At 40.6% G+C, this 67,749-nt stretch overlaps 1 protein-coding gene and 1 long non-coding RNA gene across 2 annotated transcripts; one reads left to right on the top strand and one right to left on the bottom strand.

Moving 5' to 3' along the window:
- The first annotated feature begins 42,085 nt into the window (after window positions 1–42,085).
- On the top strand, window positions 42,086–42,974 carry LOC119913348. Its single transcript, XR_005446438.1, has 2 exons — window positions 42,086–42,515; window positions 42,848–42,974. It is a non-coding gene; the product is annotated as an uncharacterized LOC119913348 (long non-coding RNA).
- A 3,588-nt stretch (window positions 42,975–46,562) lies between these two features.
- Window positions 46,563–62,356, bottom strand: muc3a (mucin 3A, cell surface associated). The gene is made up of 10 exons (XM_038730400.1): window positions 61,706–62,356; window positions 61,280–61,325; window positions 61,140–61,189; window positions 58,445–58,566; window positions 58,209–58,268; window positions 54,303–54,474; window positions 51,624–51,785; window positions 50,464–50,549; window positions 47,742–47,977; window positions 46,563–47,638 (listed from the first exon to the last, which is right to left on the bottom strand). The coding sequence occupies exons 1-10, from the start codon at window positions 61,786–61,788 to the stop codon at window positions 47,594–47,596; spliced, it is 1,062 nt and encodes a 353-aa protein (XP_038586328.1). The 5' UTR covers window positions 61,789–62,356; the 3' UTR covers window positions 46,563–47,593.
- Between the last annotated feature and the right edge of the window lie 5,393 nt (window positions 62,357–67,749).

Genomic DNA, 67,749 nt, shown 5'->3' with positions numbered 1-67,749 from the left:
GCAGCTAGCTGGCTTCCAGGTCTACAGAGCAAACCGCGACACAGAACTCTCCGGCAAAACAAGAGGTGGAGATTACTGTTTTTACATAAACAGTGGCTGGTGTACCGATGTGACAGCACTGTTCTCATGAACTGAAATATTTGCTGACACATTGTAAACCCTGCACTCCGCTAGGACACTCATGATCACATCATGGTCCACCTGATTCCTGCATACAGGCAGAAATTAAAACTCTGTAAACCTGTGGTGAGAACATCAAAGCAGTAGACCAGTGAAGCTGAATGGGACCTTCAGGCGTGTTTAGACAGCACTGATTGGGATGTTTTCAGGACTGCTACCAAGTATACAGAGGCTGTCAAATGCCAGGTTTAAGGAGTCGAAGTACAGGTTTAGCAAGGTGGTGCAAGATGCTAAACAGCTGTACATAGAGAGACTACAACACCAGTTCTCAAGAAATAACTCTGCTTCTGTCTGGAGAGGCTTCACTGTCATTGGGAAGAGACAATGAAAACATAAGACAGGGTTTTTACTCACTCACCTACCTAAACGTCACAGAGGGTTCATGTGGCAACCGACAGGCAGGGAAAAAGCAAAGGCAGCCATCATACTACAGCTGCCTTAAAGAACGTTCCTTGCGTTCAAGAGCAAGGCTAAAAATAAATAATCAATTCACAGGCTGTACTCTGTCTCCCCATCCACCCTGAAGCACTGCGCCAATCAGCTGTCTCTGGTGTTCACGGACATTTTTAACAACTCACTGGAGACATGCCATGTGCCTGCCTGCTTCAAAGCCTCCACCATCATCCTTGGACCACAGGACAAAACGACTACAGACCCTTTACCCTGACATCATCTGTGGTTATGAAGTCCTTTGAGCGCCTTGTGTTGCCCCCCCCCCGCTCTTCTCCCTGTACACCAACAGCTGCACCTCCAGTCACCAGACCGTCAAGCTCCTAAAGTTTGCAGATGACACCACCCTCATTGGGCTCATCTCTGGTGGGGAGTCCACAGTCGCCACAGTCCTTCCGCTTCCTTGGCACCATCATCTCCCAGGACCTCCAGTGGGAGCTAAACATCACGTCCCTCATCGAGGGAAAAAAACAACTTTTAATCGTCAATGGGTTTAGACTGCACAGCAAAATTTTGAAGTCGACCGGACTAATTCCCTAGGAGGAGTTCGTTAAAATACAAAGTGTGTAAATCGCCAAAAATGAACATTAAATCCAAAATGGCCAACTTCCTGTTGGGTTTAGGCTATGGCTCCAAGAGGCTTTTTGGTACGCCTGTACATGTTGCATTTATCTGACGCTTTTATCCAAAGCGACTTACAATTGCTATGGAGCAACGAGGGGTAAAGTGTCTTGCTCAGGGACACAACGGTGGACAGGTCACAGTGGGGGATTGAACCTGGGTCTCTCACACCAAAGGCATGTGTCTTATCACAAATAACTACCGGCTATATATAAACAGTACACTAAATAGATCTAGATTATTGACCAACGTTATGCTTATGTGACATTTACCCACCTGAAAGAATAAATGAAATACACAGTAGTGAGTTGGCTGGTCCTCAGTTGTTTTACTTTTTGTCTTGTGGTAAGTGCCAACTGTAGAATGCAGCGCAACTCACAGCTTATATACTCGCAGTGATCACATGCCCTTTTAACTGCAAATAGAACTGTTAAAAATTGAATGGGGGGGTGTCTGTAAACAAACAAATAAAGTGCATACCTATAAAATAACACACAAGTAAGTGTGCATTTTCCAATAAATATCCTATATGCCACATAAGCACCAATTTATACCAAGGCAAATTCCTAGTATGTTTGTTTGTTTAGATTAGGAATGCAGTGATACACTTGCTCCTGAGACGTGACGACGCCAGTGTTTCCCATTTATTTGTGCCGGCCCGCCACAATATCAACGCTGACCGCCACATATTGATTTTCAATTTAGGCCTATTTAAAATCGCATTTGATTGCAGAGCGCCGTAGCGCATTCCTGCAGCACATCCTCTCGCTCACACGTCCCTCTCTCTCTCACTTTCTCGCTCTCCCTCATGAACACAGCTGCACAAATCTGTCAATGTTGGGGACACAGCTTAAAAAATTAAGTTAATAGCTAGCATGTCAGGAGCCTAGCTGATAAGGAGAGCTAAGTTAATGTTAGAATACATCTGGGTTTTTGAGGCTAGCACGCTGTATAGTCAATATCGACTGCACACCCCCTGCCCCTGCGCCACAGTTACACTGTAATTCTGTGGGAAACACTGGACGCACAATGTTGGGGTCACGAGAACAAAACAAGAAGATATTTGAATAAATAGTCACTACTGTGATATATGATTTGGGGGTCTGGGTGTCCTCCCCCCGAAGATTTTGAGCATTAAACACTTAATTTCCTGCATTCTGGAGACATTTTCCAATTTGTGGTTGAAACACAAAATTCAGTTGTAAGGTGACAATTCAAAATATAAAAATATAATGTAATATAATGTGGTAATCAGCAACTTGATTTTTTAGCTTAAGTTACTTTCTTGGACAATGTGCAAATAAACCTTTCTCAAAGCTTTTTCTTTTGTTATTTAACATTTGTTGTTGCAAGCTACTTATCATTTTGCTCTGCTCCCTATGTCAACTGTAGTTAAAACTCCCCAAACAAACAAGCACAACTTTGATTTCATTGCTCTATCACATACACAGGTCTATAGCTTTCTGAACATCAATATTAAAGTAAATGGTGATTTATTATGCAATAATTAACACTTATGCAATCATAAATTTTAGGATAGTTGAAATCTGTAAGAACTGAAGATTTAATTAGGATTGAATTAAATAAGATGACAGCTCCACACACTCACTGAATAAACAACTAATAAGTTGTACACCTCTTTGCACATCTTTGTTAGGGAATTTCAACAATTATTGATCAGAATTTTTAATCGTATTAATACCCCACCCAATTAACTGTAATAATCTCTCCCTATGTTATTGTCTAGTCAAGTCAGGTGGTTGAGGTAGCAGTGGAGGTGAGAGACACAGAGGAACAAGTACTGTAGACTACTTGAGAATGGATATTGTGTACTCCACAGCCACCTCTGATCACCAGGGGATCAGACAAAGCGAGTGAGTACACTGGTCCACTACACTTAATACTTTGTAGTATAGTACGCATATATACTGCTGGGGGGGGTTTGACTGATTGTGGGGGGCCGGTCTTGTCAAAAAACAAGGATGATTTTTTCCCCCATACCATTCCAGGGGAGAGGAGAGTAGAGGAAATAAGAGAATTGGAAAGGGCAGATGAGGAGAAGAGAAGAAAGAAAGCACAGAGGAGAGGAGGTACTGCAGCAGAGAGAGATTTTAATCATTTTAAGTGCCTTGAATCTGACCCGTCCCACCTCTCTCCTCTCTCCAGGGTACATTAAAACACACACACACACACACACACACACACACACACACACACACACACACACAGCTCATGCTGTCATGCAGATGTAGGGGATCTGTTAAAAGAGCAGAATAGGGCAAATATTCTTCATCCATGCCTTCTAGGCATAAAATCAGGTGGCATCTGTTCTGGATATCACTGCCAATAAAGTCTGTTCAACGGAGCTGCTTCTCTGGCCATGTCAAATACCACACTATGTTTATATTTGTGTAATAACTCACTGTAACTCCCTTAAAAAAGTATTATATTAATATCTACCTATATTACCTATATTAATCATCCCACTTCTTTTTCTGAAGCTGATGACATCATCTGCCAGAAGATCAGAACAGTCAAAATATCAGCACCACCAGCAGTTGACTCCAACAGACGACTGCTCTTCCATAACAGCTTTTATTCTGTCAAACATGTTGCACTAACCTTTTCATTTTCCCTTTCTCAATTTCATTTTTAATTGGTATGCCACACACAAATATATTGATTTGTCCAAATACCCAAAGGCACAGGTCTAATGCCATACTAATGCCCTATAGAGGCAGCAATGACTATCAATTCCCTCCAAATGAAAGTGTTTGTCAGAACAAACTTAGTACTGACAATTTTTCTATCACAGGGCCAGAAGATAATTGAAATCAAAAATCAAATGTCCATGGCAGCATGAAAGTGCTCAGCAAATTTCACAGCAATCTGTCTATTATGTTCCCAAAGTGGGTATCATGACATCCTTAAGGATTGGCCAAGGGTGCTGAAAGCTTTGCTCTTTGCACTTTTTATTGTTGAAGGTTGCCATTAATCTTTCCATACTTGCACAGTTATAATCAATGATTTTCATAAAATATTAGAAAAACCTACTAATATAATCCAATGCAACACTTTTACAAAAATGTACTCTGACCAGTGGCAGACTCAGGTTCAGGGGCTGGGATTTGTTTATTTATATGAATCTTAATTTAACTATGTAGTAAGTACAAAGAAAAGATTTTACTAGTATTACTGACCAGCGTAATTGTATTTTGTAAATATAAACAAAGTTAGAATTTCAAGTCTGCAACACATTCAACAGAAGTTGGGACAGAGGCATGTCTACCATTGTGTTACATCACATTTTATAACACTTTCTAATCATTTGGGAATTGAAGATACTAATAGTGCCAGTTACGCAATTGGAATTTTTGTTAATTCCTACTTAATACAAAACTTCATCTGCTCGACAGTCTGTGGTCACTGTTGTCTGATTCTCCTCATCATAATGTTCCATACATTTTCAACAAGAGACATATTTGGACTGGCAGCAGAACAATGAAGCACACGCACTCTGTGTCTACGAAGCCACGCTGTTGCAGCCCGTGCAGGTTAAGGCCATGCATTGGCACCTTTTACTGCTGCCTTTGACACATGGTTCAGCTGCCATTTCTCTCTGCACTAAACTACCCTCAAAACATCTTTTTATGGCATTTTTTGACCCTGAAAAAAATCACTTCACAATAATAGGTGAGTAAAGTTTCATTTTTAATTGTTTATTGTGATTTATTTGATAATTATATAATGGAAAATCGTCAAAATGCAAATGTTGCCTTGAAGCAACATCATACCATTATGGAATCCCGCCATGCATTTTTTGGTATTGTGCATTTAGGTTAATATACTGCTCAAAAGCATAGCAGTAATCATATTTTCTCTCATTATTCTGCATTAATTAATTAATTAATTATACATTTGATAATGTTGTAATATGAAACGGTTGTAATAACACTAATACAAATGTTATTACACTGGGTATTTTAACCGTGCACTTTGGAATACAGAGTATATGCTTATATTTTACACACATTATTCTTTCATTTAGAGGATGAATGCATCAGTTTTCTATGGTTCCGCAAAGAAGAGGAAGGAATAAGTAGCACTCCCAGTTGATGGTAGTGAGGATGAATTAGGATTTAGTAGTGAGGAAGACAATGAGCAACTAGAAACCCTGCAAGAAGAAAGTGACAGTGAGGGTGATGATGAGTCTGAGATCACGGAGAAGGATGAGAGTGAAGAAGAGCACAGTGAGGGTGAAAGTGAATTGACAGGTATGAGTATAAAATCCATTTAAAAAAACGTGTTTTCCCTTATTGATAATGGGGCTTCCAGGCGAGTTTAAAATAACTCCTTTACTTTCTTTCTCTGTAAATACAGAAACACAAGCACATCAGCAGAACGTTGTCTCTACGTACAGGAGGCTGTTTACGTCTACCGACTGACGTTATCAACATTCATATTCCCTCTTTAACTCGCATGAACATAAAATGACATTCACAAACACACATTGAGAATGATGTGCACAGACACACAATGAATATTTAGCAGGCTACAGGTAGCTAAATTACTGTTTTCCTCATTAGCATACTAGGTGATGTAGGCTATTCGTTAACACAACATGTCGTCTCATTTAACTAGCAAAACTACGATAGAAATCTCATGTCCGCATTACCGACAATCCGTCTTACACATTTATTATACGTCTGAGTAACCACATTTTACACCTTTTCATCACTTTTGCTCACCTGTAAATACAGAAACACAAGTACATCAGCAGAATGTTGTCTCTACGTACAGCAGGCTGTTTACGTCTAACCCGAAGGACCCCACACGCCGCCCAAAGTGCCTGTGTGAGCCTTACTCATTATATCCATAAATTGACCTACTAAAATATTACAGTTGTTATTGCACAAGAACATATACATCAGATCAAAACAACAAAACAATTAAAATAATACATTAGAATGGGGGGTGCCCACTGCCATGTGTCCATAAACATGCCCAACAGAGTCCATTAACAAGGCCAACATTACTGTGGGTCACACACAAGCCACAGACTTCAAGCCTCCAATTGAATACACAATACAAATATGTTTTAAGTGCATCAAGACTTTTAATAACTATTCTTCTGTTTATCAGAAATGTTGAGCTAAATCCTGGGCCTGACTCAAATACTTTCTTGACAACTTTAAGCATATTGCATTTGAGGGGATTATATGCATATGAAAACTATATTAGATTTTTTATTGTTGTACCGCAACTACAGCGTATGTTTTTACCTATAACTCACGACTATTTTCCCCATTCTAGATTTTCAGCTCCGATTACCTTCACTCCCCCATCTTTTCCGATTTTACCCTCTGAAGTAACTTATTTTATTCCTTTAGTCAAAGCAGTTAAATTACAAAGAACACCTCATCTAGGAAAAAGTCCAACTAATCTAAGTCAACTTGGTAGCACCAGAGGCTTTAAAATTTGCCATCTAAACACCCGAAGCATTGTTCCCAAATTAGACGAATTTAAAATCTTGCTTGCGCAGTCGAAAGCACATGTAATGGCAATCTCTAAATCATGGTTAACTTCCAATATTCCTGATTCTTTTTTTTTCAATTGAAAATTATGAATTGTATCGTAAAGATCGCATTAGCAAGACCAGCGGTGGAGTGGCTTTCTATGTGAATTAGAAATATGCACACTTGAAACCGATACTGATTATACATTTTTCACCTCAACATGCAATTACTATTATTGTCACCTACAAGCCTCCTAACGTCAGTGAAAGTTTTTATATATCTCAGCTTTCTAACGTAATTAAATCTGTTACATCAAAGGAGCTTGTAATTCTGGGTGATATCAACCTTGACTGGAATGCTCCGTACTTGTATAGCACCTTTCTAGTCTTTTCGACCACTCAAAGTGCTTTTACACTGCATCTGCATTCACCATTCACACACTGAGCCTAAGTGCTCCAACAGAAACTAACACAACACACACATTCATACACTGGCGGAACAGCCACCAGGGGCAATTCGGGGTTCAGTATCTTGCCCAAGGACACTTCGACATGCAGCCTGGGGGAGCCAGGATTGAGCCGCCGACCTTCCGATTAATGGCCAACCCGCTCTACCTCCTGAGCCACAGCCGCAGCCGCCCCCGGCTTTCAAAATCTTTGAAAGCTACTACAATCAAACTCGGATTGTATCAATTAATCCAACAAGATTTTGCAAAACACGCAGCTCTATCTTGGATCTTTTTTTCAAAAATCAGCCTTCAAAATATGCAATGTCTGGTGTCATAGATGTGGCTATTTCAGATCATTCGCTCATCTATGCAGTTAGAAAAATCTTAAAATCCAAAATAACTCATGCTCCCCACTCTGTATCAAAAATACCAATTTCAAAGCTATCACAATTCAATGCTGATTTTAGTGCTACTGACTGGAATGATGAGCTGTCATTAGAAGATCCAGAACAAATCCTAACGCAATTTCATGCTAAACTACATAGAATACAAACCACAACCACTGCCAGCAAGGTTCGACCAAGAAAAAATTAATTACCTTGGATAAATTCTGAAATACTTAAACTCTTTAAATTGAAGGCCTGTCTTCTTAAAGACTCATGCTGATAGCCTCATACCTCTTTTTCTGCATTTAACTCATCTTTGTATCAGACTTTCTATTTTTCCTACTGACTGGAAAACAGCACATATTCCTCAAATTTTTAAATCTGATGATGACACTCTTCTTTCAAATTATAGACCTATTGCAATACTCCAAGCACTGTCTAAGTTGCTGGAAAAAGTCTTGCATAATCAGCTAAGCTCCTACCTTGAAACTAATAACTGTCTCAGTGATTGTCAACACGGTTTTCGTGCGAAGAGATCAACCATGTCGGCGTTACTGCTCTTTACTGAGCAATTACGTAACTCTCTTAACAAAATTAATTATGTTATATCTCAACCTTTAGTTTGTGACATGGGCGTTCCACAAGGCAGCATTCTTGGACCCTTACTTTTTCTTTTATATATCAATGATTTCCCTCGAGTGTGTAAACACTCAAAATGCTTACTGTACGCTGATGATACCGTGATTTTTCTCTCTGATTCAAATCTTAATGTCATAAATTCCAAACTATCAATTGATCTTCACTTGCTACATGATTGGCTGAAAAAGAACCATCTGACCATTAATGTAAAGAAAACTGAATGTATGTATTTTCATTCACCCAGAAAAAGTCTTTCTTTTACTAATTTTATTGCTTTTGCAAACCAAGAACTTGTCGTCACAAAGACCTACAACTACCTTGGTGTGTTACTTGATTCACACCTTACATATCGGGAACACATTTCTAGATTAACAAAAAAGCTGAATCAGAAACTCTATGTGTATAACAAGATTAGGTCATATCTCTCCTTTTCAGTTTCTGAAACTTACCTAAATGCCAACAATCAACAATGTCCTACTGTCTTCCAATCTGTTCTCTTACGACTAAGGACATCACTGAACTTAATTACCAGTGTCATCACTGGTAATTTAAGAATAAGATATTGGCATGACTCATAACTTAAAAGTAGGTGGGCTACCATTACAGAAAATCTTTTGTACAACAAACTTAAAGGGTTTGACAGTCCATTAAAAACTAAACAGACCTTATTTTCCACTAATTGGTTTCTACATGCAACATCGAAGCTGCCTAACAACAAATGTAACACATTTAACACCTCAAAAACAGGTTTACTTCAACAGTCTTTGAAAACAAAGTCAAAGTATAATGTAAAATGAAATAAATATAAAATATAAAGATGCAGCCCAAACAACAGTTTTCTAATGTTTTTTGCCAAGAACTTCAAATGTCATCCTGAAAAAGTGCTTGTGTGAATGAAAACTGTCTGAATCCCTGCACAGGTGAGGTAGAGCCAGGTGTGTGTGGTGACACACTTATAGTAGTGTTGGGTGGAAATGGGTTGGGTGGAAATGTGGTGTGTGGAAATGTGGCAGGTGTAGTGTTGAGTGGAAAAGTGGTGGGTGTAGTGTTGGGCGGTGGTGCAGATGCATACTCGTGTCCATAAGGACCCCTGGTTTGGTATGGTGCATGTTGAACGGTTGTGGTGGTAGATGCATTCTATCAAGTCCAGAATTCTTTTTTTTCATCTGGATGTCTTCCTCAGAACTGTGTCAGCTGGAAGCTTTCATTTAAGTCTGTCTTGTTTGTGTATTTTGAGTTTTGCCTTGAAAAGAGTAGATTAAAATTATTATTTCAAACTTGATAGCGTGTTTTTGCATTTTCATGTAGACAGAGATTTTTTTTAAACCGAGCATGTGTGGACGGGATTTTTTTTTTTTTAAACGTAGGAGGAAAAACTCCAGTTAAAAAAATACCCGTGCCCGTGTGGACTAGGCCTTAAACTCCGGCTTTACACTCAGTCTCGCCCTTTCGGTAACACATGCAATGGCCAGCGCCAGTATTTAGATTAGTAGTCTTTAGCGCCCGAGCATGAAACTTTTGACGTCCCTATTGTAACTGAAGGAATTATATTTTTTCTGCAAAGTAAGCTTGTTTTTGGTGGCCTAAACATGCTCGAAAACGTACCAAACTGCACACATGTCAGAAGTGGCAAACGTTGCACATGGGTGTGGCAAAATGGCTCCTTGTGCCACCTACAAAATTGGGAAAAATTACTCCCAGTGCCTAGTTCAACCTACATGCTCAAAATATTTTGAGGACATGTATCAAAAAAAGACACACAAAAAAGGACCCATAGCCTAAACTCAATAGGAAGTCCCCCATTTTGAATTGAACGTGAAATTTTTATGTTTTTACCATTTACAGGGTCCGTACTTTAACAAACTCCTAGAGAATTAATCCGATCGACTTCAAATTTTTGCTGTGCAGTCTAAACCCTTTGATGAAAAGTTGTTTAAATAGTGAGTTTTCGTCCACGAGCTTGTCCGTGGCATGGTGTCGAAAATCGATGGATCGCCACGAAAAAGGAAGTTGCTGTAACTTGCACATACTCACATCTGTACCAAATTTGACATGTATGATAATAGTCCCGCCCTGAACACATCCATAAGCCAACATTCACTCAAAGTCACAGCGCCAAATGCTGGCAACAGCGAACGTCACGTTTTACGCAGTGATGGACTACTCCTAGCAGGTTGGCCATATCAACTTCAAATCTGTCCCAGAAAACCCTGTCCCAAAAAACTTTGTAAAACTGAGTTTTTGGTTAACAGCGTGGCGTTCCACGCTTCGCCATGACACAGGAAGTGGTTGTAACTTGACTGTACATGCTCAGATCTGTATGACATTTTACACGTTTAATAAGAGTCCCACCCTGAACACATCTACAGGCCAACAGTCACCCATAGTCATAGCGCCACCTACTGGCAACAGGAAGTGACCTTCAACAAAGCAGTCCTAGTCCAATCTGCCAGTCTGTCCTGCCAGCCTGCTCTCCGCCTCTGCCTGAACGCCACTAGCACTATTGTTTTGTTAAATAGAGCTCTGTGTTTCTGACTCTAACCTGTCCTCCGTGTCTGCTTGTGAATCCCAGTACATTCAGCGAAACAATATTATGTACTGTTGATTTTGAAAGACCACAATTCTCTGCAATCTTAGTTTGATAAATGTTCCCTTTCAATTATCAACCCCCGTGGCAGCCAAGTGATTTGGACATGACACCTACCAATGAATGAATGAAGTAAAGTCTGGGAAGGTCCCAATGACAATTGTCCATCAGTAGGCACTGAAATGCAACAAAAACCATAAAACAGTACAGCACAGTTCCAGCTTTTACCCACTGGACATATGCACCCAGCAATTTTACGGAGTTGCTATTCTCTGATTAAGGCTGTGTTAAAAGTACAGCCAACAGGAGGAAGATTTGATGTTGTGACACACACACACACACACACACACACACAAATTTGCAGCCAGTCCCTCCTGCCCTGTTGAATTAATCTCATTCGGTCCTCCTCTTCTTCTTTATCCTCATCCCCCTCTCTCTCTCCATTACAGTGTCTGTCTCAGCATAATTTGTCAAACAACTCTCAGAAAATTAAGGAGTCATTGCAGTACCATTGGTTGTATATTATTACCTAATCAATATGGTCCGCCCTAAAAGTGCAGCCACTGTTTACGGTCATTAATATTTGTATGACATATGTAAATTGACACATACTGTACAACTGCATCATTTTTGTGGCAATCTTTCTGTTGCTATTTTTCAACATATTTCTTCCACTGTCATGATATAGGACCATGAAGCCCCCATTCTTAAAATTGGTCAGCTGTTTCTCCAGGAGCAGCTGTCAACAGAGAACGATATCTGCAAAAAACGTTAATTTAAAACCAAATGACATTTGATCATTGTTGTATTAAACGTCATGGCTTGACAAAAGAGGTGAGTCTACAGGTAAGCTAGCTAGGGGCCGCAGGCTACAGAGGACTGACTGGTGTAGATGTTTATAGAGAGTAAAGTTAAGTTAGGTCAAACTTTATTTATAGCACACAGGGCAACATAATGTGCTTTACATAAAATGACAATACAGTCGCTATACAATCATACATAGCAAGTACAGAAAAATCACATGAATATCAACAGGTGTTTGTGCAATTACACAAGAAACAGACACACTAAGAACTTATAGACTAAAGTGAAAAGTAAGGTTTTTAAGCTGCTTTTAAGTGTTCAGTGTAGAGGCCTGTCTTGGGTCTTCTGGCATTTAGGCATTTAGGCAGCTTTCCCTACCTACTAACTCTAAAGCATTAGTATGGTGGCTAAAAGACCACTGCCTGTGGACTATTGTATCTATGGTATCTAATGAGCAGTATTTTATATACAAGGTAATTTAGAGCTTTGTATACAAGTGCATGCAATGCATTTTGAATTAAATGTAGTTGCCGGACAGCTGATTTTGGGAGGTTGGAAATAGACCTTTACAGTAATCTAGTCTACTTGTTATAAATACATGGATTCATTTTGATTTTGATAGAATGGCCTATTGTTTTGAAATGTTTTTTGCTGATAGAAAGCTGATCTTGTGAAATGATTCTTAAAATATAGATCGCCATCTCTGATTACACCAAGATTTCTGGTCTCTTCACTTTTGCTCTCAAGAGACAGTTAACTAAGATGAGCTATAAATTTATGTCTCTAAACATTTTCACCGAAGATGAATATTTCTATTTCGTTTTTGTCTTTGTTCAGTTGTAAAATGTTCTCAGATATATATATATATATATGTATATATATATATATATATGTACATACAGCATATACTACCGCTCAAAAGTTTGGGGTCACTTAAAAATGTCCTTATTTTTGAAAGAAAAGCACTGTTTTAATCAATGAATATAATCAATTAATCAGAAATAAAGTCTAGACATTGTTAATGTGATAAATGACTATTCTAGCTGGAAATGGCTGATTTTTAATGGAATATCTACAAAGGTGTACAGAGGCCCATTTCCAGCAACTATCACTCCTGTGTTCTAATGGTACATTGTGTTAGCTAATCATGTTAAAAGACTAGTTGATGATTAAAAAACCCTTGTACAAAAACTGTTGTGTGGCCAGAAAAAGAGATCTTTCTTCTGAAACTTGACAGTCTATTCTTGTTCTAAGAAATTAAGGCTATTCCATGCGAGAAATTGCCAAGAGACTGAAGATTTCCTACAACGGTGTGTACTACTCCTTTCAGAGAACAGCACAAACGAGCTCTAACCAGAAAAGAAAGAGAAGTGGGAGGCCCAGGGTCACAACAAAGCAAGAAGACAAGTACATTAGAGTCTGAGTTTGAGAAATAGACGTCTCACAGGTACTCAACTGGCAGCTTCATTCAATGGTACCCGCAAAACGCTCGTCTCAACATCCACAATGAAGAGCTGACTCCGGGAAGCTGGCCTTCTAGGCAGAGTGGCAAAGAAAAAGCCCTATCTGAGACTGGCCAATAAAAGGAAAAGATTAAGATGGGCAAAAGAACACAGACAATGGACCAAGGAAAATTGGAAAAAAGTGTTATGGACAGATGAATCTAAGGTTGAGGTGTTTGGATCACACAGAAGAACATTTGTGAGTTTTTTGTGTCTAGTGTTTCCTGTTTGGATCAGTATTACCTATCTCTGTTCCCTGACTCTGCTTCTTGTCTGTGTGTGCCCTGATGTGTCTCAGCTTTGCTTGATTACCCTGCCTGGTGTGTTGTGTTGCTGTGTCAATTCTGTTCAGTCTTTGTTGCGTCAGAGTCACATGTTGAGTGTTCTGCCTGTTTTTTTGTTCTTCGGATTATTCTGCTCTGTTCCACTGTTTTTGGATCTACTTAGTTTTGATGGAATGCTACCTTGGTTTGGACTTTGCCTTGAACTCATGTACGCCTGTGTAGTTTTGTTTAATAAATTACACAAACTTCTGCCTTCTGCTCCGTCTGAGTCTGCATATGGGCCCACGCCTCACTTTACCTGCCTCTGCTCTCAGTAATCCTGACAGTAGGCAGTGTTGGAAAGTAACTAAGTACAAATACTTTGTTACGTTTTTCGTATTTGTACTTGAGTATTTTTAGTTGTTGCAACTTTTTACTTTAACTTAGCTACATTTCTAAGTCAAATAACGACTTTTTACTCTGTAACATTCTGCATGTGACCTTGTTACATCGTTATTAGTTTGAAAAAAAAGAAAAGCACGCAGCGCATCTGAGTGGAGCAGCGTTGGAAAAACAAATGTAAAACTGATAAAGCCGACTCTGCATGAATTAACTTCGCCCAGCTGATGCGACACAGGCATACGCAGTGACAGTGTTGGGCAAGTTACTCAGAAATTGTAATATGTTAATAATTACTTATTACTCCTTAAAAAAGTAATAATATTACTTTACTTATTACTGGGTGATGAAAGTAACTAGTTACGTTATTAGTTATGTGACAATATGACTTTCACTACCACCCCTCTCCCCGAAAATAAAGCAGTCTCTCCCAACTTTATAACATATTCATAACAGCAGCAAGGAGTATGGTTTTACAAAACATACGCTATATCCTTTCTTAACACCACTGGCTATAACAAGTCTCTCCTGACTTTTGAACTACTGTTTTTCTGCACATGTATTTATAGGGGCAGTATTCAGTATTTTTACAAAACATAAAACATTGCTTAGCGCCGCTCTCTCCCAAGTCCAAGCATCATTGGCAGTAGCTCACAAACTCTGTTTGGGGCTATGAGCTGCACTTTATTGGTGGTGCTAAAGTTAACATCTCTGTGGATTTGTAGTGAGATTTCTGCCTGATCACAAGTGTTCATTATTGTGATACACTATAATTTATAATGCTGTCTTGAGGGAATTTAAAAAGATGCTTTTGTAAGATCAATAGATTTGAATGTGTATATTCAAAGTATTTATAAAACAAGTTACTTTTTTACTTTTACTTGAGTAGGTTTATACTGGATGACCTTTAATTTTACTTGAACATTTTTCATGTGGTATCTGTACTTTTACTTAAAGGGGCATTATGGAGTTTCCAGCGGCCACTAGCCGTGCGGTTTTTAGATTGCTACCAGACGTGTGACATAAGACATAAGACACAACCATAAATATGGACCCAGCAGACATTACCTTGTCTCTGGAGGATATGAACGAGGTTGACTTGAGCGGTACTGAGGACTTTTGGACGAGACTGGGGGCGATCCTTTTAAAAGACTTTAGACCATAAGTCATGTTTTTTTGAGAGCTCTAGGCATAGTTAAATTGGTGCTGGATTTGGACATGCTCAAGAGAGCCTTGTTGAATGCTCTGAATTCTTCCTATGTTCCTCATGCTTGGCTAAGCATGAGACCTGTCCCCAGATCCCCGTTGGTGGTCTGACAACAGCAGGGTTAGTGGACCAGCCAACTCTAGCTCTCAAGTGCCTCAACACAGGCTTCCAGTAAAGTTTCTCTGTTGCCAGTACCAAGTCCGGCTTCCCTGTTGCCGGTTCCTACTGGTCGACCCCCTGACCTGCTCGGCCTGCTGGTCAAACCTCCAGGCAGGCCTCCTGACCTGCTCAGCATGTCGGGTAGACCTCCAGGTCGTCCCCCTGAACTGTTGTCCTCCTCTGACCTGCCTTCCAGTTACCCGCCTGAAGTCTCTGATTCCCCTATTCTGTCCTCAGGCCAACCGCCTGAGTCTCCCTGTCTGGATCCTGACCCCCTGCCTGTAATTCCCTAATCTACCTCTTTCTGATATGGAAAGTCTATTTTGGTTTTTCTGTCCCTGCACTCTGCTGAGCAGACGATGACTAGCCGACTCAGAAGCTGGAGCTGACAGGAGGTTAGCAAGGGCCCTGTGAAATTTATGTACATTTTTTTCCAGATTCTGTTTTTAATTTTTCCAACATTCAGTTTTTTCCATAAAAAAATTGTTTTGTCCTTTTGTTTGGCTTAAGTGCTTTGAAAGCCAGCAGGCTGAAAGTTAGCAGACTTAATAGTTAAATCAACCTGTTCTCACTCCCCGCCTCGTCACATATGGACGCATGGTCAAGATCCATCTGCGTCAGTTTGTAACGTACTGGGGATCCCCACAGTGTCATAGTTCAACGCAGTGGCTTAGGTCCACTTAGGTTTAACACAAAAAACTGAGTAAGAAGGTGGTTGGGGTGGATGCAGAGCAGAACCCGGACTTTGAAACAGGAGAGCGGTGTTTGTGTGTTATGTGAAACAAAAAGTCAATTATTTAGGAGTTATGTAGATTGAACGTAAGTGACGTTAGTTAACTTAAGTGGTGACGTATGTAGTTAAATGCTCCATACTTGTATAGCGCCTTTCTAGTCTTTTCGACCACATCACACTACATCTGCATTCACCAGTCAAACACATTCATACACTGGTGGAACAGCCACCAGAGGCAATTCAGGGTTCAGTATCTTGCCCAAGGACACTTCGACATGCAGCCTGGGATTGAACCGCCGACCTTCCGATTAACGGCCAACCTGCTCTAGCGCCTGAGTCGGTTTTCTTAACTTTAACCAAGTAGTTTTGTTGCCTAAACCCAACCAAGTACTTTTTGTGCCTAAACCTAACCAAATGGCAACGTTTCACAACTTTAATAACGCTTCGTTTCAAAATGGCAATGTTTCGATACACTAGCAATTTATTTTGAAAGTCTAACCGGATGTTGCATATTTATTGTTGCTAACTTTAAGTTTTTGAAGTTATATATTTGTTGTTGGTAAGCATTGCTAACTTGACCACGGAGCCCTAAAGCTTGATTTATACTCCTGCATAGGAACAGCCTTCTAGATCAGCACTTACAGCAACATGTGACGTCGGCGCGCCGTCTTGCATCTCGCTATTGAAAACACATGCCTCAGAAATCATACTGAACAAACTCGGTTGGTTACAGTCATGGGCTAATATTATAGTTAAGTTCTCGCTAGATTTTCAAAAATCGAAGTGAGAAAACTACTAAAAACTTAAAATGTATATTTGTGTTCTAATGCGGCTTGTTTGTCCGCCATCTTGACCAGTTTTCGCTCTGGCGGCCGCAGCCGCGCTGCTTTATGGGTAACAGCCAACATCACGGTAAGGATCCCTATGAGTGACTTTTTTGTTCACCTCGACTCCGTCTAAACCAGAACTGTGACAACAGCTGCTCTGCAGTGACGTTAAAGTCTCATCAATTACGAACTGAATGTCCAGACTCAGGTCTCATTTAAAAACATTCAATCTGTATTGTATTTGGACCACGTATGGAAGTGGCGCAATTCCAAACTGGAAAGGATCAGATTTCATGTGACTTGGCCTGTTCACACTGTCATAAAATGATCAAATATGGGTCACATATGGGCAAAAAAATTGGATTTGGGTCACATTGGCCTGCAGTTTGAACGTAGCCTAAGATATTTAAAGAACCTAGCAAGGAGAACATAATCTTTTCTAATGTAATACAGCGCAATATCTCATAAATCCACTTATTATGAGTAGAAGGTGCGGAGTGGGTCCATTTAAGAAGAATAAGCCTTCAAGCAAGTTAGGTAGAAAAAGCAATGATTTTTCACGTGGTACAAGGCAAGTTATCTTAGGGTTTTGTGATTTCTGTATTGGTGTATTTGGTCATGTCCTGGATTATGTTTTGTTTTGCATTTGTTCCGTGTTTAGTGTCTGTCCTGTTTCGTCAGTAATTATGTGTCTCTGTACCCTGCTTCTTGTCTGTGTCTGCCCTGATTGCCCTGTGTTTGGTCGAAGCAGGAAGGGAGGAATAGGTAATTAGGTTTGAATGTGTATGCAGACTGAACACTTGTTTGACCTGGTTCAAAATCATTAACGTGTTAGTTGCAGTTGTGTGGAGACTAACTTACTTACTGACGTAGGCAGTTGAGAGCAGACCACTCTCATATTATTATTATTATTATATTTCAAGTGTTCATTCCTTTTAATTTTGATGATTATAACTGACAACTAAAACCCCAAAATCAGTATCTCAGAAAATTAGAATATTGTGAAAAGGTTCAATATTGAAGACTCCTGGTGCCACACTCTAATCAGCTAATTAACTCAAAACAGCTGCAAAGGCCTTTAAATGGTCTCTCAGTCTAGTTCTGTAGGCTACACAATCATGGGGAAGACTGCTGACTTGACAGCTGTCCAAAAGACGACTGTTGACACCTTGCACAAGGAGGGCAAGACACAAAAGGTCATTGCTAAAGAGGCTGGCTGTTCACAGAGCTCTGTGTCCAAGCACATTAATAGAGAGGTAAAGGGAAGGAAAAGATGTGGTAGAAAAAAGTGTACAAGCAATAGGGATAACCGCACCCTGGAGAGGATTGTGAAACAAAACCCATTCAAAAATGTGGGGGAGATTCACAAAGAGTGGACTGCAGCTGGAGTCAGTGCTTCAAGAACCACCACGCACAGACGTATGCAAGACATGGGTTTCAGCTGTCGCATTCCTTGTATCAAGCCACTCTTGAACAAGACACAGCGTCAGAAGCGTCTCGCCTGGGCTAAAGACAAAAAGGACTGGACTGCTGCTGAGTGGTCCAAAGTTATGTTCTCTGATGAAAGTAAATTTTGCATTTCCTTTGGAAATCAAGGTCCCAGAGTCTGGAGGAAGAGAGGAGAGGCACAGAATCCACGTTGCTTGAAGTCCAGTGTAAAGTTTCCACAGTCAGTGATGGTTTGGGGTGCTATGTCATCTGCTGGTGTTGGTCCACTGTGTTTTCTGAGGTCCAAGGTCAACACAGCCGTCTACCAGGAAGTTTTAGAGCACTTCATGCTTCCTGCTGTTGACCAACATGGAGATGCAGATTTCATTTTCCAAAAGGACTTGGCACCTGCACACAGTGCCAAAGCTACCAGTACCTGGTTTAAGAACCATGGTATACCTGTTCTTAATTGGCCAGCAAACTCACCTGACCTTAACCCTATAGAAAATCTATGGGGTATTGTGAAGAGGAAGATGCGATACGCCAGACCCAACAATGCAGAAGAGCTGAAGGCCACTATCAGAGCAACCAGGGCTCTCATAACACCTGAGCAGTGCCACAGACTGATGGACTCCATGCCACGCCGCATTGCTGCAGTAATTCAGGCAAAAGGAGCCCAACTATGTATTGAGTGCTGTACATCAGCAGTTCAGTTGGCCAACATTTCTAAAAATCCTTTTTTTGTATTGGTCTTAAGTAATATTCTAATTTTCGGAGATTCTGAATTTGGGATTTTCATTAGTTGTCAGTTTTAATCATCACAATTAAATGAAATAAACATTTGAAATATATCAGTCTGTGTGTAATGAATGAATATAATATCCAAGTTTCACTTTTTGAATGGAATTACTGAAATAAATGATGATATTCTAATTATATGACCAGCACCTGTATTGGCGATAGTCAAGACTAGACACTGCAGAATTCTTTGGTACAGGGACAATGGTGGCTGCAGGTGGGAACACTCTGCTGAGACAGTGAGATGTTGAAAATATTATTAATAACATCAACTAGCAGATTGGCAAAGGTTTTTAGTACACTGCCAGGGATGTTGTCATGCCCAGCTGATTTACTCATACTCAAATATCAGGAGCTGACTGTTTACCCATAAAGGTGCAGATGCAGAGACTTTCCTGGCCACTAGCTTTGCGGAGCATTCATGCAGCTATGCATCACCAAATTTAAAACAAGATAATTTCCTCTTCTCTTTATTTTGACATGTTTCATTAACCAAAACAAATGCTAAACTACGAAAACATGCATTAGCATTGCAAGTAACCTGTAAAAAGAATCATTTGTAAAATTATGCCACCTCCTTGTTGCAATCTGCATGGAAGGAGTCTGTAGAAAATCGTTAAACAGGTTAAACAGCCAACCCGAAAGAACCAGTGACCTGAGGTTAAATCTCTTCAGATGTGTCCCTGTAAACTGCATAGTGTATTTCCAAACCACCTGTTTATTATGCTTTATGGAAATATGAACCCCTGTCATTAATCTCAGAGGTATTTCTTTGATGTCTACGAGGTTAGACAGATATACAGATGAGGTCCATAAAGACCATGCAGTCGTGAGCAGGCCTACATCCAGCAGGCAGTGAAACAGCTTTCTCAGGCTAATCTCTAATGGTGTTGAGCAGGCTGTGTGCTGCTGATCCAGACCTATTATCTAATTGCTACTGCAGCAACACTGACTAGGCATAACACATCAATCTCTCACTCCTTCCTGATCTCTCTCTCTCCCTGCCATATCTGCTGTGTAATTAGTTTTTTCTCTGTCCATCATTCACTGCTTACTGAGAAACTCTGTACACACAAAATGGGCTTTGTGCGCATTTCCACAATTTGTTATACATTATCCATTTCTTCCTATCACCATTTTATTTTATATTTTACATGCTGATATATTTGTAATGCTTCCATCATTTGGAACCATTTGATATCATTTGCCCAGCCTCTAGGACTGTTTCAAGTGATCCACAAACACCACCTCTGTACCAACCACAGTACCAACCAGACTAAAACCCTGAACATACAGTAACAAATTAAGCAAGATAGATGAAAGATACTGCATGTTTGTTGTCCAGTTGTTATGATCATATTAATACTGAACAAAAACAGTATAGAGGTCAGTGGTCAAATTTTGTGCCTTAAGCCATATTCACAGTAGCACAGAAAAACCTCAAATCAAACTTTAAATCTATTCAGTTAACTTAATTTTAAACACGTGAACAATAATTGCAAAAAAACAACATGAAGCAGCAAAATCTACACTATTATGAAATAAATAATTACTCTAAATAAATTAGCTGAACATTTCTGTCTTTCAGTCTTACAGAGCGTCCAGTAAAACCACCAGAGTGTTTTTTCTATCCCTCCATTCAAAGTGTTTTAGAATCTCTTTATTATAGTTCTTCAGCCATGTGGACAGACAGCATCTGTGATGTGGTTGCAAGGCTCACTGAGTGCATCTTTTTTTGAAACATTTCACCACACAATACATGCTTATTGCACTGTGCAAAGCTGGAAGTAACTAATGAGATTTGCTGTTGTTACTTTTATTGATTTCAGCTTTTGATTTTAGTTTTACGTGAGTATACTGTATTTTAACATACAGTAAAGACCATTGCATGTTGGTTTTGGCTTATATAGTGCTCTTTATATGATTACATTTTATATGATTTCAAGATGCTTTCTTATCTTTAAGACAGAAACTGGTTTTCATATATTTTAATGCCTTAGGTGTTTGCAGACTTACATAATGAATCATAGTGGTGTATGTGTCAGCTGCCACTGTCAGGTGTTTTTACTGTTATAATGCAGTGCATATTTCAGAAATCAATCTGCTCTTAATTGCAATACCAAATTATGACACAACTTTGACAAATGTAAACAGACCAAGACTTCATGCAAGGTTTAAGACTCTGCAAGACTTCTTTCATATTATATTGAAATTAATTAAAATCAATGGTTGTGTGGAAAGCAGGAAGTACACATTCAAAAATCAAAAACACTGCAGCATTCTTTGCTGAATGATACTAATGCCATTCATTTTAGGCAAATATATCAAGGTAATAAAGGAAATAATAAACTAAAAGACAATTTTATGTAATGTAAAAGAAAAGTGCATCAAACCTGTTACATGAAGAGCACCTGTATTGTAACACAAAATGCTTAAATGTGTCTAATAGCAAAACATCCATCCAGCCATCCAGCCACATCGTGCCTTTGCAGATTCTCTCAATCCAAAACCCTTCACCTGATGTCCATAGTTTGTCTAGACATGGCATTTATGTATGAACCTGTTCACATCAGTGTTTAAATGGGGTTTAGTACCTACATGGTGCACATTTGGTTACATATTTCATAGGAATATGGTTTATAATGCCGATGTGTGAAGCAGCAGATAGAAGAAAAAAATCTGGTCTGGTGACAGCTTTCTCATCAATCATCTATGTAGCTTATTTCTAATGTAGTGTTTTTATAAGCAACCCATATTCATCAATAATGGTGTAATACATTCCAGATTTTCCTAACCATTAAACATGAGGGATGGATTTAATAAAAAATAATGATATATATATATATATATATATATATATATATACACACACACAATTGCCAAAGTGTGCTCAAATATTGTTTGGTTTATCAGTTAACCATCTTGGAGATTCATTACTTCACTTCACTGCAGTGATGGGAAGCTCCATTAAATGGAAGACTACAGTGACCCTCAGTGGTTGCACGCTAGTACATACTATAAATGATATGCTTTATCAGACTGTCTCCAGTGTTATTTCACTGTTCTCATTATCTTGAAGGGTCAAATCTGCACTATGAACAAGGTCTCTATTAGCTTGTGTGTTTAAGACTTCAGCATCTCCCTTGACTTGAAGTTCTGAATCAGCCTTTTGTAATCATAATCGTTATGTTACTTATGTTATCAAAGTAGGCTTCAATGAAAATTGGGATCTACTTTGGAGTTCACGTATTCTTGTGATGAAAATATACACCTAGACTTCTTATGTGATTCATTTTCACTACACAGTAATCCATTTGAAATTGCTCTAGAGCCAGGTTTTCTTAATTTTTCAATGTTAATGAATGTTAATATTGTACATCAAACGTGATAGTAAACATGTATGAAAAAAGTTAAGCTTCAAAGTTTCTTTCAGCACTGTCGCCTCAGAGCAAGAAGGTCGTGAGTTCGAACCTCTGTGTGGAGTTTGCATGTTCTCCCCGTGTCTGTGTCGGTTCTCTCCGGGTGCTCCGGCTTCCTCCCACCGTCCAAACACATGCGGACTAGGTTAATTGATGACTCTAAATTGTCCTTAGGAGTGCGTGTGCCTGGTAGTGTGTCTATGTATGGCCCTGCAATGGACTGGCCACTGTCCAGCCCCCCTGACCCTGTACGCAAGATAAGCTGTTGACGATGGATGGATGGATGGATAATGATAATAATAATAAGAATAAGAATAACTTAGAGCAGAGACACAGAGACGAAGAAGAAGTAAAATACCACATTCAATGATAAAATACATGAGAGGCAAAAAAAATAAGAAATAATAACAAGAAAATAAAACAATAAACAGGTAGCTCAGATAAATTCAGGATATGCTTTTCGCAATAAAAGTGCATTTTTAGAAGGGACTTAAAGAAGACACTGACTCTGACAGTCTGATTTCCTCCGGCAGGTCGTTCCAGATGCTTGGGGCTCTGATGGTGAAAACTTTGTCCTCTTAAGCCTGGACAAAGGAAGAGACGAAATATAATCTGGAGCCCTGTCATGGAGAGCGTTGAAAGTAGTCAATAAGATCTAAAAATTAGGGCTGTCAGCATTATCGCGTTAATCGTGATGCGATTAAGGAGTGATCATAATTGTGTTAATCGCGTGTGTCAAATATCCTTATTTTACACCGTCACTGGTGCTGTTACCAAAGAATCTTGGCTAAAAAGATTTTTGGCTGCTACTATTTTGACCCTTCGATGCACCCTTACTTGTTGTCATGCTGCCACAGACACACAGTCCCAGACGGCTCCGTGACAAGTCAAAAGCATCAATGAGCTAAGCATACAGATAATACACCTAATCAGGTTGATGCTAGCGGACTGAGGCAAAGCACTGTTTTGGAGAGTGCAAGTTATATACATTCGTCGTGGGGGACAATTGTTGCACGCATATATAGCCTGTATGAAATGGAGAAAGCAGTCAAACTGAAACTCCTACTTAAAGCAAGTGCTGTCTCATTGGTTTCAACTGAATTCAAAAGTAATGTAGCAATGGATTTTGTTTGTTATGCACTTTATAATAATGTGTGTACATTTTGTACATGCATTTTGCTGTAGAATTTTTGAAAGCAAGCTTAAGGAAGACTATATTTCATTTACATTGATTGTTTTACCTCAGTCTCGTTGCACATCTTATGATTTGAAATAATCAAATAAATCTTAAAGTCAAGTTCAAAAACTAACTTTCTTTACATTAATTTGAAATACACTGGCAAGAATTGTTATCATTGTTAATACAGAAGGGAGGGCTAACTAACTCCTTTTAACTTGGCACTTGACACACAAGTCATAAACACACAAGCGATTTGGCCTTAAACACAACCACACACGGAGAGAAAACTAAAAGCTATGTTCTGACCATGTTCTTGCTGGTGTACACGAGATACACACGACAGAACAAAGACACACACACGCTCCCCTTATCACACACACCTCTTTGTCTTTAGTTTAGTGCATATCAGTTTCATCTGGTGTGCTTTTGCTTTAATTTATCTTGTTTTTTGGCAGTTCAAATTTCAACAATCCTACTGCAGAATCAGTTCCTCTCCCTTTAGGTAAAAATGTGACTAAAAAACTTACATTTGTATTGGAGTAATATTTGACCAGGATTATCTATACTTTGACTCAAGTACTGGAGTTGTGTACTTTGTCCACCTCTGGTCCTTAGAAACGTAGGTTGATTGTTTTGTTTGTATAATATATATTTTTATTATTATACAACACCAGTAGATTATGAAGATCAACCACTGTCTCCCTTATCAAATTTTATGCATTTCCTGATGACTTGACAATGTATGATCAGGCTTCAGTTTAAACGAAACTTACCTCTACCTTGTAACAATAGGAGAAATGTACTCATTAATCAACACGTAACTTCACCTGAAACCTTTGAACCTTCCAGTTGGGAGGAAGTGGTTACTGGAAATTCCATCCTATCTTTTACAATATATTAAAGTCAGGGGAAGACTGGGGAAATTTAAAAAAAAAAGTTAATAGATCATGGATGCAAAATGTACCGAACAATCAATAAATGAATAAAAGAATAAATATATAAATGTGGAAATATATGCAAGAATAAAATGAATGAATAAAAGAATAAATAAATAAGGTTAGAAATATATACAAGAATGAATGAACAAATAAAAGAAAAAATAACTAAATGTGCAAATATAAGAAAGAAAGAATAAATTAATTAAATAAGATGTCTATGAAGATTCTCAGTCATCCAGGTCATAGTTATCCAACGAAGGTTAAAGTCAAGGGCAACTGGACTTGGTTGAAGATACTGGAAGACGTTTCGTCCCTCATCCAAAGGACTTCTTCAGTTCTGACTGACTGGCAGGGAAACTCAGCTATTTAACCTCAGTGGGGTCGTTTGCCAGGGTCATCGATACCGCTGGTTTGTTAGTGTTCCTGGTTGCTGTAACGACAGCACGCACAGGCGGCTCTCGAGGGAGCTGCCTGTGAACACTGTGACGAACTCCCTGTCAGAGTGCTGCACTTTGGCCGGGCCGTGTTTGGAGAGGATGGCCAGGCTCGCAATCCCCGCAGCTCGGGTCCCGCGGCCGTTGAGGCGGCGCGGCGGCTTCGATCGTGGGGATCGCAAAGAGATCTTGCTGGTGTGAAGGAGGCTGCTGAGGCACTTTCTTGTTCATCGTCCGAGGGTTCTGTGGCGCCCGCTCAGGATTCAGAGGCCCGCTCTATGGCTTCCTCTGCCCGCGGCGACCACCCGATGCTCAAGCTGTCCGCTTCTGAGGAGGTGGACGTGCTCAGCATTGGCAGCGAGGAACGTGAGCCTTGTTCGCAGACTCTGGTTCCCGCTTATGATGAGTTGGTGGAGGTTGTGACGTGTGCTGTGGCCAGGCTCAACATCAGCTGGCCACACACTCGGCAGGCGGATCCTTGTCTGAGCAAGCTGGACAATAGGTTCCTGCAGCGCCGGTCCCGACCTCAGCACTGGGGCTTGCCGTTTTTCCTGGATCTTCATGACGAGATCTCCAGATCCTGGGTGAGGCCCCACTCTTTTCGCATCTCATCACCTACATTGTACAATTATAGTAATGTGGTGGGTGCGAGACAGTTGGGTTATGGCAGGATGCCACTGATGGAGGTAGCTTTAGCGAGCTATCTTTCTCCCGAGGCGGCGTCTTTGCTCAAAGCCCGGCGCTGCCCAGCAAACCTTGCAGGGACACCTCTGCACTGGTGGGCCGGGCTTATATGGCGGCCGGTTTGGACTGGTGCGTCCCTGCACTCCATGGCGATTTTGCAGGCGTACCAGGCTGACCTCGTTAAGGATCTGGATGAGGGTGAGGGGCCGGCCCCAGCAGATATTTCGGAGCTGTGGCGGGCCACGGATTTATCTGTCGGTAAAGACGGTGCGCGCGGTCGGCCGCTCCATGGCAGCTATAGTGGCCACGGAGAGACATCTGTGGCTGAATCTGTCAGGGATTAAGGACAGTGATAAGTCCTTTGTGCTGGATGCGCTGCTGTCGCCATCGGGCCTGTTTGGTGACGCAGTTACTACTGTGTACATAATGTGTGTACATTTTGTACATGCACTTTTGCTGTAGAATTTTTGAAAGCAAGCTTAAGGAAGACTATATTTTATTTACATTGATTGTTTTACCTTATCTTATGATTTGAAATAATCAAATATATCTTAAAGTCAAGTTCAAAAACTAACTTTCTTTACATTAATTTGATTTTCAATCAAAATACACTGGCAAGAATTGTTATCATTGTTAATACAGACTTAAAACAGTTAAGATATATAATAATAATAGAATTATAATCATGTGTTAAAATATGAGTTTTAACTATTGAAATTCAGCGATTAATTGGAGCAAACAGCCCAACTAAAGTGTGATGGGATTATATCTGCTGGTTCTGGTTAAAAGCCGAGCAGCTGAGTTCTGTACAGTCTGTAGTCGTAAGGTTTTTTGTTAAGACAGGTGAAGAGGTTGCTGTAGTAATCTACAGGTGAGGATATTAAAGAGGTGGTATTATGGTTATAGGCTTTTTCCCTCTCCTTTAATGAGTTATATATCTTTTTTGTGCATGTACTAGGTTTGCAAAGTGAAAAAGCCCAAAGTCCACCTCAAAGGGAGTTCCCCTTTGTAGTCCTGCCTTTACTTCCCTTTCTTGTGACATCACAATGAAAATAATGGTCAAAATGCTCGCTGAGCGACTACACCGACACGCCCTCAAAAACACAGGTGGAAAAACAGTGAGCTGCAGCACACAGCTCTCCTCTTCATTCAAAACACTAGCTACCCTCCAAGCAGTCAATGGACATGAAGTTGTTTACTGTGATGTAGAGACAGAGCTCAGTTAAAACTTTATGAAAGATACTTTTATTACAGATTAATAACTCAGCACTCTGAAACTATTGCTCCAGTCCAAATTGCCAACCTGGTCGGCAACATGCAGTCTACAGCTGAATCGGAGCTGTTTACCTTCTTTCCGCAGACCCGCCTTTCTCTGCTTCTGATTGGCTAGTAGTCCTTAACTAGGAACTGTGCAACAAAGATCATTTAGAGACAAGATGTATCACTCCATAGCTAAAACGAAGCCTTCAACACAGGGTGAGATGAGGAGCTGTAGCAATGTGCAGTATGATGACAAAATATGGTGTTTTTTGAAAATTAAACCATGTAAACCTGTTCTGGTACAACCCCTAAATAGGATTTTGAACCTGAAAATGAGCATAATACCACCTCTTTAAAGCATGTACCATAGTTTCTGCATCTCCCTAAATTTAAAATACATGTTATTTTTGCAATAATTCTAAGGTGATGAAAACATGATTGGATATGGTGCTGCACATTAAACTAGAAATAAAATGTGTAAAAAGTATTGGTACCGGTATCGGCAATACCAGCCTGGGTATTACTTGGTGTTGGATCGTATAGGAATTAAGTGGTATTGCACATCACTAGTTAACAGGACATTATTAGTACTCAGCCAAAGCTAAATTGTTGTTAGTAATGTTAGTCTTTCAATGCTAACTAACTCCTTTTAACTTGGCACTGTTATCCGACACAAGTCATAAACAGACAAGCAATTTGGCCTTAAACACAACCACACACGGAGAGAAAACTAAAAGCTATGTTCTGACCCTGTGAGTCCTTGCTGGTGTACACGAGATACAAATGACAGAACAAAGACACACACACGCTCCCCTTATCACACACACCTCTTTGTCTTTAGTTTAGTGCATATCAGTTTCATCTGGTGTGCTTTTGCTTTAATTTATCTTGTTTTTTGGCAGTTCAAATATCAACAATCCTACTGCAGAATCAGTTCCTCTCCCTTTAGGTAAAAATGTGACTAAAAAACTTACATTTGTATTGGAGTAATATTTGACCAGGATTATCTATACTTTGACTCAAGTACTGGAGTTGTGTACTTTGTCCACCTCTGGTCCTTAGAAACATAGGTTGATTGTTTTGTTTGTATAATATATTTTTATTATTATACAACACCAGTAGATTTTGAAGAAGATCAACCACTGTCTCCCTTATCAAATTTTATGCATTTCCTGATTAAACTTTTTTATGACTTGACAATGTATGATCAGGCTTCAGTTTAAACGAAACTTACCTCAACACGTAACTTCACCTGAAACCTTTGAACCTTCCAGTTGGGAGGAAGTGGTTACTGGAAATTCCATCAGGATTCAGAGGCCCGCTCTAAGGCTTCCTCTGCCCGCGGCGACCTGAGGGACGTCCTTCATGCGAGGAAGGCTTCAGGGAAGACGACCAAATGGAACAGGAAGTCCAGGCTCTTCTGGTCAAAGGGGCCATAGAACGTGTTCCCCTGCCAGACTGGGAGTCCGGGATTTACAGCCGCTACTTTATAGTTCCAAAGAAGGACGGCGGGCTGAGGCCCATTTTAGACCTGAGGTAGTTGAATCGTGCCCTGAGAGGTTTCAGGTTCAAGATGCACACTATTCCCATCATTGTGAATCAAATCAGATCCGGGGATTGGTTTGTCACAATAGATCTAAAAGACACCTATTTTCATGTCTCCGTCCTTCCATGTCACAGGAGGTTCCTGAGGTTCGCGTTTGGGCCGACGCATACCAGTATCGGGTTCTTTTGTTCGGTCTAGCACTCTCTCCCCACACGTTCACCAAATGTATGGATGCAGCTCTGGCTCCACTGAGGCTTCAGGGCATCCGCATACTGAATTATATCGATGACTCGATACGTCTCGAGAAATGGCGGTTTGGCATCGAGATGTCGTTCTTGGCCACATTCAGAGTCTGGGGTTGAGACTCAACACGAAAAAAGGCGTGTTGGTACCGGCCCAGAAAACTACTTTTCTGGGCATGGTGTGGGATTCGGTTACAATGATGTCCATCCTGACCGTGGTGTCCGGGATGAAGCTAGGCCAGGTTGTCACTGTGAAGAGCTTTCAAAGGCTGCTGGGCCTCATGGCAGGGTCGTCCAGCATCATACCTCTGGGCCTTCTGCACATGAGGCCCCTTACGTGGTGTCCTCCCTCGCCTCCCTCACTGGCAGGGGCACGGTCATAGACGGATGCTTTGTCCAGGGTCTGCGGCAGGACCATCATCACTCTTGGCATATAAATTACCTGGAGATGTTGGCTGTGTTCAGGGCTCTGAGGAGCTTCCTCCCAGACATCAACGGCTATCACGTCCTGATACGTTAGAACAATACATCTTATATATAGCTTAGCTGAACCGACAAGGGGGACTCAGGTCGCGCCCTCTATCCAGACTGGCGCACCGGATTATTCTCTGGTCCCAGGGGAAACTGTTGTCTATCAAAGCGATACATGTCCCGGTGGTTCGGAATCAGGGAGCAGACATCCTGTCGAGGCAGGGGCTGAGGCCCGGGGAATGGAGACTTCACCCGGAGGTGGTGGGGTTGATATGGCAGAGGTTTGGACCACTGCAGGTGGACCTGTTTGCGTCCCGAGAGACGTCTCACTGTCCCCTCTGGTTCTCCCTTACGCATCCAGCCCAGCTGGGGTTGGATGCCATGGTACAGGCCTGGCCGAGGCTTCGCCTGTATGCTTTTCTGCCGATTGCTCTGCTCCCTGGGGTCCTGGAGAAGGTCTGTTAGGAGGGTATCAGTCTTCTTCTGGTAGCCCCGTTGTGGCCGGCCCGAGTATGGTTTTCAGACATAATTTCACTCCTGATAGCTCCGCCGTGGCAGATTCCTCTGAGGAGGGATCTGTTGTCTCAGGCGGAGGGCATAATATTCCACCCTCGCCCTGAGCTGTGGAAACTGTAGGTCTTGCCCCTGAGGGGGCCCAGTACCTAGATGCTGGTCTATCAGCAGGGGTGGTTGAAACCATACTTAGCTCTAGGGCTCCATCCTCTAGGAGATTATATGGCCTCAAGTGGGACGTGTTTTCTACTTGGTGTAGGAATGTGAGTTGGATCCAGTGGACTGCCCGGTGGCTTCGGTTCTGGAGTTTCTCCAAGATCAATTCTCTGTGGGTCTCTCCCCGTCCATGCTTAGGGTCAGCCATTGCAGATTTCCATGCACCGCGGAGCAACTGGCCTTTGGGGAGGCACCGACTGGTCATACGTTTTCTCCGTGGTGCATGGAAGATGAGACCGACGACCCGGTCCAGGGTTCCCTCCTGGGACCTGCCGGTGGTTCTCAAAGGGCTGTCCTTGGCTCCATTCGAACCCCCAGTCGGCTTCGCCCAGGAACCTCACGGTTCCTCTTGGCCATTACCCCTAAGAGGGTGGGGGATCTTCAAGCCCTGGCAGTGACGCCAGCTTGCTTGGAATTTGCCCCCGGCGGAGTTAAGGCCGTCTTGCATCCGAGGCCTGGCTATGTACTAAAGGTGCCTTCGAGCGTGGCACGGTCCACTGTCCTGCAGGCGTTTCGTCCTCCACCTCATGTGTCGGCAGAAGAAGAGCAGCTCCATTTGCTCTGCCCTGTCAGGGCTTTGAGGGTCTACCTTGAGAGGCCCTCTTCCTGGAGGAGGTTGGACCAACTGTAAGGGTGCTTTGGGTCACCTAAGAAGGGGCTCCCTCTGTCCAAACAGACCATTAGTCATTGGATTGTTCAGGCTATTTCCTAGGCCTACAAGGTTTGCCCTCACTATTGGCTGTCAGGGCCCATTCTACTAGGGGCATGGCATCCTCTAGGGCCCTCCACTTGGGAGTGCCCCTCCGGGAGATCTGTGAGGCGGCTGGTTGGGCTACCCCGCACACCTTTGTCAGGTTTTATAGTCTGCACCTCCCTAGTATGCCCAGTGCACAAGTGCTCGCGTCCTGATTGGGCCCTGGGGTCCGTCATCTTGCCACACCCCTTGATGACCTTGCTTCATCGCAAGGCTGTTGTATGTGTGTGTGCGTCCTTTTATGCTTCCGGGTATGCCGTCACATTACGTCCAATTACGATTGGATTAGTTTCATTCTTACTTCAGAGGCAGGTGCTCCCTGATAAAAGATACCTGATGCTGATACCTGTTCAGAAAAAAAACAAGAAAATTGGACTGTGATGGTAACTTGTTTTAATAAGCTAGATAAAAGGTAATGCCCTTTGGTTTAATATTTGCAATGCAATTGCAAAAGATTTTAATCGTTGCCCAGCACTAATGTTTACATTTATTTATACATTTATTTACGTAAATATTTCACATTTTATATTTGCCTTTGTCTTTTCCTTACGAGCCCAACCTGTCAATCAGCTTGTTTTGACCTGACCACTAATTCAATGTCTGATACTATCTTTGTGTTGATATGCTTCATGGCTGCGCATGGAAGTGTATTATGACAGCTGTTTTGAAGGAATTGAGGTACCTGCTTGCTGAAACCATGCCCGTCTAGCTTCACCTTACTTATGGCTAACAAGCTAAGGCTATATGCTACTCTGTGTTGCTTGTATGGAGGTAGCTAGTCAGCTAAACCCCCGGGGGCATGGTTGGTGAATGGTAGCCAGTGGCCGCATTGCTATCAGCCTAATGTTACACTTGAGGTAAGTTAACCTGAAAATTTACAACTAAATGTGAAATAACAATTTATCTGTTGAGTGAGATAATACTAAACAAGGTTAACAATGCTTCAACTTGTTTTAATATATGGTAATTTGAAACACTAGGTTTTGTCAAGACTTGCAGAAATTTGGGATTTAACGTTAACAGTTAACTTCCCATGAATCAACATTTAATGTTATAACTTAATACATTTCAAACAAACAATCTCAAGCACATCAATTAACCTGAATTTAGTCGTTTATTTGGATGTTACTTGAATATAACGATATTTGTCACAACATTAATAAACTAGCCTTAGATTCCTGTTAGATAACATCTGATGATAGCTATTTAGCTTGCAAAATATTCTTAACTGTTATTGTTAACCAGTGGTGGAAGAAGTTGTGAAATTGTGAACATCAGCCCAACATTTGTCAAGAGAAGAACAAGGCTAGAGTACAGTACTATAATGCTTAAAACCTTAATTGGACATTTCATGGGAAACATTTATTTTTTAAATAATGAATTTCATTACAATACAACATAACTTAGAATAGGTTGTCCTTCCAACCAGTGCAAAAAATTTGTTAAATATCAATAACAAAATAAGACACTGGCCCTCATCAACATATCAGATGCTGAGACTTTAAAGTAAAAACAGTGAAAGGGAAGAATTTAGAAAGTTGGGTGGCGCTGCAGAGAGCCCCCAGCTGCAGTAGTGCATGGATCACGCGTAAAATTCCCCCAATGCCTTCTTTGTGCATATTCGATACGTACCCAGGAACCTTTTGCAAGCCCTGGTTTCTCATTTATGCCTGTTGTCGCTAATTTGCATCATACCTACATCATACCTGAATCTGTATCTTTTCTATGTTCTATAGACAAATTAACAATCTTCACTTAATTTAACATCAGCTTGAAAGCAAATGAAAAGACAAATCATTTTTTTATTGTAAAGAAATTCAGGCATCAAGGCGTTAAGAATGCATTTCCACGCGCCACCCGTTCATCTTTCTGAGCTATAGTTTATAAAGACCTGGCCCGTATGCGTTTATCAAACGTAATAAATAGTTGTATTTCACTCAACATTGTTCAGTCACAGTCTGGCAAGCAATCAAGACATGACAGACAAGAGCAGCGCTGCTCAGCTGGTTAGCAGGACAGACAGAGAGATTCACTGCAGCTGCACATTAGGCTAAGTGTGATCTACATCAGACTTGGAGAGGAGAGAACACATGTTTACCTGACTGCCGTTCTCGCACTTCACTCTCATTGAGTTTTTGTCTTCTCATGCCTCTTCATCCTGTCATCAAAGGTTTAAACATTCATATTCACCTTTGACTCTGGGCTAGACTGTCACTGCTAATTCCCCACACCGCTATTTTTGACTATAAGATTTTTGGAAAAACACTACGAACTTGAAGCGCATATCAAGGCTAACCACCCGGGAATTGAGGTGAGTTAATGTCTCCTTTGCAATAAAATTGAGAACAAAGCTAACATTCAGATTTTACAAAACATTGTATCTATATGTGAGATGAGTGAAATAAAGACTTAAATGATAGATATCTCTATTTTGGTTTGAGCAGATTGACCAAAAAGCTAATCAAAATTATGCTAATGAGTTAGAAAACACTAAATGATGGTTAATGACTAAAACTAGACTAAAATACTTTTGATTATGTTTTGGGTAAAATCAGACTAAAATTACCAGAGTTTTAGTCAACTATAACTTGATTTAAAAAATTGTATACAGTGGACTAAATATGACAAAAACTAAAAAAGACACAGGACTAAGACTAAATTTTAAAATGGCTGACAAAATTAAAAATAGCTGGGAGACAAAGGCACTATATTTGAAAGATCATGTTTATTTCTTTCAGTGGTCTTGTTGAGGACATGGCCATCTATTAAGCCTCTACCACGTCTGCTACACACAGCTTAAACTGGAAGTACTTGTCTTGCCTACTTGACATATGACAGCTGATATTACATTGTCACAAAAACACAAAAACATTTCTAAACAGAAAGTATTGTCAATGTAAAAAACTGAGCCAACTTTTATAGTTCACTTCATATTTTTCATTTATTACACATTTATTTTTCTCCTATAGTCAAAGTGTGGATCATTTGTCACACCTGGTGCCCAGAAAGCTGCAGAGACCTGGGAAGCATCCTCATTGTGCTTGACGTTTGAATCTGTTGAGGTGAACTGACATATTTGCACTGCTTTTGTTTTTACTACTGACTGAAAATGTAAGATTTCACATTCTGACTGTCCATTAAAAGGACAAGCTAATCATACAAGACAGATTAAACCTCAAACATTAAAACTGAACTCTTACTAAGGGTGACAAGTCTAGTATAAGTTGAAAAGTGAAAATACTCCCGTTACTGAACGTGCCATCCTTGATGTGAATGCGCGACTGGGCAGCAAAGCCCAAACACAGACATCTTCCTCCCAACTGCCATAAACCTACTCAGCATGATAACCTCTTTAGCATGTAACATTTTGAGTAGCAATGTGCATGTGTGACCTTGGTGGGATGTCTCCTGTCTGAATCTCTCAGGTTTGTGGTCCACATCTGCATTTTTCAATTCAATTAATTCAAAGAACTTTATCCGCACACACGCATACATACACATAGATGAATGAGTTAAGCATGTTTCTTATGCATGTGGGCAGTGTGGGGAGTAACACATTACAAAAGTAACACAATCACACTAATGTATTGCTTTTTGCTGTAACGTAGTAATATAACGCATTACTAAAAAAAATGTTATATACCCGTTGCAATCTCAGTAACGATACAACGCATTTTAACCTGAAATTAAGTGGTATTTTGTTTTTTTTAATAATAATACAGAAAAAAATTTTGGCACCCAAAAAACAAATCCATAAGTAATTTCTAAAAAAAAATAAAATAAAAACCACCAGCTAAAACCGTCCCTTTTTCCAAAATATACCACCAGACCAGTCATATATATGTATATAATTATAATTACTATCATTATATCTCTAAAGTGCTCATTCATACAGTAGAACTCCAGCACAGAGAAAGGAACAAAGAAGTAAACATTATATTATATAAACGCAGCAGTTTGGTAGTTCTGAACGCAGAGTGGGCCACATCAGGTCCGGATTCCGCAGACAGAGAGAAACAAACATGAGCACATCGCTCTCAAACACTGCCAAGTTGTTTACAAGCTGTGAAACAACAGCACGGCTCTGTTGATAAATAAAAAGTAGAAGTTACGTTGCGTTCTCTAGCTATAAACACACCACAGGGAGATGGGGAGATGATTCATTTTATCTTAGATTATTTATATATGCATTTATGTTTAGACATATAGGCTATATTACAGTATATATTTATATATTATGAACAGGGTTGGGAAGATTACTTTAACCTTGTTAACCTAATTACTTGTTAAAAATTTTATCAGTAACTTAATCCAAGTGCTACAAAATAAAAATAATGTAATCTGATTACTTTTAGTTATTTTTGGATTACTTCAATACCAAATATGCAAATAAAGACGAGAGTATCAAAGATGCGTTGTCTGCTCAGTGTATTTTTAGAGAAACATACAATTATAAATATATAATTATAAATATTGCATTCTCGCAGGATAAGCGGTTGACGATTGTTGTGTCAATTTATGGTTACTTTGCTTTAGTTGTACTGAGCAATCCAAGCCTAGATTCACCCAGGGCTCTCAGGGCACTCCCAAACTGCAGGGGGCAATCATGCAACAAAAGTTGGTGGAACCAACTTTTGGGGAAGTAGCTTTTGGGACTATATTTGCCTGCGCACCCACAGAGAGAGCATGGCATTGAAATGTTTGTAGAGAGTTCGGTTGGTTCTCTCATTTATTCCTGGAAAAGGACACTATGATTACAGCTCCTGATCACTCAAAGACGCAACTGGTAGGACAATTTATGATTGACTGTGTTTGAATATATTGAGTTTTAAATGTTCAGGTTCTGCTTGGATTGTAATTTCCAATTTAAAATAAGTAATGGGGATTTGTTATGTGAATGTTGAACTTTACAGAAGTAACATGTGCATGAGTTTAATTACGGGATTGGTATTTTCTTGTTAAAATCCTAGGTTAGACTTAAGGATCGTGTTTAGTTTGGTTTGAAGATTCAATAGCATTTATTTATTACTTCTGTGAGAAAGTGGTATTGTGATTTATGTGTGACTGATTCATGACTTATCTGTAACTAATTCATGTTTTGGTTTGTGCATTTGAAAGGTTATCAACCTATACCTACTGCCCCACACTGATCTATCAAGTCACATTCAAGAAACTATACCATATTATTCCATCACTGGTCTATCAAACCATCTCAAAGAAAATAAAGAATCAAGAAGTGAAAAGATTGAGTTGTCCTTTGCGTTCTTCAGAGAGAAAAGCAGTTTTCAAGTTTGGGCTGAGCTGTAATCAATTAAAAACACACAGAACTTGACAGTTGATAACCACGGGTGGCAGTGAGAATAAGGATAAAAGGCCTGAAGTCAAGCTGTCAACGCAAAGGAAGAATTGACTGGAAACTTTTTCACCATGGCAAAGGAAACTCTTGGGAAGACAGTCAAGCAACTGAAACAAGAGCGGACCTTAGCTAAATCTGCTTTCACCAAGCAAGCAAACTACCTGAGCAAAGCTGCAAATGAGATGATTAAAGGTGAACTTCAAGAGGAGTTCAGCAAACTTAGTTCCTTGGCAAGACATGTCAGCGATGCAAATGATGACTACGGAGCTGGTCTACTGACTGAAGTAGGAACTGAGGAGGATGAAGAAGTCAAGCTCAACAAGCACCAGCAGGCTGAACTTGAAAAGACAATGGAAGAGTGTGACATGAGACTGGGGGACATCCGTGAGGCAGTCCAAGCCAACCTCTGGTCAAGATATGGTAAAGAGGAGGTAGACTTTGCAATCCAAGAAGCGGAAAAAGCCTGTGACAGAGCCCAAGCAAGCCCCATCACTGCTATCAATAGAGACGGCTATGAACTGCAGCTGGAGAGAGCGAGGAAGCTAATCCATGATGCAACTGTAAGCCTGAAAGACTGGGAAAAATGGATCCCACATGATCAGACAGCAGACCTGAAAGGCAGATTAAAAGACCTGAGAATATTCGGGAACAACCTTGAGGCCAGAAGAGCAGAATTCCTCACCGCACAAAAAATTGCAGAAGAGAAAAGAAGAGGTCCAGACCAACAGCCTCAACAAACAGCAGTTCCACAACCAGTGGTGAGAATAAAGCCAACCAGCCTACCTAAATTCACTGGGATTAGGAGAAATTTCCATAGATGGAAGAGAGACTGGGAAAGTCTGCAAAAGCAGGGAGAACCGAGTGGATCAGTGGAAGTGAAGAAGTTTCAACTCCTTGACAGTGTGGATGAAAGGATATGTAGAGACCTGGGCTTGTCAACATACAACAGTGCTGAAGACATATTGAGAGTACTTCAAAACAGGTATGGAAACAAGCCAACGATTGCTTTGGAGATAATTGAGGACCTAGAGAGGATCCCTCCTTTAAAGTCACACCAGCCAAGGAAGGTAATTGACCTAATTCAGGCTGTGGAAAAGGCCCTGAATGACCTTACGGAGCTCGAAAGCACGGGAGCCATAAAGAATCCCCTTGTGATCAGATCCATAGAGAGCAAGCTCCCAGATAATATAAAGAGGGACTGGCTGGCGTTCATGGTCAATCCAAGAAATGGAGTCACACCTGACAAACACTTCGACATCCTTCTAACATTCTTAAAGACACAAGAGGACATTCTAGAGAAACTAGACCAATTGGGTATAAGTGAAAGACCTGAAAAGAGAGCTACGTACCTGGAGAAGAGGTATGCCTCCACAAAGTCTATGAGAAAAGGAGGATGTGTTGTCTGTGGAGAGGAGAAGCATCGTGAGAAAATCTTCTTTTGTAAGCAGTTTAAAGAACTGGAACCTGGTGAGAAGCTGAAAGCTATCGAAAGGCTTGGAGCATGCAGAAGATGTCTGAGATGTCATAAAGAGGATGATGAATGTACGGACATTTACCTATGCAGGAACAGAGACTGCAGAAGAGGGAGCTCTTCAGATCACCATTTCTTTCTTTGTCTGAAAGGAGGATTCAAGAGGAAAGAATCTGTGAAAGTGGGGAGACCCAGCACCAGAAGGCAAACATTCACAGAGGAACAAGAGATATTGATGTCTGAGCTTACCCCGGACATGGCGGAAAAAGTCAGGAGAGCCTTCACCAATATGGCTGCAAAATCACACTGCACAGGGAGAAGTCTTCCTGGAGTGATGGACTCAAGCACATGTGAGTTACCAGTAATTCTTATGCTTCTTGAAGTAACCACCAACGCAGGACAGAAAATTGGAACTCTCATTGACTTGCATCAGATACCAATTACATCACTCATATAGCTGCCAAGAGATTGAAACTTCAAAGTGAAAAGATCACGCTTGTCGTCCATGGAGTTGGAGGTATGGCCATGAAAGTAAGAACCAAAAGATATTTACTTAAGGTAAGAGTCAAGACACCTAGAGACACGGAAAGAGCTCATGAGCTGATCTGTTATGGGTTGGATGAAATTGCCAAAGTTCACAGAGTGATCAAAGCACAGCAACTCAAGAAGTTCTTCCCCGAAACCAACCTGGAAGATCTTCACAGACCAGAAAATGTTGAACTTCTCATAAGCCACCGTGAAGGAAGACTTGCTCCACAGAGAATAAAGGTGGTAGGAGATCTTGTCCTGTGGGAAAGCCCTTTAGGAAAGACTGTTGGCGGAGCACATCCAGATCTCTGTGAAGTATTGGGTATGGCCCTACACAATTCTGAAACTCACTTTGCACGATCAATGAGAATCACAGCAGTGAAGTATCAAGAAATTGCTGAGATGCAAGAATCTAGAGCTGAAACCAAAACCACTGTTATTGGGAGGGAGTTCTTGGATTGGTGGAAGTGGGACCGCATTGGTGCAGCCTGCGAACCCATGTGAAGGATGCCGGTGTGGTAACTGTCAGCCAGGAGGCAAAGACATGACTCTGAGTGAAGAGAGAGAGCTTGAGGTGATCAGGCGAGGCCTCAGCTATGTGAAGTCAGATGCGCATAGTCAGGAGCCTCACTGGGACACAAAATACCCCTGGATTGAAAATCCAAGTTCCCTGCCCAACAACAGAAGCGCAGTGGAAGCCACGTTTCTGAGGACGGAAAAACAGCTCAAGAAAGAACCAGAGTGGCGTACAGCATACACAACTCAAGTCCATGAGATGGTGGAAAGGAGAGCAGCAAAGAAACTCAGTAGAGAGACCATTGCTGACTGGAAAGGACCAGTATGGTACGTCAGTCACTTGGTGGCACCAAACCCACACTCTGTAACGACACCTGTCCGACTGGTATGGAACAGCAGCCAGAAGTTTAGAGGGATCAGCATGAATGACCTTCTCCTGAAAGGGCCTGATGTACTTAATCCCATTCGAGCAGTGCTACTAAGGTTCAGGAAAGGAGTCCATGCTGCCCTCGGCGACATCAAAAAGATGTACAATTCTGTGTGGCTTGAAGATCTGGAGATGCACCTCCATAGATTTCTCTGGAGAAACAGTGGAGATGAAGAAATTGAGGAATATGGTATCACCAGGGTCAACATTGGCGATCGACCAGCAGGGTGCATCGCACAACTGGCCATGAGAGAGACAGCAAGGCTGCCCATGTTCACTCATCTGGAGGAGGAACGGAGAGTCCTTGAGGAGGATTCCTATGTAAATGACATTCTGACATCACATAATGACCTGGGAAAGCTAGACAGAACCACCAAAAAAGTCGAAGAAATACTGAAGGCAGGTGGATTCTTCCTTAAGCCGTGGTTCCGATCAGGTCAAAGTGGGAGGCAGACGTCTACATCAGAACGTCCAGCATCGTCAGATGAAGTCTTCATTCTCCCCAACCAAATGAGAGAAGGAGACAACAAAGCCCTTGGAGTTGGTTACCTGGTCGAACCAGACAAATTGTACCTCATGACATTGATAAACTTCTCAAAGAGAAAAAAGAAGATGAGGATGAGCCAAAATCTCGTCGAAGAAGAGGTGAGAGGAAAAACTCCAAACCCATTGACTAGAAACAACTGCTTAGCCAAGTAGCTAGTTTGTATGACCCAATAGGTCTTGCAACACCTGCCAAACAGAAAGGAGCCATTCTGGTCAGAAAAGCATTTCAAGAAGCTGGAGGCAAAACTCTAACACGAGACACATGGGACGCACCTCTGTCTGAAAGACTTAGAGAAGAAGCCATCCACCTGTTTGAGGAATACACACGCCTCAACCAAATTACCTTCCATAGAAGTCTCACACCAGTCAGAAGGATTGGAGAACCCTGGGGAATAACATTCTCAGATGGTAGCGACCAGAGCTATGGAGCTGTTGCATACTTCAGGTGGGAGACCGAGCAAGGCATCCTGGTCCGGCTTGTTGAGTCCAAAGCCAAGCTCACACCGCTTGACCAAAAGGGAGAAGCAGTGAAGGCTGAGGTCTGTGGTGCTGTGTTTGCTGCGAGACTCAGAAAATACATTGAAAGGCACAGTCGGATACAAGTTGAACGTTGGTTCCATCTGCTGGACAGTCAAACTGTGCTAGGTGCAATCCAAAGGGACAGTTACGGGTACCAGACCTTTTTTGCAAACAGAGTGGGAGAGATCCAGAAGTCCACATCAGTTGAAGACTGGAGATGGATTCCAGGTGAGCAAAACGTTGCTGACCTCACAACAAGAGGAGCAACCCCAGAAGACCTGAAAGAGGACTCTGTGTGGCAAAATGGCCCAGAGTTTTTGAAACGACCTGTTGGGGAGTGGCCGACAAAGTCAGCCAGAGATGTTGCTGCAGAAGCTAAAGAAGGTATAAACAAGCTCCAAAGGAAATGTTTTACAGCAGCACTGACCCGAGCACAGAGGGAAAAAAAACAACATGCTCTACCTACCACTACAATGCCAAGGTTCCCAATCTCTAATGAAAAGAAGGACGATCTGCAAAGCATCCCTAGTGGGAAAGGAGGGGACCAAATCCAAGTCAGGAGACCACCTTCTGGTTCTTCAGTGAGGAAAATCCTGGACAGAAGTAGGTTCAGTAGTTTAACCAAGCTGATAAGAATCATTGGCTGGGTGTGGAGAGCTGCCACAAGATGGAAGGAAATGCTGGTCAAGACCTCAACTACAAGCAAACCAAAGAGGAAGGAAATTCCTTCAGCTCTTGAGATTAAGTCCAGAGTCAAGGGAACTACACTCACTATCATCGAATGTGAGGATGCGCTCAGGGATCTCTTCCTTGCGGCTCAAATGGAGGTAGCCTTACCTGACACCACACTCAGCAGGCTTGCTGTGGTCAGGGAGGAAAGCACTGGACTTTTGCTCTGTGGAGGAAGATTCCAAATCTTTAATGAAGAAAAAACTGCAGTACCAGTCCTGCCTTGTACATCATGGGTATCCACTCTTCTAGCTCAAGAAGCCCATAAGGCAAATCATGAAGAAATTGCAGGCACACTCCTCCGGATGAGAAGGAAAGCATGGGTAGTAAGAGGCCGGAAACTAGTCCAGAAGATTGTTGATAACTGTGTGACATGCAGGAGACTTAAGGCCCGAAGATGCCAACAGATCATGAGTGACCTTCCATCGGAGCGAATAACTCCAGCCAATCCATTTGAGTACACGACAGTGGACCTATTTGGACCTTATGAAGTGAAGGATGAGGTGAGAAAGAAAGTGAGACTCAAAGTGTGGGGAATCGTCTTCTGTTGTATGGCGTCCAGAGCCATGCATACAGACCTTGTCAGTGACCAGTCAGCTGAAGGCTTTCTTCTAGCCTACCAAAGATTTACGGCACTGAGAGGACATCCGAGGAAATTGTGGTCGGATCCTGGGAAGAACTTCGTCGGAGCCAGACCTGCCCTCAAAGAGCTCTACATGTTTCTGGACCGACTGGAGAAATCAAAGCTTGAAGATGAAGTCTCCAAGCATGGCACAGAATGGAGCTGGAAGATCCATCCAGCAGACTCACCTCACAGAAACGGAGCTGTTGAGGCTGCTGTCCGGATGATAAAGCGAGCTTTGCACAATCTGGGGGGTGATGGAGTCTTCACATGGGGTGAGTTTCAAACTTTCCTTTATATGGCTTCCAACCTTGCAAATGAACGACCTATTGATGCCAGGACTCAGAGCCGGGAGGACTGTGTGGAATACATCAGCCCAAATTCGCTTCTGCTCGGAAGAACTGGACACAGGGGAGATCCAGAGACCTTTGATTTTAAAGGCTATCCTTACAGAAGATTGAGAATCATCCAAACAGAAGTTGACCGATTCTGGAGGAAATGGAGTCAGTTAGCCGGACCAAATCTGTTTGTCCGGACCAAGTGGCACACCGTTCACAGGAATGTGGCAGTTGGAGATGTCGTCTGGTTGGCTGACCAGAATGCCTTGAGAGGTCAGTTCAGGCTTGCCAGGGTCATTGACGTCAACACTGACAGGAAGGGAATTGTGAGGGATGTATATCTCCGATCCTTCCCCAGCTACCCAGTCGCAACTGTGAAACCGACTAAAAAGATGAAAAAACACTCAACCAAGATACCTGCAACAGTTCTTCACAGGGATGTCAGACGGATAGTTGTCCTACTTCCAGTTGAAGAGCAGCAGTAGCAACAGGACCAAAAATGGAGTAACTAAATCCGACACGTCACAGTTCTGGTGTGACCTCCTTGGGTTGAAGAACCAGGAGGTCAAGTGGGAGGTGTTGTGTCAATTTATGGTTACTTTGCTTTAGTTGTACTGAGCAATCCAAGCCTAGATTCACCCAGGGCTCTCAGGGCACTCCCAAACTGCAGGGGGCAATCATGCAACAAAAGTTGGTGGAACCAACTTTTGGGGAAGTAGCTTTTGGGACTATATTTGCCTGCGCACCCACAGAGAGAGCATGGCATTGAAATGTTTGTAGAGAGTTCGGTTGGTTCTCTCATTTATTCCTGGAAAAGGACACTATGATTACAGCTCCTGATCACTCAAAGACGCAACTGGTAGGACAATTTATGATTGACTGTGTTTGAATATATTGAGTTTTAAATGTTCAGGTTCTGCTTGGATTGTAATTTGCAATTTAAAATAAGTAATGGGGATTTGTTATGTGAATGTTGAACTTTACAGAAGTAACATGTGCATGAGTTTAATTACGGGATTGGTATTTTCTTGTTAAAATCCTAGGTTAGACTTAAGGATCGTGTTTAGTTTGGTTTGAAGATTCAATAGCATTTATTTATTACTTCTGTGAGAAAGTGGTATTGTGATTTATGTGTGACTGATTCATGACTTATCTGTAACTAATTCATGTTTTGGTTTGTGCATTTGAAAGGTTATCAACCTATACCTACTGCCCCACACTGATCTATCAAGTCACATTCAAGAAACTATACCATATTATTCCATCACTGGTCTATCAAACCATCTCAAAGAAAATAAAGAATCAAGAAGTGAAAAGATTGAGTTGTCCTTTGCGTTCTTCAGAGAGAAAAGCAGTTTTCAAGTTTGGGCTGAGCTGTAATCAATTAAAACCACACAGAACTTGACAACGATGGATGGATGGATGGATTGCACCAAAATCACTGTTTAAATGTTTTATATTATAGCCTAAGCCTTGCACTCGGCCAGGATCTGACCCATCTGTTCTTGAAGACATTTTAGAGTGTGTCATTTCCTGGACAATGATTTTAAAATGTTGATAAATCATCCTGCACTCGTGGGCCTTAATTTAGCGTCCAATGAAAAGCTTTCTTAATTTTTATAATGCTGCTGAAAAAAAGGTGTTTCTGGGACTGGGCCCCACTGATTACTGAACAAAAGCACAACATTATTCACTGATTTTGCTGAAACTTAATCATATTTGATGGAGAAAATATTTTCAGGTTTTCTCTCTGGTGTCCCCAGCTGCTCTTCCTCAACTCTGTGATTTACGAGTTCCCTGATGGACACATAGCTTTACTTGTTGCCGTAGTAAGTCAGCTAACTGTGGCTAACTAGTGGCCATTATCTAATTAGCTCAGTTAGCTTGTAAGCCTTATTTCTAAAGTGAAAACCATTCAACGTTTATTAATTTACATTTTTAGCTGATGCTTTTATCCAAAGCGACTTACAATTGCTATTTGTCAGAAGTCGCACACCTCTCAGCAACTAGGGGTTAAGTGTCTTGCTCAGGGACACATTGGTGGATGGGTCACAGTGGGGAGTTGAACCTGGGTTTACCACACCAAAGACATGCACCATCAACATCCCATAACAACATGTAACACAAAACCTAAATACTTACATGATATTTAATTTTCAATTAAGTACCCATTTAGTGTGTTAATAGTTGTAGTATCTGGGGATTGGGGCCGACCATAAATTTGGTTTTCTTAGTATTTAGCACTAACTTCAGGCCATGTAGTGAAACTTGAAGGTGTTGAAAAGCTAACTGAAGGTCATTTATGGCTTGGTTCAGTGAAGGGGCAACTGAATATATCACTGTTTCATCCGCATAAAGGTGCAGTTCCTTTCCAATAGTATTTATAGATATAGAAAATAAAAAAGGGGCTAAAATTGAACCTTGAGGAACACCCTTGGAAATCTCTGAAAAGTCTGATTTAAGACCATCTATAGAAACACATTGCGTTCGCTCTGTAAGATAGTTAAAACAATTTATTGCTGTGTTTCCTATTCCAATATTAATTAATCTTTTTAGCAGTAGCTCATGATCAACAGAGTCAAAAGCTTTGGACAGATCAACAAATAAGGCAGTGCAGTGTTGCTTTTTATCCAAGGCATTTATAATGTCAAGTTGCTGTAACAGTTCTGTGTCCAGCTAAAACCTCACTGTACATCAGTTGGAATGCTGTGCTCTGCCAAGTATTCTTTTAATTGAAGTCTACTTGAGCTTCCAAAATTTTTGCAAGAATAGAGAGTTTGGAGATTGGCCTATAATTGTGAAGATCAGAAGGGTCTCCGCCCTTTAGCAAGGGAAGCACATAGGCTGCTTTCCATAATTTGGGGATTGAATTTGTCTGCAGACTACAATTAAAAATGTATGCTATGCTTAGCTATAATTTCAGCTGCAACCTTTAGAAAGGAAGAAAGGTTCTAGGTTGTCTGGTCCTGATGATGTTTTCAGGTCAATAGCTTTAAGAGCAGTACAGATATCCTCTTTAAAAATGGGTCTAACAACAAAAGTTTCCGGTGGTGTTTCAGTGCTGGAGTCAGAGCAATAAGAACTTGATTTGGTCTCATTGAAAATACAGCCAGCTGATACAAAGTGTTAAAATGTAAACATATCCTTGGTTAGATTTTGCAGAAGCCAGGAACATAAAAAAAACACTCAGAGTAACTCAGCTCAAGCACACAAACAAAGAACCAGGCATTAGCTGCTGTAAGCGATGCTAGAGAATATTTAAGTAAGTCAGTTCGTCACGAACAAGGGAGAAATAACTGCCACATTGTTTCAGAATTAAATCTACAATCACGTTTGGCAATAGCGCAGCCGCCACCACTCACCTACTGTAACATTAAACATACTGCTGTGACCCGGGAGGAAACTGGGGGAGGGCAAAGAAAAACGCCAGTCTCCAAAGACAATTGGGTAGGTTGGTATAGTCATGAATGTTGTCTGGCTTATCTGGACTAAGAGGAGAAGTGATGAGTGAGGAAGTGCAGTGAGGAATGCACAGACCTGTATATTGGGGAGACTAAACAACCACTACACAAACGCATGGCTCAACACAGAAGGGCCAACTCCTCAGGTCAAGACTCTGCTGTCTACTTACATCTGAAGGACAGAGGACACTCGTTTGAGGACCACCAGGTGCACATTTTAGACAGAGAAGATGGATGGTTTGAAAGAGGTGTCAAGGAAGCATCTACACCAGGGTTGAGAAGCCGTCATTGAACAGGGGAGGGGGTCTACGCCACCACTTATCCCCCACTTACAATGCTGTCCTTTCATCACTTCCCAGGAAACTCAACAAACGTAACCTATTGGCCTCAGGTCAAGATACCAACGATGGTCGTTCAGTCTTGGCCACAGGTAGTCCTAACGACTGTAACGACTGTCGTCACAGCAACAAGGAACACTAACGAACCAGCGGTATCGATGACCCGGGCCAACGACCCCACTGAGGTTAAATAGCTGAGTTTCCCTGCCAGTCAGTCAGAACTGAAGAAGTCCTTTGGATGAGGGACGAAACGTCTTCCAGTATCTTCAACCAAGTCCAGTTCCCCTTGACTTTAACCTTCGTTGGATGAGAAGTGATGAGGGCTATTTTTATTATTTAGGTAATGAATTTAACGTGGCAAATGACCAACTCATTGTGAACTCTGTCGTTGTTTCTGTATGCTCTGCTCGACTCTGGTCAGCTGATTGCTTTGTTATCACCAGGGCAGCTGCAGAGCGCTTTCTCATGAAACTATGCAACACTCATGACGTGACTGAAAGATGTGTTTCTCCATTTCTTTTTTAATAGTCATTAATTGGTTATAAATGCAGATACCAATTTAAATGCAATTAGCTCATATTGGCTGATAATATCGCCCGGCCGGGGTCTCTGACTTAATCTGGGACTGCCCAGGTCTGCAGCTCTGTGTGCACCAGTTGGGACATCTGATCTACACTGTGACTATGGGAGGAAGATAAATGGATGCTCAATTTCTATATTTCTTAAAGTGAATTTATTTTTAAGAGATTGGATCTTCTTGAAAGGTTTTCCATATTACCGTTAGTGCCCATGTTTTACTGAACTGTTGGAGGATGTCCAGGCTCTGTAAGCCCTCTCTGGAGGCTGACACGAGAACCAGCTCATCAGCATATGTCAGACATTTGACCTCTGTGTCCTACAGAGTAACACAAGGGGAGATGGACTTTTGCAGCTGTTCTGCAAAGTATTTCTATATATATGATGAAGAGGGTAGGACTCATATTGCAGCACTATTTCACCACCTTGTAGGCTACTGTGAGAAACAATTGATCCTTTTGTTTCTGGCAGCAATGCACCTGGTCTGTCGGAAGAAGAAATACATTATCACTGGGTCTGAAATTCCTCTAAAATCTACGTTTTTAATTGAAAGAACATTATTAAACAGTTAACACAAATAACATTACAGCTCAGATAACTACATAACTCAATGATTCTTTGCAAACTATGTGGTTTCAGCGGAGTCCATAGCAACCACAATAGAACCAAAAGCATTGCAATGCAAAATGTTCCTGGCCAGAGCTGAAAGAATCTTTGTAATAACTAGGCCAACAAACTACAACACATTTATCTCTAGAAAACACAATTTAATGCAGAAACTACCATAAAATATTACATATTACACTGAGAATAAAAGTAGAAGATGTAGAAAAGACAAAAAAGACTAGGACAAAAAAGTTAAGACATCTCACAATTTAAAGCTGTTATTATGAAACTAAAATATTTTGTGCTGTGGACCATGTAGCTATTACACATTTTGATTTTGATGTGATAGTTTTGGAAATATGTCCAGAAATATACAGTGGTTGCGCTTGCAGATTTGCATATTAAAGAAGACTGGACCATTGGCCTTGGCGGAAACCTGCACTTCTAGAGTGCCAATCTAGTTTTATCAGTTAATCCATCAGTGTCCCCATTTCTGAACCATGTCAGGGCCTCAGTGCAGTGATGGACCCTCAGTTGCTCCACACTGACAGTATACACTATATGTGACATGTTTCTTCTGTCTTCAGCGTTCTTTCACTGGTCTTATATGGGTGTGCAGTATATGTATTTGGTGCTCATCACCTTTGTTCTCTTGCCCTTTTATCATATAAATAATGAATACTAAATGATCAGCCACTTTGACACCTCTCTTATCCAGTGTTAACAAAACTCAAGATTAGATGCTGTAAAAAGGTAGCATTGATGACAGGGGCAATATAATCATTAATACTGTATATACAGTATATTAACACTTTGGCTTAGTGTCAGTTTAAGACATAAATGAATCAAGCAATATTATAAACATCTAAAATGCAGCAGGTATTAATAAAAATAAAAAAGAGCAGTAGTCTTCAGTTTGAAGAAACAGTAGAGACTTTTAGTTTTCAATGCACTGCTCAGGCATCGAAGGATGTCCTGATCTGAGGCCTGCTGATTGTCATCTGCGGAAAGATAGAAACAAGAATTATCAAAATGAGAAAAACGTCAATGTGCTTACATAGCACTAAACACTGATCTTCTGTGTTTCTGTAGATGTGCACTGACCGGCTGTGTGGATGAGAGGTCTCCGTGGGGAAGGGCTGGACTGGCAGACTGTGTGTATCCAGCACTAGAAGATGGCATATTGTGTCTATATGCTGTTTGTGATGCGGAGTACATGCTCACTGATGGGCTTGACTGTCTGTTGTCAGGATAGAAAGATGGTACAGGACCTCTGTAATCACCTGCCTCCTCTCTGTGGGTGGCTGTTTCTTCATGTGTGAATGAAGGGTTTTTGTTTCCTAAAAATAGTTTGAAAAGTCAGGGTTGATGGTAGATTCACATTTCACAACACATAAATCTATACCAACCTACAAAGGCAGACTGCAGTAAATACGGAATAATTTAAATTAGACAAAAAGGTCTTTAAAGGTTTCAGGGTAGCAGGCAAAATGGGTGACAGGAAAACAGTTATCCTGTCCATTTTATGTCATTTTATGCTGATTACAGCTAACGGGCTCTAAGTCAGTATACATATCTTGAATCCTTCGACCTCTAAACCTGTTGGAAAGAATTTCACCAAATTTGGTGCCAAAGTAGTATGATGTATTAAGCCATATCGATTGGTGCATGTAGTTGTGGTCTATTAATCGTTACTAGCTTTTTTATGCTGTCATTGCTGTCTGCGGCGTAACCACTGTATATGCAGGGAATGCAGTTGCATAGGGTCCCACAGTCATTGCAGGGCCTGTAATTTACCTCTCAAGTTGGTATAATTTTAATTTACGTGAAGTAATCTGACAACCGATAACCAATATTGTATCCATACAGTGGATCTGTTGTTGCAGTAGGTATTTCTATTAGTCATTGAGTTAAGCCTCTTACTCCATGGTGTCTCTGTCTCACACTTGATTTAATACATATTCAATAATAAAACAATAACATGAAATACTTTGACATACAAACACTCCATTGCCACATAACTCTACAGTAGGTACAACTAAATTAAGTTCAAATAAGGATGAATTCATGGGATTGTATGTTAAAGATGTGTAACGTGGGCCCGCACAGAATTCTAGTTAATATTGATTGACTATCTGCGTAGCAAAATCCACACAGAAGAGTAGCTAGCTAGTGAAGTGACAGCAACTGGGAAATAAACACGATGCGCCTCACTTTTGGAACTACCTCCCCCTATTCATCCGTTCGACAGAGTCCCTATCATCCTTTAAAACTTTGCTCAAAACCCACTTATTTCAAAAGGCCTACCCCACATAACTCCACCTTCCACCAGCTTCATGATGAACTACTTTCTTTTATTTTTTAAATTGTTTTTCTCTATTCTCTATTTTCTCTTAATCTTTTTTTATTTTAACTGTTTTCTGTAAAGTGTCCTTGAGTTATATGAAAGGCGCACACAAATAAAATGTATTATTATATTATTATATATATTATATATATTATAGCAGTCGAGCAAGAAAAAGCAAAGCAACCAAAAATATTCATTTTCCTTAAAAATAAAGACGGAATAGCAGCAAGCAGGAATTGCGAGCAAGAAGAGCTGAAGAGGACACCTGCTGTTAGCAACAGCAGCTCGCCATCTACTGCGGTGATGATGATGAGTAACGTTACATGCCCCTGAAGATCAGCACTAAAACCAGTACCCTTAAAGTGATACCGATATAAATAGAGTACTTCCTTGCATAAATGCCACCTGTGGAAGTCATAGTAGTTGATTTGTAGCCTATTGTTGTTATGGACAAGCAAGGAGATCGATTTCTTTTTTCTTTTTCAAATAACTGTTTTGAAATTGAATCAGATTGCTCCTCATCCAAATAAGATCATCACCAGAGGAAGGACGACAGCTTGGAAGTTTTTTGTATTTGAATTAGAGCCTGAGATCGCAGCTGAAAGTGAGCTGTTAACTTACAACCGGGTGCAGGCATAGCCTAGGGGTACCCATCCCTACCGGTTAGGCTATGTTTTAAGCTCTTATGGTGCTCCAACACCGATTTTGTCAAGTAGGCTTGTCTATCACTGTCTTAGCCTTACTATTATGACTCCTCTTCTTTATAGAATACTGTCTGGTTTCATTTAATTTAGGTGTTGACTATGCAGTGCATTTCGCTGTGGCTGGTCGTTTTAAATCTGCAAGTTTTCAATACTTTAATTTGATACTGACATTATGCTACTTTCTGCATTGGGGCCCCTAGCTAACATGCCAATATGTTACGCCCCTGGCTGTCACACAATTTGCTGTGACCTGGAATGAGCTAGAGACATGAAACTTTTTTGCATAACTGAAAATGATGTGCAAATGCTTTACAAAAAGTAAGATCTTAGTCAGGCTCATGGTCGTGCTATAATTAACAGGCAAAACATTTTAAACTTTGAAAGGCAGCTACCCACAAGCACATTTAGTCCAATTGACTTGAAATGTCAGTGTAACATGAGTTGAATTGGACCAATCCTGATTAAGTCAGCGGAGACATGGGGGACTAGATCCTGAACGTACACACTAAGTTTCGTTTACATCGAATAAAGGGGGGGAAATAGCGAAACTATGAGTGCGCCATTAATGAAAGGCTGCGTACAATGTAATGATGAAACAAGTGTGTCATTGATCTGAGCTAGCACATACTGCTAACACCTGTCATGTGTCACACTGATGTTCTGCAGGCTTCACTTTGGAAAATACAGCAAATACCAAATTGTACCAAAATCAAGTGTATGTGTGTGTGCGAATGTGTGTGTGTGCGTGCGTGTTTATAATATACTACAAACTTACCAGTGCCTGTCAGACTGTTGGATCTGGACCACTCAAAGTCCTCATTCAGCCACTGATTCACAAGCTTTTCTTTTATGTCTCTTTTCCTGCAGACACAGAGGAAATATTTTATCATTTCATTACTTGTAAACCTTTCTAGTCCTCCAACCACTCAAAGCATTTTACTACATGTTACATTCACCCCATTCAAACACTGATGGCAGTGGCTACCGTACAAGGTGCCAACTGTTCATCAGAAATAAACTAATCATTCACACAGGGAAACTGCAGATTGGGAGGGATGGGGATCCGACCACCGACCTTCTGATTAGTGGACAACCCGCTCTACCTCCTGAGCCACAGCTGCTGATATAAAAAGATATATACCTATCTTAGCCATAGACCTTAATTTTTTTCTAAACTGAGAAAAAGCTTTGGATTTGTGGTGACAGTATTCTGCACCTACACAATACTACTAACAATAATTGGGGCGGCTGTGGCTCAGGAGGTAGAGCGGGTTGTCCGCTAATCAGAAGGTCAGCGTTTCAATCCCTGGCTCCCCCTGGTTGCGTGTCAAAGTGTGATTTGGCTGTTCCGCCAGTGTACGAATGAGTGTGAATGTTAGTTTCCGTTTGAGCACTTAGGCTCAGTGTATGAAGGTGTTTGACTGGTGAATGCAGATATAGTGTAAAAGCGCTTTGAGTGGTCAAAAAGACTAGAAAGGCGCTATACAAGTACGGAGCATTTACAAAAGTTCTAACTTTTAACTAAATACAATAAAATATACAATACAGTAGATAACTAATTGATAAGTATAACCATATAGCTAATTTCAATCAGTAAGTACTTACATTTCAAAAACATATGATAAAAAATACACTTACATTTAATCATTATTGTACTAAACTAATACCGCTTTTCACACTGTATAACCTGAAATAGACTTTTTAGTGACAAATTATTATCACTTTATAGTAAGAGAGATTGTTTTCTTATTATTTAATCAAATTCTGCAATCTAAAGCACAAATTAATCTGAAGTACTGATGTCAACTATGTTGATGGTGCAATGGTATAATGTTTAATGTATTTTCCCAGGATGGAAAAGTCAAGCAACAGCTTTTAATTCTCTCCTACTGCACATAGTAACATCATATGTGTAATCAACAGACAGCTGCTTACTGTTTTTGCTTGTTTTTGTTGATCAGTACGTATGCAGTCAAGGCTCCCACAGTCACCAACAGACATACAAGGGTCACACTTAACCCTGCGTAGAAAGCAGTCCTCTGTATAGGTAAGCTACAGTCATCATTCAAGTACCAAGTGGAATTCACATTTTGACACCTGAAACACAGGAGGAAGAGCAAAGTTAAACTATTGCTAAACAAGTTCAATAAAGCAGCACAAAGAAATGTTTCATTAAATGTGTAATATAGCTGCAAGGTGTGATTCCAGATTCAAACCTTTTCATGCTCAACAGAATCAAACGGCTCAGTTACCCAAAACTAAAGCCGTAGGCAGCAATGAGCGGGTTGCAGGCTTCACAAAGCTGAGAAAAGTCATTTCAGCAAGTTTAATTCTGTGAGTGAGATCAATGAGTCTTGTTTCATCATTACACTATATGCAGCGTTTAAATAATTGCACACTCAAATTACTGCTAGTAGACCCTCCCTTTATTGGATGTGAACAAAACTGAGTATGTTCAGGACTCAAGGTTTGAGGGGGGGCAGGTTTTGGTGGGATCGTATTGGTGCACATCATTTCCAATTACAGTATGGTGCCAAGTTTCATGTCTCTAGCGCATTCCAGCTCATGGCAAACTGAGCACAAAAGATAAAGATCAATAGACCACGCCCACATACCCCAATCAAAACGACACTTAGGAATTCGATTAATACTCGCCACCAGAGCAGGTGCACCAAATATGGTGAAGTTATGTCTGTGTGATTTTCGAGGTACATGTTTTTGGCATTTGTGGCAACCTTATGGGTCGTGCTCAAAATCTTGCTCAAGATATCTACCAATATTTAATGATTTTTGGACAAATGTTTATTGACTGCTCTTGCTCACTTAGAATAGAATCTCTCAGTCCTGCAAGTGTATTCCAAATTTGGGGTGGTGATGACATGAAACAAACATGTGACTTTTGTCTGGGAAACGTTTGATTCCCACTACAACACAACATCCACCAATGTGTCCCTGAGCAAGATACTTAACCCCTAGTTGCTCCAGAGGCGTGCGACCTCTGACTTACAGTATTCTGCAATTGTAAGTCGCTTTAGATAAAAGCTTCAGCTAAATGGGAAAATGTAAATGTAAAGATGGTATTGATTTGTGTAAATTTCATTAAATAAAACAATGATTAAATATGTTCCTTTGGAACCTTTGGACTAGGACAAGATGATGACAAGATGGCATTGACGTCCCCAAACATTAACTGTGACCATACCAATGTGTGGTGTAAAAATTCTAAAATTCTCTTAAAGAGACAGAAGACAAAATTTCAGTTTGGAAAAATTAAATTTTTTACAAAACTCTATGTGATTGAAAACAGGAGATGACAAAAGTGTGTGAAACTGTAGTAAACTATAGCTGAACGTTAGAAATGTAACAGCCTCCTCATTTATGGTTGAAACTATAAACCAGCACAAAAATGACAATTAGCATACCAACATCAACCACCATGTTCTGAGAAGACACATTACAAACACTAACATAAAGTAATATTTGCATTTTGGAACATAAACATTGTTAAGGTGAACTGCAACACAGTCACCTTCATTTCTGTAAATAAATCCGGATGTGTGTCCTTGAGGTACTTTGCTAATGTGGAACTGTTTCCTCCTTTAGTCTGAAAAGTTCATACTGAATACTACTGCAAACTGGTTTTTGCGAATTTATAACTAGTCCCTGATAATCCACCTCTCAGGCAAAGTACTTTCATGCAGTATTCTTACTGTTTTTCTTTTCAACGAGTCTAAATCTTCCACGTGTTGGATTCCCGTTACCTATGGTACCTTTGGTACCAAGAGCAATGAGCAAGCACCGATGTGTTTTAGTCCATAAATGACAATTGCGCATCTTTTGGCCATGAGTCGGCAGGGTACACAATGGATTCTTAGTAACTACGGTGACTATGTGTCTTCTTTTTCCCGGACATGTCCTCTTTTTGGGACCTACAAAATATGTCCTGCCGGGATTTGTAAATTGCCCAAAATGATTTGATTTTTTTAGTTATTGTGTGGGTTTTTAAGAAGATATTTTATTGTCACATACATGTTGCAAAATTCATTCTCTGCATTTAACCCATCCCTCAACGGAGCAACAGGCAGATGTGAAGATGTTTATCATTATCTGGTTACTGGCACTGATTGAAGGACCCAACATGTTTTTGTTGTTGGTGGAAGAAACCCACACAGACACAGGCAGAACATACAAGCTCCACACAGAAAGGCCAGGATGACTGAGTCTTGAACCTGCGTCCTTCTTGCTGTGAGGCCACAGTGCTATCCATTGAACTTTATCTTTATCTACCAATCACAGCCTGGGGTGGGACATTTCAAAAAGGTTGTTGTGGTGCAACAGCAAACGTCCAAAAAGAACCATTCATGTAGAATGGTTCTGATTAATGACAAGTTAGCACAAACAAAGTAGAAAAGCAGGTGTGATTTCTTTGGCGCAGTGAATGCCTGTAAAGACCTGATACATAACAAACTTGGAAAAATATGCAAACATTAGTTTGTTCATTACTTTGCAGCACTATTTGTACGGTATGAGGTGACAGGGAATTGAACAAATGCTGTTATTGTTCTGTTTATTACACAAGAAAGTTTATAAAAGCAACAAACTGAATGAACTTACTCGCAATAAGGTCCAGTGCTGCTGAATACGTTGCAGATTCCCTTATTGTAGCATTTTTTATGATGTGAATGTTGACTATTACATGCAGTCACACAAATGATCTTTCCTTCAGCAGACACAGGTTCGTAGAATTCAGCAATGTCTGGATTGTCCAAAAGCCTTTCGCATAAAGCTGGTAAGAGAAACAAAGACATAAAGCATTATAGCCTAAATTGTTATCATGAATTATTAGAGCGATGGTGGTCTACATTGCCATCAGTTAAAGTGTTATTTTATCATGTAAAGTTAGGATCACAGTGTTAAAACTGTATGCACTCCTTTTTGTATGTAACTGCCCAGGCTCAGCAGTAGCACATGTATGTGTGTAAGCAAGCACGTGTGCTTTGGGAGCAGAGTGAGGGAGCACAGTAACACAGCACCAAGACACCAGCAAAGGAAAATGTAGAAGCAGAATTAGTGAAAATTGTGTTACAAAACATCCATCAATATAGTCCATCACAGTTAGAATGTCCTGTCTCCAGCACACAGCACAAAAGACACCAGCTTATTCCACAAAGTCAGGTTATGGTTAAAAATAGCATGATCAGCAGAGGGCATGCCTAGGACACAGAGAGGGGGAGCAGTGCAGACATCAGTGCAGTCAAAGAACAGTCATCACTGATTATTCTGAATTATTTTAATCTTTTTACATTACCTAGATGTGCCTTATTTTCTACTTAGAAGTGGTGAACTGTAGTCATGAACACAGAAACAAGCTCACTGTGGTTAGATCCTTGAGTGGGAGCATTGACTGCAGACACTGAGACTATGCATGCCTTGTCCAACTGTCATCTACTGTAGATTATGACTGCAGGAGAGGCTGCAGGTGTTCAAAATCTGCTGACGCTGTGACAGTGCATGCTTCGCTCTGCTGTTATTTATTGTTGTTATGACTGCATGAGGAACTGTTGATGTATTAGTCTGCTGATATTAAGACTACATGTTTACTTACTGATTAAGGGTTTGACTGTCAACTTCCAACCTCTGATTATTACAGCCTGTGTGAACTTTGAGCGAACGTGCTGAAGGAATTTTTGCTGAACAGAAAAGGCGACAGATGCTTGATAAATACGCGTCAGATAGTGAATGACAAAAAAGACAGATAGATGATAAGCAGAAAACAGCCAGCACAACATCAAGATTACTGTAAGAAACCAAGCATTAATGAAAGATACAGCATTACATATGTTATTCTTGTATTAATTTTTGAGGAAATACAATTGTGTGTCAAATTATGCATGAAAACTTCAAAAAAATACGGTGAGACTGAAGTCGAAATGTAATGGAGAACTTCTTATCCAGTAATGTAAAAATATAGAAAACCAACAACACAGTAATGAATGACAGCAGAAAACAGTGTTAATTTGTAAAACAACACATGTAAGCGGCATGACAGCAGAGGATAAGAAGTTCACCATAGGGAGAGTAGGGGGGAAACCAGCCCAGAGGGGGATATATAAGGCTGTCTGCAGACCACAGGATTGACACCATCCTCCGACCTGCCGGGATGTTGTACGGGTTTATCTGTCCTGTATTGGAATAAACTCTTTTGCACTGACTCTTGACCGTCTCCAGATAAGTTTTTGACTGCAAACTTATTGACTATAGTAGAAAGTTAATAGAGTATTTTTTGTTAGTAAGTTTAAAAAGCTGGTGAAGGTGGGACTAGACTTTAACTGGCCCAGCCTGGTCGTACAAGTTCAGTAAGCGCACTGTCAATAGCTTTGCAAATATGCATTTACACTTCCCTCCAAAGTTCCCTGATTACAACGACTGTAGGCCAAAGAGAAACTGTTGAAAGTGGCACACAAATGTCACAGAATGAGACACCTGAATTTCAGCTGCACCTGTATCTACCTGTGCTCGATACTCTCATCAACGAACTGGACCGACGATTCACGGGAGAGTCAATAGAACTTGCATGGGAATGTGCAGCAGTGTGCAGATGTGACAAAAATGGAATTGAAACTCTCATTTAAAAATACGCACAGCTGCTAAAAATTCTCCCTTTCCTTGTTGGAGCAGAGATGGAGCATGTTACTGTCGTCCCTGTTTCACTTAAGCATATTCAAAAGACTGTTAAAAAGGACAGCTGTTCAAATCTCTACAAGATGCTCCAGTTGGCAATGACTCTGCCTGTTGGATCTGCCACCTCTGAGAGAATTATTTCTGCAATAAGGAGAATTCCGAACTGGCTGTAGTCAAAGATGGGAGACATAAGGTTCATTACTTGCGGTTCTTCACATTGAGGACAACATTACAGCAATGCTATCAAAGAGTACATGAAATGAAAGCCTAACTGTAGTCTGCAATTTAAACAACATGATATTTTACTTTAAATAGACTTAACTTTATGGTTAGGCTTCAGTGGTGTGTGAAAGCAGTCGCCAGTCAGTTAGTAGTTTATTTGAGGATTTTCAGTCAGCACTGGTGAAAATTACTAATGACCTTCTAACTGCATCAGACAAAGGACTTGTCGCTGCATTCAACACCATTGACCACCATATCTTGTTACAGAGACTGAAACATTTAATTGGCATTAAAGGAGCCGCTCTAAGCTGGTTTAAGTCCTATTCATTAGATTGATCTCAGTTTGAACATGAATGCTCCATGCACATCAAAGTTAGTCAGGTTCTGTGCTTGAACCAATCATGTTCACTTATATATGATTCCTTTTGATAATATTATCAGGAAATACTCCATAAACTTTCATTGTTATGCAGATGATACTCAAGCCAGATGAAACTAATCAGTTAGCTAAACTTCAAGCTTTCTTCAGGATGTAAAAACCTGGATGACCTGTAATTTTCTGATATTAAATTAAATAATCAAACTGAACTTAGTGTACTTGGGCTCAAACACATCCGAGACTAAAGATGTAATTACTCTGGATGGCATCGCCCTGGCCTCCAGCACCACCGTGAGGATTCTCTGAGTTATCTTTGATCAGAACATGTCCTTTAATAAAACAAACTTCAAGGACTGCCTTTTTCACTTATGTAATATTGCAAAAATCAGGACTAGTCCACGCATTTGTTACTTCTAGGCTGAATTACTGCAATTCTTATTATGCTGCTAGAATATGTTCCTTAAGACTCTTCTTAAGGTGATCCAGAATGCTGCAACGTGTGTACTGACAAGAACCAGGAAAAGAGATCATATTTCTCCTGTATTAGCTTCTCTGCACTGGCTCCCTGTAAAATCCAGAATGGAATTTAAGTTGTTAAGCGACAGAAATTAAAGACAGTTATGGCGCCAGTATCGAGCAGGAGCTGGACGATCAGTTAACATAATCAGCTCTGCAGCTTTTTTGGACATAATGTTAACTAATTGCAGAGTTAAAGAGACTGATAAGGACAATGATGGAGCAAGCTATGAAGAGAAGAAGAGAGCATAACCGAGACCAGTTGGCAAGCTATCCAACAAATCAATCACAAGTGTTATCTAGCAATTTTGGTAACATGAAACTGAGATTCATCGCTTACAACTAACCCTCTCCGTTTTGTACAGCATTACGATGTTCTCATGATAGAAATTGTGCCCAGGATTTCAATCCTACATAGTGCCATAGCGGCAATGATAGTGACATCATTCACCCTATAACCAGTCAGTGTACCATCAACATGATTTTGAAGCAAATACAAATACAAATACTACATGATGTTGCTTTAAATGTATTACTGAATCATTTAAGCAGGAAAATATGAAGTCTCAAAGCAAATTGGACCATGTGCGAAATTCATGACAGATTATGTCAACAGTTATGTGAAAGAAAATGTAGGAATTGGAATAGGTATTTGGTGACGAGCATGTCAATAATCACTAATGAATTTCATGTATGCATACACTCAGAGCAGTAATACTTACATCTCAAATCTGTTTCTGTTGTGTTCACTTTGGGCGGAGATATGACACTGTAAGGACAATCTGAAAATTCAGAAGACAAAAGATTACTTGCATTATGAATACCACAATATCTTAAAACGTGTTTTTAATCAGAGGAAAAAAAGAAAATGGTTTAATCCAACGTAATGTTTGTTGCTAATGAAGCGTTTGGTTTGTGACTAGTGCATGCTGTACACTATATGATTATGTACACTTACCTCCCGTGCAGTTAACAAGTTCGTAAACAGCTTCCTTAATGGATTTGAAATCGTCCATATATAGTTGTTCAGAGCTGGCATTGTTTGGAATAAACAAAATCACGTCGTGTGTGACTCTAACACTGAGGCAGAAAGAAATTCATACAGTTTAACACCTTGCACTCTACAGCAGATTACTGTAACTTTATGATTTACTTAGCTGTAACCAGTTCCTGAACTGCATATTGTAACATAATGAATGCTTTGTATATCGTGATGTAGTGTACTATTTTTTAAATTATTTTTACTAAATGAATCTCAAATGTCAAATCTCAAAGGGTGTTTTTTTCCTTGCTGGAATCCCGAAGAGAAGATTTTTTGTTAGGTTGCTGAGATTAAAGTTCAAACTCATTCATTGGGGGCTTACCTGTGGGTATCATATTGAGCACTGAATGTATAATACACTGTTGTGAGCTTCAAATTCTTGTGTGCTTTGTGTACTTTGTTGTCTGCAAGGGCGCAGAATTTAGTATGGACATGTCCCTACCTTTCTCCCACTTGGAGAAGTTGTTACATTAAATATCTGACCATGATTTATCTGAATTAATTGACATGAGAAAAAAATAGGAAAGGCCAAGATGGAAATCAACCACTTGTCTTCCAGCAGTGTCAAGTCTGATTTGGGTACATTTGGTTAAGCCTTTGTTCCTCACTTTCAGGCTGAAATAGGTGTTTACTAACAATAATAAAGATAGAAATAATAGTATATAACTTCACCAACAAAGCATATTTTGAATTAAAATACAATGGCTTAAAGTGCCATCCCAAGCAATCAAATCTAATTCAATGTATTAAAGTGCTTATTCAGTGCTTATTCAGTGCTGTACCTCGTGCGGGACAACATAGCAGGGTGACACTGACTGTACAACAAGAAGGGGCCCTACTAAAGTGCAGAGTCATGGACAAATTATTTTATAACTGTCTGTATACACACACATTGTTAGGATTAGGTTTTGTGCTGTTGTTTTTCCTGTGTTTATTTGATATTGTCATGGTTTGGAGTTTTGCAGTCTAGTTTATTATTTTGGCTCATTCGCTTTAAGTTTTCTTTGTAACTGTCTTATCTCTCATCTTAGTCCTTAGTCTTATCTCCATGTTTTAGGGTAGTCTCGTGTCCTGTTTGGTCTCGTCTCTGTCTGTGTCCTGATTTTGCTGTCTTTCCATGTTTTTGCATTTTACTTTGGTAGATCTGTCCTTGTGTGTTCCTTTCCTGTTACTTTACTTTCTGTTTATTTTGGTAACCTTCTTTACCTGGTGTCCTTGTCTAGCTTTGTCTGATTACTTGATGTATCTCAGCTGTGCTTCCCTCCCTGCTCGTTTACCTGTGTATATATTGTCCCCAGTTTTCTTCAGTCTTTGTCACGTCCTTGTATTGTCTGTATTATCTGCATTATCTGCGTCGTCCGTGTTGCGTGTTCTGTGCCTTCCCTGCCCTTTTGGATTACTTCATTGGTTTGTACTTTGTTCACGGATTCTTCCCTTTGGATTATGTTTTGTTTGGAGTTGGAGTTCCCTTTTGTTTGAACATTTGCCGCTGAGCTCCCAGCGTTAGCCTGTTTGTCTTTTTGTAAATAAATCTTTGTTTGAACTGCATCCTCCTCACCTACGTCTGCATTTGGGTCCACACCTCTGCCTTCACTCTGCCAATCATGACACACGTACTCACATGTATAAGTAATACACTAATAAAGAAACAAACATCACACACATACATAAAAAAAGAGGTCAGTTGAGCCATCGTTTGACATGAGTCTTAAATGTCGGGTAAGTCGGACATTCCCTTATTTTGTCGATTATCCCAGAGAAGCCAGAGACGCTTTAAAAGTTTCAGATTTATGAAACCTTTTTTTTTATATTAGAATTAAGCTACTTTCTAGCAATATTGACAGTAAGAGATTGGGAAACTGATTTAGTCCAGATTTGACTGTTGCATGACTCATTATAGAGTCGGACCGAATTTCAAGGTCATACATGCTTTCATATAATCTCTTCTTGAATTCATTATATTTAATTTATAGTCATTATATTTAGAAACTTACCCGAGGATCTGTCGTTTGCAGAATCAGTAATGTCACAGTAATATATCCATTTACACCATGTTTTATTTGTTTATTTTACCTTTTTTTTAAAAATCTTTTTTATTGTATTTGGGTTCATTTGTATTTATTTATAGAGTTACATTTTTTCTTTCTATATTCTTCTTCTGTATTATAGAAACACACTTGTTCATTCTTAGCAGTGTTTCTCAATTTGCACATTTTAATGCCACAAATGTGTTATAAAATGGTTGTATGTGTTTCTCAATTTGCTTGTGTTTTGCCTATTTGCATTGCATGAAGCTCTCTCAGCTACCATAGAAGCACCATAGCAGGTTGTATAAGCAGTGTTTATGTACCAAAACCACACATTTCTGTGGAATCTACTTGTGCAAAGAAAGTAGTGAAATGGACTTTTCCTATGGCCAACGGTCTGCCAACACAGACAGTAGTTTTCAAGTCATAACACTTTTGCTCGATCCCTGTGGACGTGTTTTCTCTCCCCATCTCACTCTCTTTCTTTTTTCTTTCTATAATTTGGCAATGAAAGCAAGTGGGCACTTTCGCTTCTTGTCTCAACCTAAACGTAAAATCATTAAAGGTGTCTGTGCTATAATTACCCTTCGGCGCTTGGTGCGATACTGTAGACAATCATGGCTGATAATCTCATCTGAAAAAAAAAAAGAAATAACAATTAATCGCTAAAAATAACTGATCTCAGATTCAATATCTTGTTGGCAAGGTGTTTTAATTGATTTACCTCTTCAACAGTGTTGTCTGAGAATCGGACTGAAGGACCGCCACGGCTAAGAGAAAAGAACAAGAGAGAAACGTTCATTAAAAAGCACTTGGCAATTAATCACCGTCATATTTAAACAGAAACATTTTGTACAAACAAAATAACTTTATTTGTATATGTATTTGTCTGTATTTGTATATAATGCCTTTCTAGGCCTTTCGACCACTCAAAGCATTCATACACATTCACACACCGATAGCACAGCCACCGGGAGCAATTTGGGGTTCAGTATTTTGTCCAAAGACAGTTTGACATGCAGACTGGGGGAGCAGGGGATTGAACCACCAACCTTCTAATAAGCGACAGCCCCCCTAAGCCGCGGCTGCCCCCAGTGAAATCTGGAAAAATACATTGAGTTTTGTTTCTGAAAGATTGTAGAAGTATTACCTGACACTAGTTACCACCACTTCTTTAAAGTTTGCTATCTTCTTTCCCAGGTAATATGTTTCCATCTGAAATAGCAACAACATAACATAAATATAATAAAAATAGAATTTCTATAGAATGGAGGAACAATGGTCATATAAAATGTCATATGTGTATCCTTGATCATTTATCCAACTTCAGATGAACTTTGTCTGTACTAAATGGAGTAGTGTAAAATCCCCAGTAAATGAGCTAAGGCTGACCAGGTTCATTGAAATGCCACCAAGATCAAAACATGGCGAACCATCATTCCCAATCATATTGCAACGTCCACCAAAACAATTGCAACATTACTATGAGCCTTATCGCTCTGCCCAAGTACAGAGTCAACAACACAGAAAGTTACATAAACACAGAAAGTTACACAAATACAGAAATTTACACAAAAAAGTTTCACTTTACTAAGATTTGCTTATCTTGGTCACTTGCCAAAAATCTAAAATCAAAGCAGTTGCAATAATTTAAAATATGATTTCTGGTTCAGCCCACTACATTTGATAAATGCAGATTTACTCTCGTGCTTTTTCTACAGTCACTACACAACTAGTTTTGTAAAGTCCCCAATGTTACAACATACTGCCACACTTAAACAATAGCATATATGTTGCTGTATCTTGGAATTACAGAAAATAAATACAGAAATAAATAAATGGTCAACAAATAAATAAACATCCGATTAAATGCACAAAAATACAATAATTATTATTGGCAGTTATTTTTTTATTTGTGTGTTTTAGTGTTTTAGTTTTTTTCTCCCTTTGCATTTTCTAGCCGATTTATCGGCTCCCCTTTTTCCATCTCAAGGTCAGGTTAAGAAGCTTTGCTCCTTATGGATGGCTTTCTTCAGTGAGGTGATCAGTGAACTGAAGCGTTTAGCAATTCTACCAGCCATGTCTTATTACTTTTTTGCGTGTACGCTCTGACAGACAGTGTTTTCAGTTTGCGGCATACATGGACAAAGAACTGCGGTAAAATTAGCTGTTGTTTGTGGGAAACACACTGACCACAACCAGCAGCAGCAAAATCCACACGTATTTGGCCCTTTAAGTAAATGCAGTTAAACAGAGCAGAGCTAGCTGACAGGCAGGGTTAGAGACTTTATCCTGTCATTTTCTCAGTGTTCAGCATGACGGTTAAATTTCAGATTGAATGTAGGTTTTGCTGAAACAGAGTTGCTCTGTGTTGGTGCACTTACCGTAAAGGCTCAAATACAAGTGCACTCCAGATTTAGGTGTGGCTAGCTGACCATGTGGTTCTCACAAACAACAGCTTACTTTCCCGCAGTTCTTTGTCCGTGTATGTTGCTAACTGAAAACACTGTAAGTTAGAGTGTCCATGCGAAAAAAAATGAAGACATGGCTGGTAGTGTTGTTTTCAAATAGTGTTGCTAAACACCACAGTTAATGGAAGGAAGCCATCTCTTGTTGTCAACTTTGTTGATGTGTGCACGTAGGGTCAACCCCTGCCATCTGACTGGTGGTCAACCAATAGGCGAGAAGTTGACCCCTTGAGACACAGTCCCCCCTCATTTGCATAATGAGGCAGAAATGCATAGAGAAACAGAAAAGGGGGAAAGCAAGGAGAGGTAGAAAATGCAAAGGAAGAATAAAACAGACAAAAATATTAACACAGACATAAATAAATACATTTTAAAAAGAAATAATTAATAGATAGAGTTGATGATTATTATTAAAGGACAATAAATAAAAATGGAAATTATTACAAAGGTGAATAAATAAACAAGCTAATCCAAAGAGATATATACATGTATGTCTTATTGTATAATTTAATTCATGCCTACATTTATTTATTTACTATATTTTTTTATATTTAATAGGATTTTTATTTATTTATTCAACATTTATTTATTTCTGTATTTATTTTCGATTATGTCAAGATCCTTCCTCCTTAGGCCAGTACCTACACTGTTATAAAACACTCATCCAATTAGTTTACCTGTTCTGTGAAGTTTCCAACAAACTCTTTGTATTCAGTTGATGTTTTATCTTCATATTTTTCATTAAAGGTCTGATCGATCACCATATTAATCGCAACTGACCTGTTGAGTGCAACTGCAAAAGAGAATCAAACATATTGGACACCATAAATGAAAAACTGAGGACAATGGCTAATAAAAAATTGTGATCAGTATATTTTAGTCATACAGAAATTGCAAGAATTTGACAGTACCTGGCTCAAAAGATTCAATGAATTGACAAAATTTTCCAGTGAATCCACCAAGACATGTGCAGTTGAATCCATTAAAATATCCCCCATTTTGGCACTTGTAGGGCTCTACTGTTGTGACTTCTGTTGGAGTGGCAGGTGGTGTTGTTGGTACTGTGGTTGGTGCTTTGGTTGATGGTATGGTTGTTAAAGTAGAGGATGGTCCAGTAGGTAGGTCTGTTGGTGTTATGTTTGGTGTTCTGGTAGTTGATTCTGTTGCAGGTGAGGATGTTGGTCCAGTTGGATGGGTAGATGGTGAGTTTGTTGTAAAGGTGGCTTCAGCTGATGATGTAGTCTTAGCATATTCAGATGTGACTGAGGTGGAGGATGTACTAGCAGGCACAGATGATATGCTCCCTGTAGAACCTGTTGGTTGAGGAGGTGAAATTGTCTCTACACCTGTGGATTCAGATGCGGATGTGGTACTAGTTGGTTCAGATGTTACTGTATCTGTAGAACCTGTAGATCCGGATTGCATTGTGGTCTCTGCAGGCTGTGATGTTAATGTGTCTGTCTGAGCAGTTACGTCTGGTAATGTGGTTGTCTCAGCAGGCTCAGCGGTTGTTATGTCAGTGGGATTGGTTGGTTCAGGGACAGACGTTGTCACAACAAGTCCAGACGTAATTGAATCAGTATGACCTGTTAATTCAGGTACTGAGGTGGTACCAGCAGGCTCAGAGGTTAATGTGTCTGTTGGACCTGTAGGTTGAGATGTTGATATGGTCTCCGAAGGTTGTGATGTTAATGTGTCTGTCTGAGCAGTTACGTCTGGTAATGTGGTTGTCTCGTCAGGCTCAGCGGTTGTTATGTCAGTGGGATTGGTTGATTCAGGGACAGACGTTGTCACAACAAGTCCAGACGTAATTGAATCAGTATGACCTGTTAATTCAGGTACAGAGGTGGTACCAGTAGGTTCAGATGTTACTGTATCTGTAGAATCTGTAGGTTGAGATGTTGATAGGGTCTCCGAAGGCTGTGATGTTAATGTGTCTGTCTGAGCAGTTACGTCTGGTAATGTGGTTGTCTCAGCAGGCTCAGCGGTTGTTATGTCAGTGGGATTGGTTGGTTCAGGGACAGACGTTGTCACAACAAGTCCAGACGTAATTGAATCAGTATGACCTGTTAATTCAGGTACTGAGGTGGTACCAGTAAACTCAGAGGTTAATGCGTCTGTTGGACCTGTAGGTTGAGATGTTGATAGGGTCTCCGAAGGCTGTGATGTTAATGTGTCTGTCTGAGCAGTTACGTCTGGTAATGTGGTTGTCTCGTCAGGCTCAGCGGTTGTTATGTCAGTGGGATTGGTTGGTTCAGGGACAGACGTTGTCACAACAAGTCCAGACGTAATTGAATCAGTATGACCTGTTAATTCAGGTACTGAGGTGGTACCAGTAGGCTCAGAGGTTAATGCATCTGTTGGACCTGTAGGTTGAGATGTTGATAGGGTCTCCGAAGGCTGTGATGTTAATGTGTCTGTCTGAGCAGTTACGTCTGGTAATGTGGTTGTCTCGTCAGGCTCAGCGGTTGTTATGTCAGTGGGATTGGTTGGTTCAGGGACAGACGTTGTCACAACAAGTCCAGACGTAATTGAATCAGTATGACCTGTTAATTCAGGTACTGAGGTGGTACCAGTAGGCTCAGAGGTTAATGCGTCTGTTGGACCTGTAGGTTGAGATGTTGATATGGTCTCCGAAGGCTGTGATGTTAATGTGTCTGTCTGAGCAGTTACGTCTGGTAATGTGGTTGTCTCAGCAGGCTCAGCGGTTGTTATGTCAGTGGGATTGGTTGGTTCAGGGACAGACGTTGTCACAACAAGTCCAGACGTAATTGAATCAGTATGACCTGTTAATTCAGGTACTGAGGTGGTACCAGTAGGTTCAGATGTTACTGTATCTGTAGAATCTGTAGGTTGAGATGTTGATAGGGTCTCCGAAGGCTGTGATGTTAATGTGTCTGTCTGAGCAGTTACGTCTGGTAATGTGGTTGTCTCGTCAGGCTCAGCGGTTGTTATGTCAGTGGGATTGGTTGGTTCAGGGACAGACGTTGTCACAACAAGTCCAGACGTAATTGAATCAGTATGACCTGTTAATTCAGGTACTGAGGTGGTACCAGTAGGCTCAGAGGTTAATGCATCTGTTGGACCTGTAGGTTGAGATGTTGATAGGGTCTCCGAAGGCTGTGATGTTAATGTGTCTGTCTGAGCAGTTACGTCTGGTAATGTGGTTGTCTTGTCAGGCTCAGCGGTTGTTATGTCAGTGGGATTGGTTGGTTCAGGGACAGACGTTGTCACAACAAGTCCAGACGTAATTGAATCAGTATGACCTGTTAATTCAGGTACTGAGGTGGTACCAGTAGGCTCAGAGGTTAATGTGTCTGTTGGACCTGTAGGTTGAGATGTTGATATGGTCTCCGAAGGCTGTGATGTTAATGTGTCTGTCTGAGCAGTTACGTCTGGTAATGTGGTTGTCTCAGCAGGCTCAGCGGTTGTTATGTCAGTGGGATTGGTTGGTTCAGGGACAGACGTTGTCACAACAAGTCCAGACGTAATTGAATCAGTATGACCTGTTAATTCAGGTACTGAGGTGGTACCAGTAGGCTCAGAGGTTAATGCGTCTGTTGGACCTGTAGGTTGAGATGTTGATAGGGTCTCCGAAGGCTGTGATGTTAATGTGTCTGTCTGAGCAGTTACGTCTGGTAATGTGGTTGTCTCGTCAGGCTCAGCGGTTGTTATGTCAGTGGGATTGGTTGGTTCAGGGACAGACGTTGTCACAACAAGTCCAGACGTAATTGAATCAGTATGACCTGTTAATTCAGGTACTGAGGTGGTACCAGTAGGTTCAGATGTTACTGTATCTGTAGACCTGTAGGTTGAGATGTTGATAGGGTCTCCGAAGGCTGTGATGTTAATGTGTCTGTCTGAGCAGTTACGTCTGGTAATGTGGTTGTCTCAGCAGGCTCAGCGGTTGTTATGTCAGTGGGATTGGTTGGTTCAGGGACAGACGTTGTCACAACAAGTCCAGACGTAATTGAATCAGTATGACCTGTTAATTCAGGTACTGAGGTGGTACCAGTAAACTCAGAGGTTAATGCGTCTGTTGGACCTGTAGGTTGAGATGTTGATAGGGTCTCCGAAGGCTGTGATGTTAATGTGTCTGTCTGAGCAGTTACGTCTGGTAATGTGGTTGTCTCAGCAGGCTCAGCGGTTGTTATGTCAGTGGGATTGGTTGGTTCAGGGACAGACGTTGTCACAACAAGTCCAGACGTAATTGAATCAGTATGACCTGTTAATTCAGGTACTGAGGTGGTACCAGTAGGCTCAGAGGTTAATGTGTCTGTTGGACCTGTAGGTTGAGATGTTGATATGGTCTCCGAAGGCTGTGATGTTAATGTGTCTGTCTGAGCAGTTACGTCTGGTAATGTGGTTGTCTCAGCAGGCTCAGCGGTTGTTATGTCAGTGGGATTGGTTGGTTCAGGGACAGACGTTGTCACAACAAGTCCAGACGTAATTGAATCAGTATGACCTGTTAATTCAGGTACTGAGGTGGTACCAGTAGGCTCAGAGGTTAATGCGTCTGTTGGACCTGTAGGTTGAGATGTTGATAGGGTCTCCGAAGGCTGTGATGTTAATGTGTCTGTCTGAGCAGTTACGTCTGGTAATGTGGTTGTCTCGTCAGGCTCAGCGGTTGTTATGTCAGTGGGATTGGTTGGTTCAGGGACAGACGTTGTCACAACAAGTCCAGACGTAATTGAATCAGTATGACCTGTTAATTCAGGTACTGAGG

This window comes from Micropterus salmoides, unplaced genomic scaffold, assembly GCF_014851395.1.
Source record: "Micropterus salmoides isolate LMB-PRFRI ecotype aquatic unplaced genomic scaffold, ASM1485139v1 Ms_hic_scaffold_2, whole genome shotgun sequence".
Taxonomy (NCBI): domain Eukaryota; kingdom Metazoa; phylum Chordata; class Actinopteri; order Centrarchiformes; family Centrarchidae; genus Micropterus; species Micropterus salmoides.
The sequence above is the reverse complement of the archived record's forward strand: the minus strand, read 5'-3'. Positions and strand labels throughout refer to the sequence as shown.

Coding starts and splice junctions, on each gene's coding strand:
- muc3a (XM_038730400.1), bottom strand. CDS start 61,788: ATGTTGTTGCTATTTCAGATGGAAACATATTACCTGGGAAAGAAGATA. Junction 58,567..61,139: donor ATCGCACCAAGCGCCGAAGG/GTAATTATAGCA, acceptor TTTCTGCCTCAG/TGTTAGAGTCACACACGACG. Junction 51,786..54,302: donor AGCACTGGACCTTATTGCGA/GTAAGTTCATTC, acceptor CCTGTGTTTCAG/GTGTCAAAATGTGAATTCCA.